General features: G+C 46.6%; 2 protein-coding genes across 5 annotated transcripts; both read left to right on the top strand.

Annotated features, from left to right (window-relative positions):
• Window positions 1–1,197: 1,197 nt before the first annotated feature.
• On the top strand, window positions 1,198–6,809 carry LOC129462510 (lysine-rich coiled-coil protein 1-like). Its single transcript, XM_055242539.2, has 2 exons — window positions 1,198–1,656; window positions 5,030–6,809. The coding sequence occupies exons 1-2, from the start codon at window positions 1,641–1,643 to the stop codon at window positions 5,797–5,799; spliced, it is 786 nt and encodes a 261-aa protein (XP_055098514.1). The 5' UTR covers window positions 1,198–1,640; the 3' UTR covers window positions 5,800–6,809.
• A 14,451-nt stretch (window positions 6,810–21,260) lies between these two features.
• Window positions 21,261–68,715, top strand: CD8B (CD8 subunit beta). 4 transcript variants are annotated; one of them, XM_055242696.1, is made up of 6 exons: window positions 21,261–21,366; window positions 25,128–25,487; window positions 30,696–30,785; window positions 37,378–37,467; window positions 39,196–39,232; window positions 68,367–68,715. In XM_055242696.1, the coding sequence occupies exons 1-6, from the start codon at window positions 21,324–21,326 to the stop codon at window positions 68,467–68,469; spliced, it is 723 nt and encodes a 240-aa protein (XP_055098671.1). In that variant the 5' UTR covers window positions 21,261–21,323; the 3' UTR covers window positions 68,470–68,715. The 4 variants fall into 4 exon arrangements, with proteins under 4 accessions (XP_055098671.1, XP_063473676.1, XP_055098672.1 ...); XM_063617606.1 differs by lacking the exon at window positions 68,367–68,715 and adding an exon at window positions 41,834–42,545 and having other exon boundaries at window positions 21,281–21,366; XM_055242697.2 differs by lacking the exon at window positions 68,367–68,715 and adding an exon at window positions 41,776–42,545 and having other exon boundaries at window positions 21,281–21,366.
• Window positions 68,716–71,140: the final 2,425 nt, after the last annotated feature.

The raw sequence follows: 71,140 nt of genomic DNA, 5'->3' as shown, positions 1-71,140 counted from the left end.
ACCACGGTGAAACCCCGTCTCTACTAAAAATACAAAAAACTTAGCCGGGCGTGGTGGCGGGCGCCTGTAGTCCCAGCTACTCAGAGAGGCTGAGGCAGGAGAATGGCGTGAACCCGGGAGGCGGAGCTTGCAGTGAGCCGAGATTGCGCCACTGCACTCCAGCCTGGGCGACAGAGCGAGACTCTGTCTCAAAAAAAAAAAAAAAATTTGGTATTAACCTCTTTTGAAAAACCTTTGGTATTACTATGTCTGGTAAAGCTGAATATACCATGCTGTGTAGCACAGAAATCCCACTTCTAGGTAAACACTCTGTAGTAATGCAAGTTTATGTATATCAGGAAGTATATACAAGAATATTCATGACAGTGTTGTTTAAAATGGCCTGGACTTGGGACCGTCACAATGCCCTTGAACAGATCAATAATCTGTTAATATCCCTCTATGTATATACACACACATATATACATAATGCACACATATATATGTGTGAATATATGAAATATATGTACTTTTTTTCAAGAATAGAATACCATACAGCTATGAAAATGAACATGTGGTAAAATTCAGAAATACACTGTACAAAAAAGTGCAGTGCACAATTCCATTTACATAAAGTACACTCCAAAAAACAGGCAAAACTATAGGATTTCCAGTCTTGCATGTAAGTAATAAACTATCCAGAAAAGCAACCATGAGATTCCCCCAAAAACACAGGCTAGTGGGGGACAAAGGGACAGTTAAGGTTAGGAGGGAAAGGAGACGCATCTGGCATGTGGCTCGGTTCTGTTTGCTGACCTGAATGGTGGTTGGATGGACTTTGTCTTAGTGATAAACCATTGTGCTGTAGATTTTTGTTTCGTGCATTTCTGCATGTATGCTATATTTCACAAATTTTTTTTTTTTTTTTTTTTTTTTTGAGACGGAGTCTCGCTCTGTCGCCCAGGCTGGAGTGCAGTGGCGCAATCTCGGCTCACTGCAAGCTCCGCCTCCCGGGGTTCACGCCATTCTCCTGCCTCAGCCTCTCCGAGTAGCTGGGACTACAGGCGCCCACCACCACGCCCGGCTAATTTTTTTTTGTATTTTTAGTAGAGACGGGGTTTCACCGTGGTCTCGATCTCCTGACCTCATGATCCGCCCGCCTCGGCCTCCCAAAGTGCTGGGATTACAAGCGTGAGCCACCGCGCCCGGCTATTTCACAAATTAAGAATTAGTGTTTTATTAAATTTTTTTTCAAGATAAACTCTTCAGACAGGATTTAATAATACTGATTAGGTTATAGGCTGATTGCCTTCCAAGGCGATAAACTTGGGCGTTCCTAAATCACTTTAGTGTCTGTATAATTGAATTTGTTTCTCCTGAGAGTGGAGCTGTGAGATGAGGAGGCCTGAAACCAAAGAGGCGGGGCCGAAGGAGGGGGTGTGGCTTCCTGCTTCCTGGGACGGGTAAGCAGCGAGGAAGCTGGAATTCTGCTCCTGGAGCTCAGAGTAAAGCTCCCCGCGCCGTGCTAGGGCTCCTAACTTGCTTCTGAGTTCTATCTAAGCAGGTGGGCCTCTTGCACTCTGTGAGGCCCCAACGACTGTAGTCTAAAGGAGGTGAGGGTTCCATCTGTTTTGTGGAAATTTCTCTCAGTAAACTAATGCATGGCAGTGATTCCAGGTAAGAGGTGAACCAGACGTTTGGCGGCGTTTGGATGGCTAGTTGTTAAGGAAGACGGCTGAGGGGCAAATGAGAGGAGGCTGTGTGGGAAGCACAGCTGAAGTGGGTAGGACTCTTTAGATCTGGGGTTCTTAGTGGAACTAAACATGTTGGGATAGGTCAGGGCCTTTCTTCACTCATGTATTCATTCATCGAGTATTTATTAAGCATCTACGTCAAGCACAATTTGACATGTTGAGAAACAGCAGTCAAGGAATCTCTACCCATGAGGAGCTTACATCCAAGTGTGGTAAGATAGAAAACAGACCAAATGTAAAATGGCCGGGACCGGTGGCTCACGCCTGTAATCCCAGCACTTTGGGAGGCCGAGGCGGGCGGATCGCGAGGTCAGGAGATTGAGATCATCCTGGCTAACACGGTGAAACCCCGTCTCTACTAAAAATACAAAAAATTAGCCGGTGTGTCGGCATACGCCTGTAGTCCCAACTACTCGGGAGGCTGAGGCAGGAGAATCGCTTGAACCCGGGAGGCAGAGATTGCAGTGAGCCAAGATCGCGCCACTACACTCCAGCCTGGGCGACAGAGCGAGGCTCCGTCTCAAAAAAAAAAAAAAAAAAAAATCAGACCAAATGTAAACATTAAATCGTGAGATTGTTGCTACTCAAAGCGTAGTCTGGGTATGAGCAGTGTCAGCATTGCTAGGGAGCTCGGTAGAAATGCAGAATGAGAACCAGGGTCTTTTTTTTCTTTGAGGCGGAGTCTCCCTCTGTTGCCCAGGCTGGAGTGCAGTGTCGCCATTTTGGCTCACTGCAACCTCCGCCTCCCAGGTTCAAGCGATTTTCCTGCCTGAGCCTCCCAAGTAGCTGGGACTACAGGCACACCACCATGCCCAGCTAATTTTTGTATTTTTAGTAGAGATGAGGTTTCACCATGTTGGCCAGGCTGGTCTTAAACTTCGACCTCCAGTGATCCGCCCACCTCGGCCTCCCAAAGTACTGGGATTTCAGGCGTGAGCCACCATACCCAGCCAAGAAAACCAGCATCTTAACATCTCAGGTGGGCGCAGTGGCTCACGTCTGTAATCCCAGCGCTTTGGGAAGCCAAGATGAGTGGATTGCTTGAGTCCAGCAGATCCAGACCAGCCTGGGCAACATGGCAAAACCCTATCTCTACTAAAAATACAAAAAATGAACCGGGCGTGGTCACGTGCGCCTGTGGTCCCAGATACTCAGGTGGCTGAGGTGGGAGTAATTGAGTAATAGATTACTTCAGCCCAGGAGGTCAAGGCTGCAGTGAGCCGTGATTGTGCCACTGCACTCCGGCCTGAGCAACAGCGCAAGACCCTGTCTCAGAACCCCCAAGATATCTCAGTATCGTAAAGCACTCTATTAGGGAATGGTGATGTCCTGGAGGAAAATCAAACAGGGAAGGGGCAGAGGGTGTCCCATGGGGAGGGTAGTCAAAACTCTGAGAAGGTGACATTTCCAGCTAAGACCAGGGAGGCAAGGGGGCTTCCGGTGTGGGTGCAGAGGTAAAGAGCTTTGCAGGGTTAGGGACGGGGTGGACCTGAGGCCAGGGTGTGCCTCTCTGCTGCCTTCCAGCTGGGAAACGAGTGTGGCTGGAGAGGACGGTAGTCAGAGAAACTGGAGGCCTCAGGACAGGGAGTGACCCACAGTGTCAGGCCTTGTAGGCACCGTGGGAATCTGGGCTTCCTTCTGAGGGAGGGATGGAGGAGCTTTCTAATGGTTTTTTTGTTGTTTGTTTTGGGATAGAGTCTCGCTCTGTCGCCTCCACCTCCTGGGTTCAAGCGATTCTCCTGCCTCAGCCTTCTGAGTAGCTGGGATTACAGGCGCCTGCCACCACGCCCGGCTAATTTTTGTATTTTTAGTAGAGATGGGGTTTCACCATGTTGGCCAGTCTTCAACTCCTGACCTCAGGTGATCCGCCCACCTTGGCCTCCCAAAATGCTGGGATAAAAGGCATGAGCCACCGCCCCCGGCCCTCTGATGGTTTTGAGCAGAGGATTTTGAGCTCTCTACTGGTTTTGAGATAGCCAGGATGACATCACATTAAAATGGTTATCCTGGCAGCTGGTTTGGAAATAGGGTCATTGAGCAGGTGCTGGAAGACCAGTGAAGGGTGACTGCCCTGATCCAGGGAACATGTGGCACCCTGGCCCAGACAAGAGCAGTTTAAGTAGAATTGGTCAGATTCTGGACGAGTTTTGAAAATAGAGCAGTTGGCATGACCTGCTGATGGTGCTGGCTGTGAGGTGTGGAGTAGTGGGTGTCTCCCAGGAGTTTGAGGCTTCAGTGAGCCGTGATCATGCCATTGCACTCCAGCCTGAGTGACCCTGACTCAAAAAAAAAAAAAAAAGAAAAAGAAAAGAAAGAAATTAGTAAAATAAAATGGAGGCGACCTCTCAGAATAAGACTGCTAGTAAAATATTTAATGCTACTTGTCCTCATTCCTGCATCTTAATGAGAACATTAATAGCTACAAGTCACTGGCCACTTGCTGCATCCCCAGCGCTTCAGTTATAATCACTGTCTTAGTCCCCACAACACCTATAAGGTTGATACCAATCTCAGGGATGAAAAGCATTCTGAGCTACAGAGTATGACTGAGCAAGCAGGCTCTGAACCCTCTCTCCCTGGGTTTAAATCCTGCCTGTACTCTTTGGCTGTGTGTGACCTTAAGTAAGCAACCCAAATTCTCTGTGACTCAGTTTCTTCATTTGTTAAAAAAAAGGAATAATCATAGTTTGGGATTTTAACACAATAAATAGCATCTTCCTCTGTTTTTTCACCTCAGCTATTAGATTTAAAGTAGATGGAATGCGAGTGACCTGGGAATATGTTTAATTATCTCTCTATTATTTCTTTCTTGGCATAGCATAAGCACAGGATTAGCTTGTTCTGTTTTTGTAGAATTTATGAATGATTTTATATTAATTTAGTTGCTTGTCTATTTTCTTGAAACAACTTATTTTTCTTTTTTTTATCACACAAGTGATTGTATTTTTGGCAAAAATTCAGAACAATTAAGTAAGACTAAAATTATCTAAATTCCCCCTAAACCTGGGGTAACCACTGATAAATCACATGCCTATCTATATGTGTTATATATATTATATATAGATCCTCAAATGTACACAGTGTTTTAAGGCTCATTTTCTTAGTCCATTATATTTCATGATTCTCAGTCTATGTCAAAAATATTTTCAACATCAGTGACTATGTAGTACTTACAGTATATTACATAACATAATCTCCCCTAGAAATTGGAGTCTGATCTTTTTTTTAGGACACACAAGAAAATCACAGCAAAATAATACATTTAACAGAAAGCTTCCCTCCATTTTCCCTAACAGATTCGTCTGTAATCAATATAATGGAAAATTCTAAGACTTCTGACTCTTTTCAACATGAACTGGAGGATTATATTAGAAAGCAAAAAGCCAGAGGATTGCAACCAACGCTTTGCTTTACAAAGGTGAGGGAGGACTCCGCGTGCCAAGAAAGGGGCCCCACTGAGCCTCGGGGGCCAGAGCAGCAGGGACTCCCTTTCTGGAGGCCCCACGTGTTCCCCGCTTCCTTGGAAAGACTGAGGTCCGTGGAAACCCGGGTACCTCCCTGGCCTAAAGTTTCTCGTGCCCCACGAAGACTGGAATCTGTAAGCCACACTCAAAATAATCAGGACCATTTCTTCAAACACCGCTGGCTTCCAAGCCCATCTGGGCAGGGAGAGAACACAGGCGTCCACGGAGCGCACAGCAGGGAAGGTTCCTGTTGCCTCTTCTGGGAGCCCCGAGGCAGCGCCCAGCAGGCGGGCCGTGGGGACGGAGGCCTGAGGAGGAGGCACGGGGACGTGGGAGGATGGAGAGCGGCCGGGGAGGAGCAAGCAGAGCCCAAGAGGAAGCACCGCTCGAAGGGAGACTCACACAAAGGGAACAGGGGCAGGAGAAAGGCCGAGGGGGCGCCAGGCAGTGCAGAGAGGCCCAGACGCAGCAAGAAGAATCACCAGGGTGGGGATGCCGCAAAAGAGGCGAGAAGGTCGGGGAGAGAGAAGAAGGGGCCAGGCAGGGAAGGCCCAGAGGAGAGGGACCTGTGGGATGAAGCCATCCTCGGCAGTTGTTACTGATGACTGGGGACTGGGGGCCCCGGTATTAAATCATTTGAATCCACTGGAAAGGATGGATTAGATAACACTGAAGCAGTTAAATGGCCACCCACTTGGAAGAAAATAAAATCTAATCGTCACCTCACACTCTATTCAAATATTAAAACCCAGATGGTTTACAGATATATGTGTAAAAACTAAAATATAAAAATATTCAAAGAAAATATGGGAAAAGTATTTTTAATCTTGAAGTATGGATGGCCTTCCTAAATAAGACACAAGCCAGAAACCATCAAAGAAAAATTAATAGATGTAACTGCCGAGATATTTTAAATTTGTGTAAAGTAGAATATTTTGTTGTAAAATTTGTAAAATGGAAATTTTAAAAATAAAGCATTGTATGTGTGCATCGAACAGCTCTGAAAGATACACAATACACTGATAACTGTGGGTTCTGGGATCAGAGAACTGAGTGGGTGGGGAACGGGTTGCAGTTGACTAACCTTTTTTGTTGTTGTTGTTGTTGTTGTTGAGATGGCGTTTTGCTCTGTCGCCCAGGCTGGAGTGCAATGGTACGATCTCAGCTCACTGCAACGCCCGCCTCCCGGGTTCAAGTGATTCTCCTGCCTCAGTCTCCTGAGTAGCTGGGATTACAGGTGCATGCCACCATGACCGGCTAATTTTTGTATTTTTAGTAGAGACGGGGTTTCACCATGTTGATCAGGATGGTCTCAAACTCCTGACCTCGGGATCCGCCCACCTTGGCCTCCCAGAATGCTGGGATTACAGGTGTGAGCCACTGCGCCTGGCCTTCTAATAAATACTTTTAAAGACAAGCAACAAGTTGGGGAAATTTTTATTTGCCTCACTGTGAATATCCCTGTGCAAGTTATGGAATTATTGCCTCTGAGCTCCAAGCAGTCTTTTTGCTCTGCAAAACAGGACCTTAAAGGACTCCTATGGTTTGCCAGCTGGCTTGATGCTAGTCTCTGCCATTAGAGGGCGCTGGAGGGTCATTGTGAAGTGGCAGGTGGAAAAAATACTTTGCCTAAATTGGCACTTTTCTGGGGGTGGGGGGCGGTGTGTGTGTGTCCATCCGTCCTCATCCGTGTCCGTGTCCTATGTCCTCTAACAAATTTCTTTGTCCCCGGTGGGCTGTGTGACCTGGTTTTCTCTGCAGAGGTCTGAATCTCAGTAGTGGGGGACAGACCCTCTTCCAAGTTTCTCAGTTCCTTGTTCACCATCCCTCCACCCCATAGATAGGGCTTGTGAGCGCCGGCACACTACCACCTGCAGATCAAATCTAGCTTTTTTACTGCCCTCAATCTGAGAAGATTTTACATTGGAACCTCAACTAGGCAAAATGTTATCCCAGCAAAATGGATCCCATTCTTTTCATTAATAGGACCTTATTCCAAAACGTGTACTCATTATTTTATTTTGAATTTCATCTATAAAAAAGTGGACATTTGCTTCTGTGTTGTTATATGAGGACCTACCTAATGTCTTTGATTGTGCCTCTTGCCTACAAAGCCTAAAATATTGCCTATCTGGCCCTTTATAGAAAAAGTTTGTCAGCCCCTGCCTTATAGTCCTCTTGAACCACTTACGATAGTTAACCGTCTTTTATCAGCCAAGAATTCTTGGCCTGGTGCGGTGGCTCACACCTGTAATCCCAACATTTTGGGAGGCCGAGGCAGGCAGATCACCTGAGGTCGGGAGTTAGAGACCAGCCTGGCCAACATGGTGAAATTCCGTCTCTACTGAAAAAAAAAAAAAAAAAATTGGACAAGTGTGGTGGTGGGTGCCTGTAATCCCACCTTCTCAGGAGGCTGAGGCAGGAGAATGGCTTGAACCTGGGAGGCAGAGGTTGCAGCGAGCCAAGATCACGCCATTGCACTCCAGGCTGGGTGACACAGTGAGACTCCATCTCAAAAAAAAAAAATTCTTAGGCCGGGCGCGGTGGCTCAAGCCTGTAATCCCAGCACTTTGGGAGGCCGAGGCGGGCGGATCACGAGGTCAGGAGATCGAGACCATCCTGGCTAACACAGTGAAACCTCGTCTCTACTAAAAATACAAAAAATTAGCCGGGCGTGTTGGCGGGTGCCTGTAGTCCCAGCTACTTGGGAGGCTGAGGCAGGAGAATGGCGTGAACCCGGGAGGCGGAGCTTGCAGTGAGCCGAGATCGCGCCACTGCACTCCAGCCTAGGGGACAGAGAAAGACTCCGTCTCAAAAAAAAAAATAAAAAATAATAATAATAATAATAATAATTCTTTTCCAGGCTGGGCACTGTGGCTCACGCCTGTAATCCCACTACTTTGGGAGGCCAAGGCAGGCAGATCACTTGAGGTCAGGAGTTCAAGACCAGCCTGGCCAACATGGTGAAACCCTATCTCTACTAAAAATACAAAAATCAGCCAGGCATGGTGGCACATGCCTGTAATCCCAGCTATTTGAGAGGCTGAGGCACGAGAATCGCTTGAACTAGGGAAGCAGAGGTTGCAGTGAGCTGAGATCGCTCCACTGCACTCCAGCCTGGGTGACAGAGCAAGAATCTAACTCAAAAAAAAAAAAAAAAAGCTTTTCTGTTTGTTTGAGACAGGGGTCTCCCTCTGTTGCCCAGGCTGGAGTGCAGTGTTGAAATCATAGTTCACTGCAGCCTCCAGCTCCTGGCCTCAAGTCGTCCTCCCACCTCAGCCTCCCAGGTAGCTAGGACTACAGGTATACACCATCACCCCAACTAATTTTTAAACATTTTTTATAAAGTTGGGAGTGTCATCATGTTGCCCAGGCTGGTGCTGAGCTCCTGGCCTCAAGCAATCCTCCTGCCTTGGCCTCCCAAAGTGCTGGGATTACAGGCATGAGGCTCCACACCCAACAACATTCATAATTCTTTTTTTTTGAGAGTGGGGGGGTGGAGCCTCGCTCAAGTTGCCCAGGCTAAAGTGCAGTGGAAAAAGGAGGGTCTGGAGGGAAGGATGGCTCCTGCCCTTGTCCAGGGAGCTGGGCAGGCATGTGTCTGGGCTGAGTTCTGGCTTCCTTGTCCCACAGGTGGCTCAAGCTGCCTGACCTGCTGGACAGAGTTCTCTTCCTCCCAGGTAGGTGTCTAGAGCAGAATTGGCCAGTGTTGCTGCTAGTTCTGATTCAGGTAGAGCGGGACCCACCTCCTGGGTCCCCTGATTCACAGGATACAGATACAAGTGTCTGTGTACATTGGGTATAAGGTTACTAAACGGTGGCAGGATGCCTCTGCTTGGGTTGTCCTTAAGGCAGGAATGGTGAGAAGCAACCCTGGAGCTGGAATAAGGGGTGGGGGTAGGGAGATGCTCTGCCTGCCTTTTGGAAGTAGCCTCTGAGAACATAAAGGAAAACAAATTCTGTTTTTCCTGTACTCTAACAGCATGAAATATTTCTGTGACCTCAGATGTGTGGGAGCTTTTCCCCACATGTCAGTCCTCCAGGAGGTGACACCAGCTGGGTGTTCACTAATTAAATTCAATTCTTTGGGGTTTTTTGTTTTTGTTTTTGTTCATTTTTGATACAGAGTCTCGCTCTATCGCCCAGGCTGGAGTGCAGTGGCACGATCTCAGCTCACTGCAACCTCCACCTCCTGGGTTCAAGTGATTCTCATGCCTCAGTCTCCCGAGTAGCTGGGATTACAGGTGCCTGCCACCATGCCTGGCGCATTTTTGTATTTTTAGTAGAGACGGGGTTTCACCATGTTGGCCAGGCTGGTCTTGAACTCCTGACCTCAAGTGATCCACCCACCTTGGCCTCCCAGAGTGCTGGGATTACAGGCATGAGCTATTGTGCCCAGCCTTAAATTCAATTCTGACACTACTTACCTGAGAAAGTGTCAGATCCCATAGGTTGAGGGCTCAGTCCCACAAGACTGTCTCCCATTTCTGATGCCAATCATAAGCCCCATGTTGTTTTACCTGTGCTTCCGAACAAGTGGCTAGAAATTGGGGTTCTTAAGCCCACCTCCTTGGGTTTACTTAATTTGCTAGAGTGGCTCACAGAACTCAGAATGTAAGGAAGGGAAAAACTTCCTTACATTTACTGCTTTATTATAAAGGAGATTACAAAGGATATAGATGAAGAGATGCATGGGGTGACATTTGGGGGAAGAGGCTTGGAGCTTCCACATCCTCCCTGGCGTGCCAGCTTCCAGGAACCTCCACGTGTTCAGCTGTCCAGAAGCTCTCCAAGCCCTGTCCTTTTGGGTTTTTTTTTTTTTTTTTTGAGACGGAGTCTCGCTCTGTCGCCCAGGCTGGAGTGCGGTGGTGCAATCTCGGCTCACTGCAAGCTCCGCCTCCCGGGTTCACGCCATTCTCCTGCCTCAGCCTCTCCGAGTAGCTGGGACTACAGGTGCCTGCCACCACGCCCGGCTAATTTTTTTTTGTATTTTTAGTAGAGATGGGGTTTCACCGTGGTCTCGATCTCCTGACCTCGTGATCCGCCCGCCTCGGCCTCCCAAAGTGCTGGGATTACAAGCGTGAGCCACCGCACCCAGCAAGAGTTTTTTTTGTTTTACTTTGTTTGGAGTCTCGCTCTGTTGCCTTCTTGGCTCACCGCAACCACTGCCTCCCAGGTTCAAGCGATTCTCATGCCTCAGCCTCCCTAGTAGCTGGGACTACAGGCACATGCCACCATGCCAGGCTAATTTTTGTGTTTTTAGTAGAGATGGGGTTTCACTATGTTGGCCAGGCTGTTCTCAAGCTCCTGACCTCGTGATCCGCCTGCTTCAGCCTCCCAAAGTGCTGGGATTACAGGCATGAGCCACCGCACCTGCTTTTGGGTTTTTATGGAGGCTTCACTACTTAGGTGTGATTGATTAGATCATTGGCCATTTGGTGATCAACTCAACCTTCTGCCCCTCTCCCTCCCTAGAGGTTGCAGGGTGGGGCTTAAATTTTTAGTCCCAACCCTCTCATCGTGTCTTGGTCTTTCTGTGACCAGCACCATTCAGAAGCTATCCAGGAACCCCCAGCCATCAGTCAACTTAGTAGCATACAAAAAGACATCACTTTGGAGATTCCAAAGATTTTTGAAGCTATATCTCAGGGAACAGGATGAAGACCAAATATATATTTCACAAATCATACCCCTTCTTACCCTTTAACTTCCCACCACCAAGTGGCTGATTCGCCCTCGAACCTGAAAAACTCAGAACTGGTCATTTCCCCAATAGGTGACCAGGCCTGCCAGCCCTAGGGATCTGGCCCAACGAGCTTTGTAACATCCTAAGTGGAAGCTAGTCCAGGCCATTCAAAGGTTTATTAATACTTGTGGATCATTCTAGAACTGAAGGTCCCGCTGAAGAATCAACACTCTAGGTTGCAGGGTCCTAAGGAAAAGAGACTAGAAGGAGTAGCCACGTGCAAAATTTCACCCTGGTGCAGTTTTATTCATGGTTCAAGCAAAAACTCAGAGTGGTTTTGTTATCAGGGTAAACAAACTTGTAATTTTACTTTCCCCAGTGTTAGGAAAGCTCCTTCTGCACTGTGAATGCTGAGCCACGAGTATTAATTAGGGTGTGAATGTGTAGAACATTAAATAGACATGCAAACTTGTGTGTCATGCAAACATGCAACAATGTGTGTGCAAACACATTGACGTGCAGCTCCCATTCACAATCACAGACATGAACACTGGGAAATAAAAATAAATTACTAAGCCCCTCAACCAACTGAACAGATCCCATCTTGGCCAAGGGAACCCCAGAGAAAGCATAAAAACTAAGTTTCTAGCCATGACAGGATGGGACTTTGGACACACCTCATTGTATCACCCCACCCCACCTCTCTAACTGCCACTAGGCTTTCTTCCCTAAGGGTTAAACAAAAACCAGAAACCAGAAAAAAGATTATCTGGCTAGGCTCAGTGGCTCATGCCTGTAATCCCAGCACTTGGAGAGGCTGAGACAGGGAAGCATTGCTTGAGTTGAGGAGTTTGAAACCAGCCTGGGCAACATAGTGAGACCCCATCTCTACAAAAAAATTTTTTTTTAATTAGCTGGGCAAGGCCAGACGCAGTGGCTCATGCCTGTAATCCCAGCACTTTGGGAGGCTGAGGCGGGTGGATCACCTGAGGTCAGGAGTTTGAGACCAGCCTGACCAATATTATGAAACCCCATCTCTACTAAAAACACAAAAATTAGCCAGGCATGGTGGCATGTGCCTGTAATCCCAGCTACTCAGGAGGCTGAGACAGAAGAATCACTTGAACCCGGGAGTCAGAGGTTGCAGTGAGCCAAGATCACGCCATTGCACTCCAGCCTGGGCAACAAGAGCGAAACTCCATCTCAAAAAAAAATTAGCCAGACATGGTGGTACATGCCTGTAGTCTCAGCTACTCGAGAGGTCGAGGTGGGAGGATTGCTTGAGCTGGGGAGGTAGAGGCTGAGGCTGCAGAGCTGTCATTGCACTACTGTACTCCAGCCTGGGCAACAAAAAGGGACTCTGTACTGCCCGCCGCCCCACCCCCGAGAAAGAAAAAAAAAGATTTGCTCCACTGCTAACTTCAGCCAACTATATGACTGGCCCTCCATTTTGCAATTTCAACACTGACCAGCATTCCTTCCTGATAAGAAACCACTGCCCACAGGAGTGGTTCTGGCCAGTCTACAGAGGCTGCACACAGAGGGCCTTCATGTCCTCTGCTTCACCTTTTGATGTATAGGGCCTAATTGTAATACATTAGGTTAACCATCTGTGACGGTTAATATTAGGTGTCAGCTTGATTGGATTGAAGGATGCCTAGATGGCTGATAAAGTCTTGTTTCTCGCTGTGTCTGTGTTGCTAGAGGAGATTGACATTTGAGACAGTGGACTGGGAGAGGAAGACCAACCCTCAATGTGGGTGGGCACCATTCAATCGGCTGCCAGCTTGGCTAGAAGGAAGCAGGTGGAAGAAGGTGGGCTAAGCCGGCTTACTGCGCCTTCTGGCTTTCACCTTCCTCCCAGGCTGGATGCTTCCTTCCACTCCTCCTGCCCTTGGACATCAGACTCCAGGTTCCTCGGCCTTTGGACTCTTGGGCTTACACGAGTGGTTTGCCGTGGGCTCTTGGGCCTTTGGCCATAGACTGAAAACTGCACTGTTGGCTGCCCTGTTTTTGAGGCTTTTGGACTCGGACTGAGCCACTACTGGCTTCCTTCTTCCTTAGCTTGCAGATGGCCTATCATGGGACTTCACCTTGTGATCATGTGAGCCAGTTCCCCCTGATAAACTCCCTTTCATATATACATATATCCTATTAGTTCTGTCCCTCTGGAGAGCCCTGACTAATACAACATCTAAAGTTGAACATAGGATGCATGTTGCGTTCATTAGCCTACTATGCCTGTGCTTCCTTTTCATGAATATTCATAGCTCCTCTTATAACCTGTTGAATATACATACGTGGCCAACCCACTCAGTGTAAATTGCTGTTTCTTTAACCCCTCCCTTGAAGTACTGCTGGCTGGAGTCCATGCTTCCTGACCTGTCAGAATGGCCACCTGCGGGCTGCAACCCTTTATGAGAAATAAAGCTCTCCTTTCTAAACTTATCAACCTCGTCATTTGTCAGGTGACAACATAGTGATATACATACACACATAGCAACCTCTAGTCCATCAACCTGAAATAATCAAAGGGATTAGAATAGAACTTTGAAGGGCTTATTTAAGCACAAAGTTTGAGGATATCTACCTGGGAAGTACAGACTCCAAAGGAAGGGGGTCAGTCCTGCGAAGTGAAGAAGTTAAGGTCTCACTATCTAGACAGAAACAAAGAAGCTTAGCGGGATTACATTTTCCATACAGAGCTGGTTCATGATTACAGCAAGTTGATTGGTTTAGCTTGTTCCTTTTTAGGAAAGATATACTTAATATTTTATCTTTTGTTTGTTTATTTATTTATTTATAGAGACAGGTCTCACTCTGTTGCCCAGTCTGGAGTGTAGTGACATGATCATAGCTCACTGTAACCTTGAACTCCTGGCCTCAAGCAATCCTACCACCTCAGCCTCCCAAAATAATTGGATTACAGGCAACAGTCACCATGACTGGCTCTTAAATCCCTTTTAATCTATAGTTTCTTCTCCATTCTTTCTCTGCTTTGTTGTTAATTTTGAAATTATTTTGAGGAAACTTGATTGTTATCTGTGGTAAAAATGACTCTTCTCAAAGATATCCTCACTTTTTTAAAGAGATGGGGTCTCACTATGTTGCCCAGGCTAATCTCAAACTCCTGAACTCAAGAGATCCTCACCTCAGCCTCCCAAAGTGCTGGGATTACAGGCATGAGCTTCCGTGCACAGCTGCATCTTGAGTAATTTAATAGTCATGGAGTATTTTGTGCCATCTGGTACAAGAAAAGAAGTTAATCTATAACAAAAGATCAGTGACTAAGAAGGGAAGGGGTCTTATCTTGGTGCCATTCAGTCTTTCACAACATTTTACAAAGAAAAAAACTTTAAAAAGGATGAATCTATAATCAGATAAGCAAAAGTTGCAGCTGTTAGCTATGTAGCTCAGTTTCCACAATCACATTTTCTTCAAGCCACAGAATAAGGTTGCAACAACTTATTTAAATTATTTATTTTCCGGCCGGGCGTGATGGCTCACGCCTGTAATCCCAGCACTTTGGGAGGCTGAGGCAGGTGGATCACAAGGTCAGGAGATCAAGACCATCCTGGCTAACATGGTGAAACCCATCTCTACTAAAAATACAGAAAATTAGCCGAGCGTGGTGGCGGGTACCTGTAATTCCAGCTACTCAGGAGGCTAAGGCAGGAGAATTTCATGAACCTGGGAGGTGGAGCTTGCAGTGAGCCGAGATTGCGCCACTGCACTCCAGCCTGGTGACAGAGCCAGACTCTGCCTCAAAAAAAAATTTATTTTCTAAGTCTCATCTGGGCCTCTGTTTACCAGGCTCATTAATTGCACATTTTTTATAGCATTTATTTATTATTTGCTTTTTTTAAAAAATAGATATTTTTTAGAGACCAGCCTACATTAACCAGGCTGGTCTCGAACTCCTGGCCTCAAGTGATTCTCCCATCTCAGCCTCCCAAAGTGCTGGGATTACAGGTGTGAGCCACCACGCCTGGCCTATTATTTGTCTATCTCACAAGACTGTATGCTCCCTGTGGACAAAAATCTTATCTGTTTAGTTTATCAATATATCCACCATGCCTGGAATGCACAGGGCCTGGAATAGCAGAGCATGTGCTCAGTAAGCATGTGTGGGGTGGTGGGCATAGAACACACTGCATTACACGCTGACTCTGATCACACAAAATGTCCTGTGAAGTAGGTGTGATTCATATGAGAACTGTGGGACCCAGATAGGAAAGCCATTCCCCCAAGGTAGGGCACCAGTTAGTGTCTAGCCCAGGTTCCAATTTCTGTCTTGCTGATAGGCCCAGGGCCACAAGATACAGATGCTCAGCCAAGGAGGTGTGTGGGCGCTAGAACCTAGACCACTCTGCTCACCAGGTTTGAACTAAGAGCTAAGACTGCCAAACAATAAGAAAATTTCCCAAACACAAGCTGATTTTAGATCAATCTATCAGAGAATGTATTGAACTATGTAAAATAATATAAATGCATATGCACATGTGTATATAGCTATAGATATAGTTAAAACCGATAGATCTGTCTTTGGCTAAGGTCCTGAGCAAAGCCAGATCCCTTAACTGACACTCAGTACCCCAGCCTGTCTAATTTTCTTCCTTCTACTTCTGCATTTGTGCACAAAGAAGTAAAAGACCAAGAAGCATGGCACACTTAGTCTGAAAAGTATTTAAGAAACAGAGATTTATGTTGCAATAAGTTTGCTAATTTAGATACAGAAATGGTTGATGTCCTCTGGGCAGTCATAACTTTTAAATTAGCTTTTCTTTTTCTTTTTTAATAGAGATGGGGGTCTTGCCATGTTGTCCAGGCTGATCTTGAACTTCTGGCCTCAAGTGATCCTCACAACTCAGCCTCCCAAAGTTACAGGCATGAGCCACTCTGCTTGGCTAGAGATTAACTTTTCTACTGGATCAACATTTTTGATCTCCTGAAAAAAAAAATCCCTTTTTATTTTGAGACAAGGTTTCCATTCTGTTGCTCAGGCTGGAGTGTGGTGGCACAATCATGGCTTACTGCAGCCTCAACCTCCTGGGTTCAGGTGATTCTCCCACCTCAGCTTCCTAAGTAGCTGGGATTATAGGCACACGCCACCACCTCTGGGTAATTTTTTATTTTTATTTTTATTTTGGTAAAGACGGGGTTTCACCACATTGCCTGAGCTGGTCTCCAACTCCTGAGCTCAATCAATCCTCCCACCTCAGCCTTCTGAGTAGCTGGGATTACAAGTGCAAGCTACTGTACCTGGCCCTCTTTCTCTTATTTGAATAATTTCTTTTTGTTAAAAGGCTCACCCTAGAGTCTGGTATTGGTAGGAGTAGAAAAAGAGACTTCCATTTCTTTACATGATTTTAAAAATCCTGGATATTCTTTATTATGTTTTTAACAATTTTTATTTTTATTTTTGATTGACAGTACAATATGAACATAGTGTTTCAACATTTTAAAATAAAATCACTAAAATAAGAAAATTAATGTGAAAAAAAAAAAGTGGGAGGCCAGGTGGGGTGGCTCATATCTGTAGTCCTAGCACTTTGAGAGGCCGAGGCAGGTGGATTGCCTGAGCTCAGGAGTTTGAGACCAGCCTGGGCAGCACAGTGAAACCCTGTCTCTACTAAAATACAAAATAAATTAGCTGAGCGTGGTGGCACGTGCCTGTAATCCCAGCTACTCTGGAAGCCGAGGCAAGAGAATTGTTTGAACCCGAGAGGCGGAGGTTGCAGTGAGCCGAGATAGCGCCACTGCACTCCAGCCTGGGCAACAGAGCAAGACTCCGTCTCTACAAAAAAAAAAAAAAAAAAAAAAAATGGAACGTGTCCTTGGGGAGGTAGTACTGGTAAAGTGTTTGTACGAACTTGATTTTGGGATATGGAGCTGCACTTTGACCTCCAATAGGGGAGCATTCCATGGGCCTGGTCTCCAACTTGGAAATAAACTCTCTAAAGACATTATTTTCTTTGCTTTGCACCTCATGTGACTTCTCTGAGTAGGAGGGATTCTGCTTTCATTTCTTTTAATGGTAACAGTGGAATCATTAACTTCCTACTAAAAGAGGCTTATTCAATATGTTTTTGTTTGATTTGGGCTCCCTTTGATGGTGGTTAGTTTGATATTTGTGACTTTTTCCTAAGGAGACTATAAAAAGCAATCTAGAATTCTTCTCTTTGATTTGGGTTAGAACTAAGTGTGAGATTTCCAAGTGGAAAGTCAACATCAACCTAATAAGCTTTTATTCTACACGGTTCAAAATGTCCTCTGTAAAACTGATCTAAAAATCTGCTTGTATTCTGGAATTTTCTTATTGCACTATCTTAATTTTTTTTTTTTTTTTTTTTTTTTTTGAGATGGAGTCTTGCTCTGTCGCCCAGGCTGGAGTGCAATGGCACGATCTTGGCTCACTGCAACCTCTGCCCCCTGGGTTCAAGTGATTCTCCTGCCTCAGCCTCCTGAATAGCTGGATTACAGGTGCCCTACCACACCCGGCTAATTTTTGTATTTGTAGTAGAGATGGGGTTTTGCCCTCTTGGCCAGGCTGGTCTTGAACTCCTGACCTGAGGTGATCCACCCACCTCCGCCTCCCAAAGTGTTAGGATTACAGGCCTGAGCCACGGTGCCTGGCTGCACTATCTTAATTTTTACACTAGTCCTTTTACCCGTTCACTCTTTCTACAGCTATTTAAAGAGCACCCCTCATTTATGAATATAGGAACTGAGGCCTGAGAGTGGGTAAGTAGCAGAGAAGCGATGCTAACGGGCACTCTTTCTGCTATACCAGTGCGGTCCAGGCAGGTTATGTATTCTCTGATTCCATTTCCCTTTTCTCTTGGGCACCCAACTAAACTCCATTTTCCAGCCCCCTTACAGTTTGGTTGAGTCCATGTGACTGAGTTCTGGCCAGGCACCACAGTGGCAGTGGGTCACACTGTGATGACCCAATCTAGCAGTTCTCAACCCATCAGACCAGCCCTCCTTCACCAGAATGACTCTTTGTAACGATACTTTTACTGTCCTGAAATGAATTTCACAGATAATAGGCTCTACCTACCCACGTAATTTCAAAACAAGTCAACAAAAATCCTGAACTATATAAAAGAGGAGATTGCTTTATAATAAATGGACGAGTATTTTAACCAACAAACACTCAGTCACAGCTGCAGGAGACAATATAGTGAGGTCCCCAAATACTTATACCAACCTGTACTGAACAAACATCAACCGAAGAGAAGTCAGATCATGAGCTGATCTGTAGCCAAGACCAGGAAAATGGAAGAGCAAAGGCACAAGTGAATGGTGGGCTAAAAACTGCTACATTCAGAGAAGGCAAAACCTGAGAGGGAAAGGTACTTTATGTTGATAGGCAAAACTGAGTTTTGTTCCAGGTGCAGACAGTTAATTACAAACAGGTTATTCACCTGAATGAATGTCCAATGGCACACATGAACATCAAAGGAAAGGTCCTTCTGTGCACCTGGCTTCCCTGACCCCACCCACTAAACGCCCACAGCCCACCTCAATCGATATGACCACCTCCATGCCCTCAATGTTTTTCCAAGCCACTCCCACAAGAAGGTGATAGCTTCATCCGAGACCTGCTGAGTTACCTCCTCCAAGTTCAATGGGCAAGCAGATCCCGGATTTTATTTAGCCCTGAAGATAACCCAGTGAGATGGCATGGTTGGTATTATTTTCCTTATTTATCCATGTAGAAACAGAGGCCTGAGAGTGCGTAGGTAGTAGAGAAGCGATGCTGACCAGTGCTCTTTCTGCTATACCAGTGCGGTCCATGCTGGTTATGTATTTACTGATTCCATTTCCCCTTTCCTCCTGGGCACTCAAGTACACTCCATTTTCCAGCCCCTCACAGTATGATTGAGTCCATGTGACTGAGGTCTGGCCAGTGGAAAGTAGACAGAGTGATGTTGATGCTTCCAGGCCTGGTACCCAGACCCAGCATCCCCTACACCGCCCTGGTGAAGGCAATCATTCTCTTTTCCCTTTGCACAGTGATCCCTGGAGCCATGAGTTGAAGATGGGGAAAAGACCCTGGTCCCCTGCAGGACCAAGTGGAACAAAGACTCCTTACTCCCTGACACAACTGCACTTGAATGTCACAGAACAATGCAGGGGATTTGTATTGAGTTAAACCACTAATATTTAGAGGTTAATTTATCACAAACGCAAGAGTTTCCATAACTAATGCATCCCGGGGTTCCCTGTCTATGATTTTAGACAATACCTGACAAAGCAGTGATTGATTTTAATCATTTACTGAGAAAGTTGTTCCTTTTGCAATGCTGTGGCACCCATGAGAGAGTGGATAGAAAGAGGTAGCTTGTGTTTTCTAAACAACAAATACTTTGAATACACATACAAAGAAGAAATACAAATGGCCAACAAGCACATGAATAGATGCTTAACATCATTTCTCATTCAGGAAGTACAAATCCAACCCACAATGAGATATCACTTCACACCCACTAGGATGGAACAAAACAAAAACAGAAAATAACAAGTGTTGGTGATGATGTGGGGAAATTGGAACCCTTTCATTGTTGGCAGAAATGTAAATTGTCACAGCTGCTATGGAAAACAGTTGGGTAGTCCCTCAAAAAGTTAAACATAGAATTATTGTATGACCCAGCAATTGCACTGCCTGAGTACATACCTGAAAGAATTGAAAACAGGCACCCAAACATATATTTGTACAAGAATGTTCACAGTAGCATTACTCACAAAAGTCAAAAAGTAGATATAGTAGCCCACTCAAATGTCCATCATTAGATGAACAGATAAAGAAAATGTGGTATATACGGGTACATACACAAAATATTACTCAACAATAAGAAGAAATGGTGCTACAATAGGGATGAACCTGAAAAACATTGTGCTGAGTCAAAGAAGCCATTCGCTAAGGACCACACATTGTATGGGTCCATTATATGAAATATCTAGAACAGGTAAATCCAAGAACAGAATGAAGATTAGTTGTTGCCGGGATCTGGAGAGAGGTGGCAATAGGGAGTGACTGCTTAATGGGTGTAGGGATTTCTTTTGGGGAAATAAAAATATTTCAGAACTAGATAGATGTAGTGCTTGTACAACATTGTGAATGTACTAAATACCACTGGATTCTATGCTTTTGAAGGGTTAATTTTGTGTTATATGAAATTCACATCAATTTTTTTAAAAAGCTCACACTAGTGTGTGGTTTCCCCAGGTCTGTGTCCATCCAGACCTCAACAGTGGCGCCTGGGAGCAAAGGCAGTATCCAGGGAGACTCTGGCCTCTGGCTGGGCTGGGTGACTTCTTTTCCCCCAGTGCCTTTGAACTCTCTGCACCCAACTCAGCGATGAGCAATGCTGTCACCAGCAATGGGCAGAGGGGCTGGGGCAAGAGTGGGATGGAAAGAATACTGGATGTGGAGACCAAATGTGACAGTGTCCTGGCCCCGCTGCCTGCTTTAGATCTCAGGGGACACGCCATTTCCTCTCCGATAAACTCTAAGCTCTTAGGGTAACCCATGGGCCTGCCTGGCTGGGTCTTTATTGACATTTACAAGGGGCCTCTCCCGCAGCCCTCCAGGGGGTCCCTCTCCCCTGCAGGCTGCATGCCCAGTTCTCCCTGGACCTCCCCAACCCCCTCTCTGCTAATCCCCGTTTGAACAGGAAGACACAGCCTGAGCCGGCTCTCCCCTCACAAATCTCCCCACCAGGGCTGGATCGCGCAACAAGTAGAGCCGGCCCCAGGGCACTCGCCGGCAGGGCGCAGCCGGTGATCGTCACAGTCCTTCGAAATTCTTAAGATCTAGGTCTTGCTGCACCCCCACAACCTACAAACAGGTTCGGGGCCTTCTCTGTACCTCCAGTTCCCAGCTCACCTCCCTCAGTGTCACAGCCGGTTACCTTTCCTTCCTCCCTGGCAAGGGAGGGCAAGGCTTGGGGCTTGCTGACTCCAGGCCCAGCCCAGCCCAGGGCACCCAGGAGCCCCTCAATTACTACTCAAACAGACAAGAAGCGGCCCGAGTTAGTGGCCAGCTCCACCATGCACTACACATCCTGACCTCTCTGAGCCTCGACTGTCACTCGGGGTCACAACCGTTTCCTGAGCACCTCCCGGGGCAGGGGGCGATGACACACATGCAGCTGCCTGGGGGAGGCCTGCGGTGTCACCTTCTTTCTGGAAAGCGGAGGGTCCTGGTGGGCTCTGGAAACGCAGCCCAGACCTTTGCAATGCGAGGAGGATGAGGGCGGAGACCTCGCGGTCCCCAACACCAGACTCCCGCCCCCACCGCGCCCGGTCCCGCCCTCCCCACTGCACCCCCAGCTCCCCGACCCGGGCGCCCCGCCCGGCCGGCTCCTCACCCACCCCAGACGCGACTGTCTCCGCCGAGCCCCCGGGGCCAGGTGTCCCGGGCGCGCCACGATGCGGCCGCGGCTGTGGCTCCTCCTGGCCGCGCAGCTGGCAGGTAAGGCGGGCGGCGCGCGGGCTGCCCAAGGGTCTGCGCTCCCGGGGCCTGAGCGGGGAGGTGAGAAGTGGCTGTCCTGGCCCTGATCCTGGCAGGGTGCAGCGTCGAGGCCGCGGCGGCGGGGCGCCCGGGAGGCAGCTTGGCAGGCACGGTCCCTAAGGGTGGAAATAAAATACCCCCAGATCGCATTACTCCGGGGGACCGGAGAGCCCCCGGACTGAGGCCACCTCCCCGCAAAAGCCTGGACGCAGGAGAAGGGGAGGCAGTGAAATGAGGAGCGAGTGAGGGAAGGAAAGAGAGGGTCGCCGGAGGTCACGAGGGGAAGGAAACAGGTCCCTGCCCAGGGTCCCTGCAGGGTGTGCTCCGAGGAAGGTTGGCCAGGCCAAGGGTCCTGTGGACACATTTTTATTACTTCCGCGGAAGTGTTTGTAGTACAATCAGACAAACTTGGCGTTCCCAGTTCTCGGAGGGCTAGGGCAGGGTGATCCCTCTGGCTCCTGTTCTCCCTGATGTCCCCGGTGTCTAGTGTCATGGGTAGCGTGGCTCCCTAGGAAGCAGCCTGGAGGTTGGGTTGTTGGAGTTGGATGGGGCATCTAGATTGTCCTTCTGAATAAGCCCAGCCAGACTGCCCTTTGGAAGAAGCCTCCGCACACCCAGAAAAACGCCCAAACTGGTCGATTTGCTCTCATGCCCAAAAAGCCCAAAGCTGGTCATCCTGCCAGGGGGTGACAAGGCCTGTCTGCCCGGGGCTCTGGCCCAGTGAGTGCAACATCATAAATAGAAAGAGCCCAGGCCGTTCAGAGCACTAAAGTCGTTACTGATGGATCTAGAAACATCAAGGTCCCTCTGAGAATGGAATCCCTGGGTTACCCAGGGGAACATGCAGTGAGGCCCGGCTCTGTGTCCAGCACACAGCAGGGACTTGGCCACAGCCCCGAGTATTCAGTTCCTAGGGGACAAAAAGCAAGTGGGCCCCGGGAACAGCCGGGGTGTGTCTCAGCCAGGAGAGGAAATGCACACTCACAGCCCAGGCCTTGCCCTTAGAGGAGTCGCTTCTGGGTTTTCCCTGAAGGGCTTCGGGCACCTGTGTACTTGCAGCCCCACTGTGTGCTCATGAGCACAGAACCACCATCGGGGAGAGGATTGCAGGTTTCTTCAATTCAGTCATTCAAAGTCAGGTTCTGGGGTCCCACAAGCTGGGTTTTAATCTGGATCACTGTGTGACCTTGAGCACGTCTTTAACCTTCCTGAGCCTCTCTTTCCCCATGGGTAAAGTGGGTGTAAAACAGTATCTCCCCCACAGGATTTGGTGAGGATCAAGTGAAACAATGTATGTGCCGTGCCAGGCACAGCTCAATAAACTGGCATTATTGATTCTTATTAACTCCCCCAAGAAGTAAGTGACCCGAAGCAAGGAAAAACCTCTGCTCTGCTTGAACGGCAGTGTGGTATTTGGGGAGACAAGAGGAAGCCCAGCAGCCACTTGTGCCCCAGGCATCATTTCCTTCTTGTTTTTATTTATTTTTTTTATTTATTTTTTTTATTTTTATTTTTTTTTGAGATGGAGTCTTGCTCTTTCACCCAGGCTGGAGTGCAGTGGCGCGATCTCGGCTCACTGCAGGCTCTGGCCCCCGGGGTTCACGCCAGTCTCCTGCCTCAGCCTCCCGCGTAGCTGGGACTACAGGCGCCCGCCACCTCGCCCGGCTAATTTTTTTTTTTTTGTATTTTTAGTAGAGACGGAGTTTCACCGTGTTAGCCAGGATGGTCTCGATCTCCTGACCTCGTGATCCTCCCACCTCGGCCTCCCAAAGTGCTGGGATTACAGGCGTGAGCCACCGCACCCGGCCAAGTATTTTTATTTTTTAATAATTTTTTTTTTCCAAGATGCAGTCTTGCTCTGTTGCCCAGGCTGGAGTGCAGTGGTGCGATCTCGGCTCACTGGAACCTCTGCCTCCCGGGTTCAAGCGATTCTCCTGCCTCAGCCTCCCGAGTAGCTGGGATTAGAAGCATGTGCCACCACGCTGGGATAATTTTTGTATTCTTAGTAGAGACAGGGTCTGGCTATGTTGCCCAGGCTGGTCTCGATATCCTGAGCCCAAGTGATCCTCCTGCCTCGATCTCCCAAAGTGCTGGGATTACAAACATGAGCCACCACACCCGGCCCCATCATTTCATTCTTGATGCAAGCGAAAGCTAAGAGTGGTCCAGGAGAGAAGTCAAAAAGTTGAAGTTCATTTCATCAGTGTTGGAGAAGGCCATTATGGGGCCACGGAGCCTGAGCCATGAGCGCAGGCAGGATTTTAAACATGAGGTGCTCAGTAAGCCGGCTCCTCTTGGGCACACACACATGCCCTCTGTCCCCCTCTGCATACCCAGGTCTGTGTCCTCTCTGTGCCTCCCAACTCCTGCATCTCTGCCCTGGCCTGTAATGTCTCCCTTTGCTCCACAGCCAAAATAAAGGGCTCCCAGGTCAGATTGTGTTTGTTGGAAGCTGTGCAGCCTTGGTGTGAATGGAACCTGTTCTGATCCTTCTCCTTGAGATTTAATTTACTTCCAGTAACAACCCTGTGATATGAGACACAGGGACAGTATTTACCTGTGTACATGGCCATACAGTTTGCAGTGTGCTTTTTTGGACAGCATTTCATTTCTTTCCAACCCTCAGAGGCAGGCAGGACAACAGCACCAAGCTGCCCTCCTTTCATAAGAAGACAGAGGCTCTGTGACTAGCCTGAGGTCTCATAGTTGGCACAGCCAGAGACTGGGTTCAGGGCCGGGTCTGTGAGTCCTGCTCTAGCTCCTCATGAATAAGCCCCTGCTTGCCGGGTGCTTCTCATCAGTCTAAGATGAACTCCCAGCCCTGCTTCTGTGGTGTCTGTCCTTTCACTGGGGAATAGGGATCCAGTGACCCATCAGTTGCTGGGCTCCGGGGTCATGGGCTGTAATTGTACCCACCAGGGGATAGCGAGCTCTTTTTGCTGTCTGTCCTCACTGTCCAGCAATGGACAGACCAGCCACATGCTCTGCTGTGATTCTGGGCTCCTCTCCTAGACTGTCCTGAGTCTCCTTTGGCAGTTTGGAGCCTACCAAAGGGCTGTACATCCAGTGGCAGCCAGGGGAGGTGAAAGGCAACCAGCTTTGGCTTCAGACTTCAAATCCTTGAGTTTGACTCCTAGGCCACTTACATACTGTAAGGGGGACTTTGAACAAGTAACTTCATGCCTCAGTTTCCCCATCTGTCTAATGAGGATTAAAAATCCTGAATCCATCCTTGTGTGGTGGTACATGCCTATAGTCTCAGCTACTTGGGAGGCTGAGGTGGGAGGATAGATTGAGCCCAGGAGGTCAAGGCTGAAGTGTACTATGATAGTGCCTGTGAGTAGCCACTCCACTCCAACCTGGGCAACATAACAAGACCCCATGTCTTTTAAAAAATTCCAAAGCCAGTTTGAGGCTTGATTGAGTTCCTTTATGCAAGGGCCAGGCATATAAGTACACGATAAACAAATGGCAGCTCTCTCCCCTGTACCTTTGTAAAGCTGAACTTAGCAAACACCTGCCTTCCAGATGATCTCCTGGGAGGTGGGGTATGTGAGCTCTGAGTCCAGGAGCCAACAGCTGTGCTCAACACAGTCCCTGGACCCAGTAACTGGGCAGGTTCTTCCATGGCTTTTCCTTTGACACTTGACTCAGTGTGACTGCGAGGTCCCACAACAGTGGCTAGGAAAATGTGTGATGTCTCTGTTCTTGGCTTTTCCTAGTTCTCCATGGCAACTCAGTCCTCCAGCAGACCCCTGCATACATAAAGGTACAAACCAACAAGGTGGTGATGCTGTCCTGCGAGGCTAAAATCTCCCTCAGTAACATGCGCATCTACTGGCTGAGACAGCGCCAGGCCCCGAGCAGTGACAGTCACCACGAGTTCCTGGCCCTCTGGGATTCTGCAAAAGGGACTATCCACGGTGAAGAGGTGGAACAGGAGAAGATAGCTGTATTTCGGGATGGAAGCCGGTTCATTCTCAATCTCACAAGCGTGAAGCCGGAAGACAGTGGCATCTACTTCTGCATGATCATCGGGAGCCCCGAGCTGACCTTCGGGAAGGGAACTCAGCTGAGTGTGGGTAAGAAGCAGGCTCAATGCTATCAATGCGCACCGATTGTGTGCCAGGCACTTGCCAGGCACTGGGACCACCAGGCTTCAGTGTGCCCCACTCTGCAGCCGTGACTAATGGCACTGCTGCTAATAGTAACAGTACATGTGGAGACTTACCCAGGCCAAGCCCCTCCAAGTGTTTACAGAGTTAGCTCGCTTAATGCTGCCAACCACCCTGGAAGGTAGGTCTATTACCTAACCACTTTAGACGGGAATAAGGTGAAACTGGAAGAGACGGGTCAGAGTCAGAGATGAGCATTGGGCTTCTCTTTTTTATTTATTATTATTATTTTTTGAGACAGAGCCTCAGTCTATTGTCCAGGCTGCGGTGCAGTTGTGCGATCTTGGCTCATTGTGGCCTCTGCTTCCCGGGTTCAAGTGATTCTCCTGCCTCAGCTTCCTGAGTAGCTGGGATTACAGGCATGAGCCACCACGCCTGGCTAATTTTTTGGATTTTTAGTGGAGACGAGATTTCACCATGTTGGCCAGGTGGGTCTGAAACTCCTGACCTCAAGTGATCCACCCACCTTAGCCTCCCAAAGCGCTAGGATTACAGGCATGAGCCACCGTGCCTGGCCAGGCATTATTCTTCTTATGGTGTCAGAGCAGTGCTGTCCTTCAGGCCACATCAGGGACATTCGAAGCTACGGCTGGATTGGGCTGAGTCCCTTGGCCTTATAGTGGTGTTAGAAATCCCCACAGAGTGTGCACACAGGGAAAGGAGGCCCTCACTGCCCTGACATACCCAGTGAGGGCATTTCTAGGGGCAGTAGAGGGACAGGTGCCCTTATGTTCTCTGTGAGGGCCTACGGCTCAAATTCATACCTGAGTCGAAGGTAATAAGGAGACTGAGCCAGGCCCAGCTCTGCTTGCAAACTTGCCGTGCTTTCTTCCCCGGGCCTCAGTGTTCTCTTCTGTGTCATGGGGCTGCTGATGGCCTCCATGACCCACTTAATCCCAGAGAAGCTGCAGACCTCTGACTTAAGTCAGCAAGTCCAGCAGACGCACATTTCAAGCCACAGATGAAATTCTAAATTTTTAAAGTCATGTTTAAAAAAGCAAAAAGAAGCAAGTAAAATTAATTTAAATAATGTTATATTTAACTCAATGTATTAACTATATTTTCATCTCAACATATAATCAATATAAAAAGTATTGCTGAAATATTTTACATTCATTTTTCATAGTAAATGTTCGATGAGCATTTTACATAAAACGTACGGCTCATCTCGATTCAGACTGGCCACATTTCACATGCTCAGTAGCACCTGAGGCGTATTGGACAGAAGGCATTTAGCTATGGGTGGTAACTCTCACAGCCTGGCTCTGCCTCCAGCTTGGCCCAAGGCTGGAGCCAACCCCCTCCAGGGCTCCCACTGCCCTGCTTCCTGCTCACCTGAGGGCACTGAAAGCCACAAGGGGACCCAGAAAGTAGACCACTCAGCCTGAGGAAGTACAGGGGCAGCTGGGGACCGCAGCACGATTAGGAAGACACAAACCAAAGTGATGCCCCGCCACCTCTTGCTAGCCTGGGAGGCAGTATTGCAGGCAAGAAGCTGAGGCATCCCCTTCACGTGGGGGTCCACTGATTTTCCTATTGAAAAACGGGCTTTGGGAGTTTGGGGTTTGGCTTCGGCTTATTGTTTTTGTCTCTGTAAGCCCCACACCTTTCCACTCATGAGATTTCAGAGTCTGAGAAGGTGGAGGGTGGAATAAACACAGCTAGTTTCCAGAGCTTCCCACTGCCTCCACCCCAACCACACTCACTCCTGACTTCTATGTTTCCAAACACCAAACCCCTCCCGGCACCGCAGGAATGTCAATGCCTCTCTCCAGTGCTGGCTTGCAGCCAAACCTGCTTCTCCCCAGGGCTTGCAACCAGACCTTCTTCGGAACCAAAACCCACCTTCTCACCCAAGAAAGGCCTTTCAGAGGACAAAGCTGGGATGGTTGAGAAAGTGTTTGGGGAAAGACAGGGCCTTTTTCAGGCCTTTAAGTATATCATGAGCTCAAAGTTTTATACCTTTTAAGGACAGAGAGGGAGAGATTAAACTGGGGGCTCAGGAGGAATCCAGGGGGACCTGGCTCTAGGCAAGAAGAATTTAAAACAGAACAGTCCCCCAACCTGAGTCTCCCACTAGACCCAGGCTGTGGTGCCCAGCCAAGGCACTGAGGGCCCCAAGAGTTGGCTCCCCTCTGGGCTCACCACTGACCATCTGAGAGACGTCCCTGCTTCCTTGAGTAGAAAATAAGTCAAACAGAACTACCTCTAGGGCCATGAAGACTGAAGGAGGCAACACTCCCAGCAGAGGGCCAGGCTCCTTGCATGCTCTCCAAGACCCTGCTCATGACAGTTTCCTCTTTTTTTTTTTTTTTTTTTTGAGACGGAGTCTCGCTCTGTCGCCCAGGCTGGAGTGCAGTGGCGCAATCTCGGCTCACTGCAAGCTCAGCTTCCCGGGTTCACGCCATTCTCCTGCCTCAGCCTCTCTGAGTAGCTGGGATTACAGGCGCCCGCCACCACGCCCGGCTAATTTTTTGTATTTTTAGTAGAGACGGGGTTTCACCATGGTCTCGATCTCCTGACCTCGTGATCCGCCCGCCTCGGCCTCCCAAAGTGCTGGGATTACAAGCGTGAGCCACCGCGCCTGGCGACAGTTTCCTCTTACAATAGTTGCCCTCGGCACTCTGATGACCCAGGGCCTTGGGTGGACCTAAAGTGTTCAACTTTTTGTCAGAAAACCTTTTCACATGAGGTAGTGTGGCAGAACGAGAAGCACAGGTTCTAGAATCAAGGTCTTTTGGTGCAGACACTGGCTCTGCAGCCAGTGGCTGTCTAACTTTGGGCACATTATTTCAGCTCTCTGAGCCTAGGCTTCCTCCTGGATAAAACGGGGACAACAGTGCCTGCCCCAAAACTTGTGTTCAGTAAACTTATGCTGAAAGCCTCAGCACTGCTCCCCGCACATGGTTGGAGCTTAGTGCACATTCATCCTAGTTGCTTCTTCCCATCAATGTCTTGAAGCAGACAAATAGATCGTGTTCTCTCCACTTTCCAGAGGAGGCTCAGAGAGGTGAGGGGCTAAAATGTCTATTTTATATAGAAGATGCCAGCCCAAAAATGACTGATCTGTGGGCTTTCCCTGCCTGTCCCCGCTTCCAACCCCCCAACACCCTTTTTTTGTTTTGAGACGGAGTCACTGTCACCCAAGCTGGAGTTCAGTGGCATGATCTCGGCTGACTGCAACTTCTGCCTCGTGGGTTCAAACGACTCTGCTGCCTCAGCCTCCTGAGTAGCTGGGATTATAGGCACGTGCCATCATGCCTGGCTAATTTTTGTATTTTTAGTAGAGACAGGGTTTCGCCATGTTGGCCAGGCTGGTCTTGGACTCCTGACCTCAGGTGATCCGCCTGCCTCGGCCTCCCAAAGTGCTGGGATTACAGGCGTTGAGTCACCAAGCCCGGCCTTAATATTTCTTTCCTTTTTTTTCCCCCTGACTCTAGAATTTAGGTTCATGGTGTCTCCTTACTCCCTCTCCTACCATTTTGGAGAAAATCAGTGCAGAGAGACCTGTTTCCTTAACCCACAAAGGCAAGGGTCGGACTCTGTGGCCGGCAGTGCCCCCTTCATCTCCAGTAGGCATCAGAGCCACAGCTGTCTTCCTTTGCTCTGGGTGCCGGCCCACTGCCCTCTCCCAACACTTCAGCAGGGGTCACTGGGTTAGAATGAAGGAGAGGGGTGACCCATCCAGGAGTCAGGACAGGGGCTTGGGGTCCCAACACAGCACTCACCACTTGGGGCTGCAGGGGCCAGCTCCCCTAGTCTCTGGCGTTCACCTTTGAAATTAAAGTTTGAGACTGAAGTTCCCTTAGCTCTGATATTATATATATATTTTAGGGCCATCTGAGAAGGCAAACAAATCCCCAAATATGACACCTGCGTGGTACTGTACATGCAGAAAAGGGCACCCCCTCCTCCCATGAGCTTCCTCCATGTGCTTAGGGATTGCCGAATTGGGCGGAGGGGCTGGTTGTGCCAAAGGCTGGGCGATCCAGCCCTGGGGCTCAAGGTCTTCAGCCAGGTGGAGCCACATCTACTGAAACTTTTTTTGGACACACTGTCCCTTTAATTCTCAGATAATCCCAAGAAGGAGGTGGCAGTTATCATTATTTCAGCAGATAAGGAAATCAAGGCACAGAAAAATGCTATGACTTGTCTCAAGTCACACAGTGGTTAATCAAGGGTGTAGGTCGGCCGGGCGCGGTGGCTCACGCCTGTAATACTAGCACTTTTGGAGGCCGAGGTGGGTGGATTACCTGAGATCAGGAGTTCAAGACCAGCCTGGCCAACATGGTGAAACCCTGTCTCTACTAAAAATACAAAAATTAGACGAATGCAGTGGCACGACGAATGCAGTGGTACGTGCCTGTAATCCCAGCTACTTTGGAGGCTGAGGCAGGAGAATTGCTTGAACCTGGGAGGTGAAGGTTGCAGTGAGCTGAGATCGTGCCACTGCCCTCCAGCCTGGGCTACAGAGCGAGACTTCGTCTCAAAAAAATAAATAAATAAAAATAAATAAATCAGGGGTATAGGCTCTGTTCAGGTCTGTGTGGCTCCAGAGCCTTCCTCTCTCCAGGACACCAAGCTGAACCCCATCCCTAGGCCCCAACCCCTTTCCCAACATCTGAGAATTGAGAAAGCAGATCAAACATTCTATTGCTCTGTGACCTTCAAGCCCTGTAGCAGCCTAGGGAACAGTCATAAGGACTTCAGTACTTGGATGTAAGACAAATTTTGTTCATTTGTTCATTTATTTGTTCTTGAGACAGAGTCTTGCTCTGTCGCCCAGGCCGGAGTGCAGTTGCGTGATCACAGCTCACTTCAGCCTTGACTTCCCAAGCTCAGGTGATCCTCTCACCTCAGCCTCCTGGGTAGCTGGGACTATAGGCATGTGCCACCACGCCTGACTAAACTTTTTATTTTTTGTAGAGAGGGGGTTTCACCATGTTGCCCAAGGTGGTCTCAACCTCCCGGGCTCAAATGATCTCCTGCCTTGGCCTCCGGAAGTGTTGGGATTCCAGGCATGAGCCACCGTGCCCGGCCATAAGACAAAGTTTTGTCTTTGAGTCCACCTGGTGCTCACCTGGCTAAGATATGTGTCTTGCTTTCTTTCTGTAGTTGATTTCCTTCCCACCACTGCCCAGCCCACCAAGAAGTCCACCCCCAAGAAGAGAGTGTGCCGGTTACCCAGGCCGGAGACCAAGAAGGGTGAGTTCCCTATCCCTCTGCACCCTCAGAAACAAGGCAGACATCCCCTTGCCCTCCCTCCCTCCCCTCCTTCCTTCCCCAGGCACTTTCCAAGTGTTAACTCTAGAGCCTATCTCCCTGGCCCGAGCTAGGGTCAGAAAGGATGCTGAGTGTGACAGCAACTCACAGTCTCGTAGGAGACAGACTCATAAATTGTTACTGGACAAAGCTTAATGGAGGAGATCTCCACCCACACACCTGCACACAAATGTCCACAGCTTCATTATTCATACCAGCCAAAAGTAGAAACTACCCAAACATCCACCAACTAATGAGTTGATTAACAAAATGTGGTTCGTTTATTATCGTGGAATATTGTTTGGCCATAATAAAGAATAAAATGAAATGAGCCAGTCACAAAAATCCTATATATGATTCCATGATTATGGAATATCCAGCATATGATCCTCTGTAGAGACAGAATGTAGATTTGTGGCTGCCTAAGGCTGGGGGCTTGGGAAAGAAATGGGGAGTGATTCCTAATGGGTATAAAGTTTCTTTTTAAGGGAATTTAAATGTTCTAAAATTACATTATGATAATGGTTGCACAACTCCATGAATACACTAAAAACCATGACATTGTACACTTTAAACAAGGGGATTTTATACATAAATTATAACTCAATAAAGCTGTTAACAAACAAAAAATCCACTCAAAGGACCAGCACTTTAAACTTTTCCAGTTTTGGGCAGACGTGGTGGCTCACATCTGTAATCCCAGCACTTTGGGAGGCCAAGATGGGCGGATCGCCTTGAGCTCAGGAGTTAGAGACCAGCCTGGGCAACATGGTGAAACTCTGTCTGTACGAAAATATAAAAAAATTAGCTGGGCGTGGTGGCACATGCCTGTAGTCCCAGCTACTCAGGAGGCTGAGGTGGATGCCTTGAGCCTGGGAGGTGGAGATTGAAGTGAGCTGAGATCCTGCCACTGCACTCCAGCCTGGGTGATAGAGCCAGACCCTGTCTCAAAAAAGTTTCCAGTTTTAATACCTAACAGAGGACCTAATACACAGTATGTGCTAGTTCATGAATACATGTTTGTTTACAGATGAACACATTTGCTTCTCTATGCTACACCAGACACCTCAGCTGGAGTGTGCACACATACACACACACACAGACACACATGCCCATGCACACGCTTTCCTTAAACCCATCAGCCCAAACGTGTTTCTGGAAAAATACTGACCTCAGCCCAGCAAAAGTCACTGGTGACAAACAGAAAGTGCCATCTGCTGCTACCCAAAGAACAAACCACAAGCAGCCCTAGGAGCACTGCCTCGCACTGCTCAGTTTGCTTTGTCTTAAATATTTTAAGTACCAGAAATTATCGAGGAGGGCACTGAATAGGATCTGGGAGACCGGGGTGGGAAGCTGCCGTCACGTGAGGTCACAGTAAAAAGAAAATCAGAACCAATGTACAGAAAAGTAAAGTATTAAGGAGCTTAAGAGTGACCTTATTTTATAAAGTCCCATGCCCTGACCCCTTCACCTAAAAGATTTCAGGCAGACCACAATAAAAAGGATATAAAATGCAAACACAATAGAGCCACTAAGATGAGGGTGCAAGAACCGGTTGTGTGCTACGGCTGTGGAGAACACAGCAACATCAGTTTAAACAAAGGGAAGACCCCAAGTTGTATGGCACCCCAACCCCAGTGATAGAAAGAAACAGCCTGCCACCAAAAGAAGAAACCTTCATCCTAGCGCTAAATTATAGGAGCAATCTGCCCCATTCATCTTCATGTAAGGACAGCTGAATGACGGTGAACTCAGTCATACTTTTATAAATGATGGCAAAAACAAAGGTCTTCAGATTTCTTGCATAATTTCTTTTCTTTTCTTTCTTTCTTTTTTTTTTTTTTGAAATAGAGTCTCACTCTGTTGCCCAGGCTGGAGTGCAGTGGTGTGATCTCAGCTCATTGCAACCTCCACCTCCCAGTTGCAAGTGATTCTCCTGCCTCAGCCTCCAGAGTAGCTGGGACTACAGGTGCCCACCACCACACTTGGCTAATTTTTGTATTTTTAGTAGAGGCAGGGTTTCACCATGTTGGCCAAGCTGGTCTTGAACTCCTGACTTCAGGTGATCCACCTGCCTTGGCCTCCCAAAGTGCTGGGATTACAGGCATGAGCCACTACGCCTGGCCTCTTGCATCATTTCTTGTACTAACCCTCAGTAAAATCCCAGGGCAAAATGCAAACCAAACATTAATAGGTTATTAAGAATAACCCAGATGTGTATGAAGGTGACCAAGTGGAGTGAGGCTGGGGATGGGTGTGAGGAAAGTAGGTGGAGGTTACACTGAGGAGAGTGGCCCTGGGTCAGTGTAGCCTAGTGGCAAGTCAGTCAGGCCTAGGTCTGAATCTCTGTCTACTACTGCCTGTACTATGAGACACTGAATAGGTGATTCAGCCTCTATGAACCTCAGTTTCCTTGTCTGTAAAATGAGGATGCAGGATTAAATGAGATGCTATTATACACCAGGCACTCAGAGCTTGTGGGGCATCCACACAGACCTCAAAACCTGTTATCGTGAATGAAACCCATGGGGTCACTGAGAAGGGGCTGCCCCTGAGGCTTAGGGCTCTTCCTAAGACAACACCCTTAGGTGCTGGGGGACCATTTCTAAACCACAGACTCAGAAGCAGAGTGCAGATCCAGAGCTCGGGAGACCCTGAGGCCCCAGTAAGATGAGGAAGGCTGGGCTGGGGGTGTCATTGGTGTGGCTCTGGCAAATGGCCCGTTACCCAAGCACATTATTTGCAGCAGCAGCTTTTCCCAGAGAGTCACATTTTGGATGGGAGACAGTGCTTCAGAGGAGACCTGTAGCTACATCGCTGGCCTCCACAGTGGTCTTAACCCTAACCTCTCCTCAGGAAGGAGCCCTGCGGCCCTGTACATCCCTGTGACTTGCACCTACCTCCATTACAGTTTTTTTTTTTTTTTTTTTTTTTTGAGACGGAGTCTCGCTCTGTCGCCCAGGCTGGAGTGCAGTGGCGCAATCTTGGCTCACTGCAAGCTCCGCCTCCTGGGTTCACGCCATTCTCCTGCCTCAGCCTCTCTGAGTAGCTGGGACTACAGGCGCCCGCCACCACGCCCGGCTAATTTTTTTGTATTTTTAGTAGAGACAGGGTTTCACCGTGGTCTCGATCTCCTGACCTCGTGATCCGCCCGCCTCGGCCTCCCAAAGTGCTGGGATTACAAGCGTGAGCCACTGCGCCTGACCTCCATTACAGTTTTTAAAAACTTAGTTGAGCCGGGCGTGGTGGCTCACGCCTATAATCCCAGCACTTTGGGAGGCCAAAGCTGGCGGATCACCTGAGGTCAGGAGTTGGAGACCAGCCTGATCAACATGGTGAAACCTTAGGCCAGGCATGGTGGCTCACGCTTGTAATCCCAGCACTTTGGGAGGCCGAGGCGGGCGGATCACGAGGTCAGGAGATCGAGACCATGATGAAACCCCGTCTCTATTAAAAATACAAAAAATTAGCCGGGCGTGGTGGAGGGCGCCTGTAGTCCCAGCTACTCGGAGAGGCAGAGGCAGGAGAATGGTGTGAACCCGGGAGGTGGAGCTTGCAGTGAGCCGACATTGCGCCACTGCACTCCAGCCTGGGCGACAGAGCAAGACCCTGTCTCAAAAAAAAAAAAAAAAAAAAAAACAAACCTTAGTTGAGATATAATTTGCATACCGCAAAGTTCACCCATTTTAAGCATACAAATTCAGTGATTTTGGGTAAATTTACCAATTTGTGCCATCATTACCGTAATCTAGTTTTAGAAGGTTTCCATCACCCCAGTAAGATTCCTTGTGCTTGTTCACAGCTCATCTCTGTTCCCAGCCCCTGGCAGCCACTAATCTACAGTCTGCCTCTGCAGATTTGCCTCTCCGGGGCATTTCATGGAAGTGGAATCGCACACCATGGGGTCTTTCATGCTTGGCTTCTTTCACTTAGCACCATGTTTCGAGGTTCATCCAGGTTGGGAGAACAAATAGGAGGTGAGAGGGAGCCCAGGAGATGCCCTCAGTATCTCAGAGAGGCCCCTCATCCAGCCTCCCTCCCCAGTGTGTAAATCTCCTCTCCACAGCCCAGCCATCCAGCCTTGGCTTGTTCCCCTCCAGTGACAGTGGGCTCCCTCCCATGTAGCAGCCTGCTCCCTTCCCTTCCGTACCTCTCATGCCCACATGCAGCTGAGGTGGGACCCACAGGGTCTTGGAACTTGGAGGATCTGTGTCCACACCCTGTTCCTGCCTTTTAGTAGCTGGGTGACCTTGGGTATATAATTTAACCTCTTTGAATCTCATTGTTTTTGTTTTTTGAACTGTGAAATGAGAGGTAAAAATAATGGCAAGCCGGGCACGGTGGCTCACACCTGTAATCCCAGCACTTTGGGAGGCCAAGGCAGGCGGATCATGTAAGGTCAGGAGCTCGAGACCAGCCTGGCCAACATGGTGAAAACCCGTCTCTACTAAAAATACAAAAATCAGCCAGGCGTGGTGACAGACGCCTGTAATCCCAGCTACTAAGGAGGCTGAGAAAGGAGAATCGCTTGAACCCAGGAGGCGGAGGTTGCGGTGAGCCCAGATGTCGCCACTTCAGCCTGGGCAGCAACAACAAAACTCCATCTCAAAAATAAATAAATAAATAAATAAAAATTTAAAAAATACCAATACCTTTCCTCCTCACAAGATGGGAGTTTGCATTTAGTATGTACTTAGCACATATGTATTCAGTAAAAATTCTCTCTCTTCCTTGACATCCACAATGCTTTCCAATTTTCCGAACCTCAAGCCCAAATCTGCAGCCTTGCCCTTTCACCCATGGGCCCTGCTCTGCCCCTCAAGGGACCAGCCACAGGGGCCTGAAGGGTGTCAGAGAAGGATTTGGGACATTGATAGTGTAAAGTCTGCTGTTTAAATAGCACACAAAATGGACAAAGGAACAGATAGTCAACTTGTAGAAGAAAAATCATACAAGTTCCCAATATATGAAAATAGGCCAAAGCTTATAAGTAATTAGGGAATTTAAGTGAAATAACATTTTCCCCCACTTGACTGGCAAAAACTAAAACATTTTGATGATATCAAGGGTCAGCAGGGTGCACTCTTGGCGGGTGGGGACGGAAGTCAGTGCCGCCTTTTAGGGAGGCATTTGACAGCATCTGTCACAATTTAAAATGGGCAAAGTCTGTGGTTTAGTAGTTCCCGTTCTCAGTATTTACCTCAGGAAGGCACCTTAGTAAGGAAATATACAGGTTGTTTTCTGCAGAGTTATTTGTAACAGTAAAACACAGGAAACAATCAAAAGGCCCACTGATGACAAGTAACTCATGGTACATCCATACCGTCAGACGTTACTCTGCTGGAAGAAAGAACACATTGACTAAGTGAAGGAAAAAAGGCACGTTGAAAAAGTAAAGGTACAAAAGAACAATTTGTACAGTATAATCCACTCTATATATTTTTTAAAACTATATGTATTTAAGGCCGGGCATGGTAGCTCACACCTGTAATCCCAGCACTTTGGGAGGCCAAGGCGGGTGGATCACTTGAGGCCAGGAGATTGAGACCATCCTGACCAACATGGTGAAACCCCGTCTCTACTAAAAATACAAAAATTAGCCGGGCATGATGGCGGATGCCTGTAATCCCAGCTACTTGGGAGGCTGAGGCAGGAGAATCACTTGAACCCAAAAGGCGGAGGTTGCAGTGAGCCAAGATTGCACCACTGCACTCTAGCCTGGGCGACAGAGCGAGACTCTGTGTCAAAACAAACAAACAAACAAACAAACAAACAAACAAACAAACCCTATATGTATCTATAAAAATTGCGTAGGCATGGAAAGAGAAAGTTACTAAATTATCAATGGCGATTAATTCTGTGAAGGAGCAAAGATGTCAGGGAGCACTCTAATCCTATATTTAAATATCTTACAATGAAAATATATTCAGCTATTTCTTGTGAAATTAAAAGTTTTAAAAATAAATAGTAAAAGACTCATTACCAGGCATGAAAATTGTCTACTTCTTAAAAATTTGGATGTGGAACATGAAATTTTATATATAAAATGATTTCAATGATGTTTAAAGTGCTTGCAAAGGCTAGACGATGGCCGGACGTGGTGGCTCAGGCCTGTAATCCCAGCACTTTGGGAGGCCAAGGTGGGTGGATTGCTTGAGGCCAAGAGTTTGAGACCAGCCTGGCCAACATGATAAAACCCTCTCTCTACTAAAGATACAAAAATTAGCCGGGCATGGTGGCACATGCCTGTAATCCCAGCTACTCGGGAGGCTAAGAACGAGAATCCCTTGAACCCAGGAGGCGGAAGTTGCAGTGAGCTGAGAACGCGCCGCTGCACTCCAGCCTGGGTGACAGAGCAAGACTCTGTCTCAAAAAAAAGACTTGAGGAAAAATACATTACATCAAAATGCAAACGGTGGTATTCTCTGGGAGATGGGGCTTCCAGTTGAATTTTTCCCTCCTTGTATTTTTCTGCGTGTCTCATGCAGAAAAATGTTCAGTGTTGAACACATGTCACATGTGTGTTTTCCAGGCCCACTTTGTAGCCCCATCACCCTTGGCCTGATGGTGGCTGGCGTCCTGGTTCTGCTGGTTTCCCTGGGAGTGGCCATCCACCTGTACTGTGAGTTGTCTCCTCTTGGGTCATTGGGTGTCCCTGTTTGCTGTTTGAAGTGTCCCTGGGATACTTTCTTCTCTAGGGGAGCAGAGCAGATGGCAGCCTGGTGGGAATTTGCCTCAGAGAACCTATGGTATTTCCGGAGGTAGTTCTTGGCCTGGGGCTACACAGCCAGAACCAAAGACCACCCTGTCCCTGGAGTCAGGCAAACCTGGGTTTGAGTGCAACGTGGCTGTTTCCTGATCCAGTGCCCTGGTCTCTCTGAGCCTCGGCTGCCTGAGATGGGGATAGGACATTACCTACCTCCCAGAGTTGCTGTTTGTAAATTCCTGCCCCAAGTGCCTGGCACCCGGCACATGTCAGTAAGTAGGAACTCACGTGAGCAGTTGAGACCAAAGCCCAGTGCCCAGAAAAGTTTGCCTATGGGGTTTGTATTGTTGTTCCTAGAAGCTAGAAATCTTCTCCACGCCACCGATATTGATGAGGCTGTGGGAAACTCAGAAATTACTGCTGCTCCCAGCCACCCCAGAGATGGGACTGTCTCCTTCTATGGCCCCCACCCCAAGCTCTGCACAGCACTGGGTTCACAAGAAAGATGGGGAGCCGGAGGGGAGGCCTGTATGGCTGCCCCAGAGCCCAGAGCCCAGACTCTACCCCGGTTCTTCTGCTCACCTGTGCCACCTCAAGCAAGCCCCTTCCCCTCTCTGCGCTTCTATAAAATGGGCAGGCGGGACAGCAAGGGCATGAACTAGATCAGTGGCTCTTAACTTTTGTAGGTCACAGACCCCTTTGAACAAACGATGAAAATAATGGACCTCTCCCCACAGAAATGCACCCAGGAGCATACTTTTGCCTATAATTGTTCCCCACAGAGGGGTCCATGTACCCCATTCTAAGAAACCCATAAATTTCAGTGGTTTGCAAACTCTCTCAATCAAGGAAGGACCTCATTGGTAAAATATTTTGAAACACATTTAATAACATGCATAAAGTATTAAATAAGCAAATACAGCTAATTGAATATTATAAAGTCAATGCAGCAGTTGGCTGTATTTACTTATTTAATATTTTATGTATGTTATTAAATGTGCTTCAAAATAAAAAGTAAGTTGGGTGTAGTGGCAAGTGCCCATACTCGAGAGGCCGAGGAGGGAGGATCACTTGAACCCAGGAGTTCAAGTCTAGCCTGGACAACATAGTAAGACCCCATTCCTAAAAAAATAAATGAAAATCAAAAGGAATAAAGGCTGAAATACAAATGCCAATAGACATGCTTTTATTTTCTTCCTAACTCCCAGTGGGAAATCTCGCTCACCCTCCGAATGCAATTGCCCTAGCCTGAGACTGCCTGTCTGTGGGACCTTTCATGTCTGACCTGCTGTGAAGGGCAAGCAGGTGTGTTTAAGGACGCAGACTCTGCAGCTGATTAATTGAGTTTGAATTCTGGCTTTCCCATTTACTAGCTGCATGACTTTGGGCATGTTATCCAGTAACTCACTCACTCTGTGTCTCAGTTTCCCACATATAAAATGGAGATCTTAAAAGTAGTATCCAACTCAGGTTTTCAGTGAGCATTAAGGGGATTAAAATGTGTAAAGTGTTTGGGCCAGGGTCTGGGACCAGGGAGGTGGGCTGAGGTGTCAGCTGCCCCTGTGACAATCCTCCTTGGCCTCTGGGGCTCAGCGTGGTGACCCACAGCCCACACTGACTGGCGCCCTTGCTTTCCTCTTCCAGGCCGGCGGAGGAGAGCCCGGCTTCGTTTCATGAAACAGTAAGTGTATAACCTGGGTGTGGCCCTGGGTTCCTCGGCCCCTGCTGCAGCTTGCAGCCCCTAACTGCAACGAGGAGCCAAAGTCAGACCTCATCTTCCAAAGATCATAGACTCGGCCGGGCATGGTAGTGCACACCTGTAGTCCCAGCTACTCAGGAGGCTGAAGCAGGAGGATCGCCTGAGCCCAGGAGTTCAAGGCTGCAGTGAGCTATGACGGTACCACTGCACTCCAGCCTGGGCAACAGAGTGAGACCTTATCTAAAAAAAAAATTACAGAGTGTATAAATAGATCGGGTTATAGAGTTCAGGAACCTAAGAGATAACCTAAACAAACAAACAAAAACCTGACCAATAACTTAAATGTATTTCAAGAACATTCTTAGCTCTCCTGAGGAGAGCAATCAGGCTTTGCATGCACAGAATACCGCAGGGTATCCCAAACTCATCCCATCCGTTATTTCATCCCACCTATTATATCATCCCCTTGGTTCTGTGTGAGATAAGGGGTTATCACCCTCATTTTACAGATCAGTGGAGAGACTACTGGAATCGTATTTGAAGACCAGCCTCTTCCACCAGCCATTGCTTTCCTTCCCTAGGAGCTGCCTTTGTCCCACCTGCTGCCCTTGACCCCATCTGGGTCCTAGGAGTTGGCAGAGTCACATAGCACTCTTGGGGCCCACTGAGCTGAGAAAGCGCCTGTACTTTCCTGGGCTGGGCTGGGACCTTTAGTGGTGGCCATTTAGTCACCACCTTTGCAAGTTGCTTTGCCCTGGTAGGGCAGTGACATTAGGTCCTGGGTCTTTCATGAGGCTGTTGGAAGCCATCCTGGGCCAGGGCAGCATTCCTGCATTTGATTTTTGTTCCTCAAAACAGAGACTGTTTCACATCTGCCTATCCAGTTAATTACATTTGATCCTCAGAACAACCCCCTCTATACAGAAATGTTTGGGGAAGCAAAAGTACACACCTCTAAATTGAAGAGGGCAACAGGGTCTCTTGCTCAAAAGCTCCAGCTTTAGGTGGAGACAGAGCTGAGTTTGAATCCCATCTGCCAATCACCATGTGACAGCCAGCAAGTCACTTCACGTCTCCAAGCCTCGAATTTCTCGTCTGTAAAATGAGCTAACAGTGCCAATCTCACAGTCAGTGTGAGGACTCACTGGGGTATTATCCTTAAAGCATGTGGCCCCAGGCCCCTGGAGTCAGAGCACAAGCTCAAGTCATTTCAGTAAATTCAACTCTGTAAGTGCAACAATGGACAAACAAAATGTATTTTTGAATACTCTAAAATTGTAAATAGCCATATAAATTCATATTATTATATGCTCTGCATTGTTGCACACATTATATTTATATCGAGAGTGGCTTAAACATGCCTGCTGGATTTTATGGGCAATTTTCAATGATATTTTAATTGTGTACAGTTTTCACCTTGTGTGTTGGATTTAGAAGCTTCCCCCTACCCAAGAGATAATAACTTGAGTGTAGCTGTCTCAGGCCAGACCTCTAGAAAGTTCTATTCAAGGCCGGGTGCAGTGGTTCACACCTGTCATCCCAGCATTTTGGGAGGCCCAAGGCAGGTAGATCACCTGAGGTCAGGAGTTTGAGACCAGCCTGGCCAACATGGTGAAACTCCGTCTCTACTAAAAATACAAAAAATTAACTGGGCGTGGTGGCAGGCGCCTATGTAATCCCAGCTACTCGAGAGGCTGAGGTAAGAGAATCGCTGGAACCCAGGAGGCAGAGGTTGCAATGAACAGAGATCACACCATTCCGCTGCAGCCTGGGCAACAAGAGTGAAACTCTATCTCAAAAAAAAAAAAAGAAAGTTCCGTTCAAAATCTCTCCCATGATGACCTTTCATGGAAAGTAAGTCCCTCTCTGGTACTAACTGTGGTCTGGGTCTGTCCCCACCCCTTCATTTTAACTTGCTCCCCAGTGATCTGATGCCAGTTTTGGGAAGGCTGGATGCAGGACCTCACGCTTTTGCAAGCCCAGGATCAGCTTGAGGCAGGGAAGGGGCTCTGGGTGGTCATGGGGGGATCCTGAGCCCTCCACACTCTCTTCATCTCGAACAGATGTACTGTCTTCTATTGTCTGGCTTTACACTTACCTGTAACATGTCATTTAAACAAAAGGGTTTGTGGCTTTAAAAGAGCTTGAAAACCACCTCTGGTTTTGCTCTCATGTTCCAAGCATGGAGGAAATAGCCCTTGGTGCTCACAGATCTGAGTTGCGATTTGAGGTAGTTGTTCCCCAGCCTCTAACTGTCCTTAGAAAATCATCCCATCCGCAGGCTAATTTCTTCTGGCCCCTTGATATAAATTTGTGATTCTCTTAGATTATCTTAGAGGTACTACAGGAAGTAACACAATTCAAAGCTAAAGTTCTCTGAGCTGCAGTTTTGTTTTGTTTTTTAGCCTTAACAATCTTTTTAATGACTAAGATGGGCCCTAAAAACATACTAACAAAAAACTCTCCGCCCCAGGCTACTTGGAGTAGAACTCTGCCTTCTCATTTGCCATTTGTCTCTGTTACAGGAAATTCAATATCGTTTGCCTGAAAATAAGTGGTTTCACAACTTGCTGTTGTTTTCAGATTTTACAAATGAGCAGAGAATACGGTTTTGGTGTCCTGCTACAAAAAGACATCGGTCAGTAACGAGCAAGATGTGGAAAAATGAGAGAAGGGACACATTCGACCCTGGAGAGTTCAATGGCTGCTGAAGCTGCCTGCTTTTCCCTGCTGCAAGGCCTTTCTGTGTGTGACGTGCATGGGAGCAACTTGTTCGTGGGTCATCGGGAATACTAGGGAGAAGGCTTCATTGCCCCCAGGGCACTTCACAGAGTGTGCTGGAGGACTGAGTAAGAAATGCCACCCATGCCACCGCTTCTGGCTCCTGTGCTTTCCCTGAGCTGGGACCTTTAGTGGTGGCCGTTTAGCCACCATCTTTGCAAGTTGCTTTGGGTAACATTGGGTCCTGGGTCTTTCATGGGGTGATGCTGGGCTGGCTCCCTCTTGGTCTTCCCAGGCTAGGGCTGACCTTCCTCGCAAAGAGGCCAGGTGCAGGTCGGGAATGAGGCTTGCTGAGAGAGGCTGTCCAGTTCCCAGAAGCCATGTCAGTCTCTGAGGGCTTCCTTTGGGGCCGGGAAATTGCAGGTTTGAGGATAGGAGTTCACTTCATCTTCCACTCGTAAGTTTCTCAGCTCCCATTTCTACTCTCCCATGGCTTAATTCTTCTTTCATTTTCTGTTCTTTTTATACAAATGTTTTAGTTGTACAAATAAAGTCCCAGGTTAACGATAACAAACGGCTCCTGTGACATAAATGTGCGAAAGCCCATCTACAGCAAAGATATCAATGCTCAGTGGAACAGAAACCATAAGGATAAAATTTGTACATCCTCCTTTTGCACCTGAGATCCTCATTTGCCCGACGTTGTAGGTGTGGACAGTCCTAGAGAGGCTAGGAAGCGCCCAGGGCACCCAGAGCCAGGCTGCAGGTGCCTCAGGCCCATCTCCCAGCCCACTCCCAAGCTGAACTAGCACGTGTTCATTTCTACCGTGGGTTGAACCCTGGTAGGAATCCCTGGCTTCAAGTCAGGCACGCACCAAAGAGAAGGTAGGAGGCATGAGGGGTTCTGTCACGTGTCCCTTCATTTTCTTGTCGATTCTTAGCCTTGACAGTTGGAGAAGGAAAAAGCAAGGAGAAAGTGCTGAGCAAGAGTGGAGAGTGAAGAGCAGGACCTCGTGCCTGGGTTTGAAAAAGTGCCTGAGTCCCATCTTAGCCGCCCCCTACCTGAGCTTTAGCAGCCTAGGAGCTACCGCACCATAAAACACTGCAACCTGAGGCTGCATTAACAGAAGCACCATGTCCAGGTCCAAGGAGAATCCAGCCTCACCTGGTTTTCCTGGCCAGCTCAAAGAAGGACATTGACAAATCAGGTTATGTTCAGTTACCTGTGACAACCACAGAATGTAAGAAATGTTACAAAAAAACAGGGAAGGAAAGACAACTCTGGGGAAGGGGCAGTGCAACCTTCTCCTGGCATCTGGGGCGTGGCCGCAGCAGAATGAGGTGTGGTGGGTGGAGTTAGTAAGGCATAGATGCAGTGTTACTGGAAGCAGGGCCTTGAGTGTAAGTTGTCCAGGTCCTTGGCATTTTGAACAAAGAATTGAACAAAACACACGAAGTAATAAAGGAATAAAAGCAGCAAAAGGAGGAATTTGTTGAAGTGAGAAAGCACTCCACGTGGGGGGAGTGGACCCTAAGCCGACAGCCCATGGGCCCAATTGCAAAGTTTTCTGGGTTTTAAGTACCCCTTTTGAGGTCCCCGTTGGCTACCCCTCATCTGGGTGAAGGATTTGGTCCGTGGCTAATGAAAGGCTGAGGTGAATTGACGCCCTATGTGGATGAAGGGATGGCCTGTGCTTGGCCTGTGGTCAATCCAGGGCAGTCTCCCTTTCCATCTGAGACGAAGTGGAAGGGGGAGGATTGTAGGGAGAGTAGCCTTTGATCCTTGGTTACTCAGTTTGGGGAGATGGGGTTTTTCCTTTTGGTTTATGTTAATTGGCCTTAGATGCTCTGCCCCCAGACCCAGGTGTTTTCCGTTTGATCCAGCTTTGAGAAGTCAGCACAAATTGGCCTCAGATTCCCTGCCCCCAGACGTAGGTGTTTCTCCTTGATTCAGCACGAGTTGGCCTTAGATTCCCTGCCCCTAGACTCTAGTCTTCTGCCTCAGCAAGTGGTGTTCAAAAGAAAGAAAAGCTCTGCCCATCAGCTCTGAGGACAAGGGACAGGCTGCCTTCCAAGGCTGGGGGGAGGGGTGAAAGAATTGGGGTCAGCTGGACCAGACTCCTCTAGGGTTCATGTTTCAGGTGGGCCCCTCACCTGGGCCATCACAAACAAATAAGAGATTAAGGCCTGCAGTGCACACGGTCTGCCCTCCTTGAAGGCTCACACCCAGTGCGCAGCGGAAGTAAGAATAGGCCGCAAGGCCCCTTGTCCCACTGCAGGCTTTGAAATTTGACCGTCTCCCTGCTGCTGTCTTTGCAATTGCATGTACTTGTTTGCAAGTTCTCATGGGGTTGGGCTGGGGGCAGGGGTGGTTTGCTCTCCTCCGTCAGTTTTCTGTGCAGCAGGCACCTGCCGAGGCGGGCTCAGCTCCGGCCGCCCAGGGAGCTGGAGCAGGCTGGGCTGCCAATGGTGGGGGCTGCGGTGAGAAGGTCTGCACCCAGCACCTGACTTTTGTTTGAAGAAGGAACTGAGCTGCTACTACATTCTATAGGGCTGTTATGATGAAATATGCCCCCCAAACTCCATCCAGCTATCTTTTGACTAGCAATTCTATTTGTTGGCATTTATCTGAAAGAAACACACCAAAAAGTGGCATGCACAAAGAAATACGCATCAGATTGTTCCTCCTAGTGCTGCTTACTAGCTAAAAATGGGAAATAATCAAAATGTCCATCAAAAGGGACTGGTCAGATAAATTCAGATACAGTCTAATAGGCAGTTTAGGCAGCTGCTAAGGAATGAGCTAGATCCATACATGCTGATATCAAATGATGGTTATAAATGCATATATTTTTAAAACATCTGTATAGATTATTCTTAATACAATATATGGCGCAATACGTGGTCACTGTTAAAATTCAAGCACAGAAGAAAACAAGCAAAACAAATATATGTTGTTAGAAGTTAGGATACAGTTACCCTTGGTCCAGTGGTGGTGATTAGGAGGGAGCATGAGGTTTGAATGTGAGCGTTTCTGCTTCTCAATCTGGGAATCACTTATATGAGTGTGTTTCATTAGTAAAAGTCATCAAGCTGTACACTCAGATATACTGACTTTATAGCTATGGATATAGATGTAAATTATACTTCAAGAAAGAGATTTTTTTAAATTCAAGTACAGAATATTGTAGAAATGTGTAAAATTGGTATTTAGAAGTTTCTTCAGCCAGCACATGGGATCACAGATCACGCCTGTAATCTCAGTACTTTGGGAGGCCCACACAGAATGATCACTTGAGCTCAGGAGTTTGAGAGCAGCCTAGGCAACATAGGAAGACCGCGACTCTACAAAAAGTTTTTAAATTTTTTCTGGGCACAGTGGTGCTTGCCTGTAGTCCCAGCTATTAGGGAGGATGAGGTGGGAGGATCTCCTGAGCCCAGGAGTTTGAGACTGCAGTGAGCTGTGATCGTGCCACTGCACTCCAGCCTGGGCAACAGAGCGAGACCTTGTCTCAAAAATAAATTTTTTCTAAAAAAACTTTCTTGGTTTTTTTCTTCCCATATTTTTTAAAATATAAAATTGAAATCTCGAGAATATAATACATAAAATAGAGAATATAGAAAATTAAATCTTCTAATATTGTTCTGCAAATTTGATCTTTTTTCTCTAATAATAAATCAAGGCCTCTGGGTATATTTGTTTGTATATGTACAGGAAAAGGTCTGTAAGGATTTACTTTCAGCTGTTAATGGCAGTTACTCTGGGGAATTTCCACTTCTGCTTTGTACAGTTCCTTGTGTGAATTTTTACATCATGTATTAATTTTGTAGTTGGGGAAAAAGCAATTAAAAGTTTGGAAAAAAAAGAACCTCTGACCATTGTTATAATAAGAAATTGGAATCAATAAAAATATCCACAAATGAAAGATTCATTCATAAGTTAAAAAAATCTGAACCATGGAAACCATGGTGAGACAGGTCTGAGGTGGCCAGACAGCACAGCCTGGGTCTTTACCAGCTGTAGACTTTGGGTGAGCTACATTTGCAATTGCATTCACTTGTCTGGAAGTTCACATGGGGCTGGGCTAGCGGCAGGGGTGGTCTGCACTCCAGCAACCTTAGGTGAGCCTGTGTTCTCTGCCCTGAAGGAGAACATCTATAGTACTTCCCTTTCTGTGTTTTTCTGTGGACCTTAATGGGTCTAGGAGCAGCACTGGTATTCCCCTCTCCCCCGGCCCCCTTCCTCTCAGTGGGAAGCAGCCTGCAGGTGTGGAGCCCACCCGGGCCTGTTCAAAAGAAGAAGGGGGGTCCTACACCACCCCCTCCCTTTCATCCTTACTCATCCCCGCCCCCGCCCCGCAGCTTGTGTCTCTACCTGTAGGAAGTGGGCAACTTGTTTTCAGAAAGTGATCCCCGACCCCGCGTGGGCTGCAAAGCTGATCCGAATCTACCACCTAGTCAAAGGGAAAGATAGAAAGAGCCCTGTCTTCAGAGGCCTTCCAAGGTTGTGGAGGGCAAAAGATATTTCCTCTGTCGCTTCTTGGGAAACCTCCTTCAATGCGTCACTGACACTCCCGAGGAACCGTGAGTCACTGGTTCCTGGAGTCCTCCCAGTTACATAATTCAAACAGAAGGAAACCATATTCCCCAGCCCTGCATCGGTTTGAGATTCACAGAAATATGCACGACACGTGTGATTCCTGTAAAGCTGAAAGCAGAGGTGCTGAAAAAGGCACTTACATCCTGCACAGTACTGTTGGCTCTCCTGGATCCTGCTTTTCCCATTAGTTTACTGCCTTTCACATGCGAGTACCCTTTTAAGAGCTTTGCTTAGACTTCTAAATTTGAAAGGAAACCATGTCCATTCTTTTATGTAATTTTGTTGTTGTTTGAGACAGGGCGTTGCTCTGTCACCCAGGGTGGAGTGCAGTGGCGCACTCATGGCTCACTGCAACCTCTGTCTCCCGGGCTCAAGCGATCCTCCCACCTCAGTCTCCTGAGTATCTGGGACTATAGGCATGCACTACCACACCTCGCTCATTTTTTATATTTCTCGTAGAGATGGTGTTTCCCCATGTCACCCAGGCTGGTCTTGAACTCCTGGGCTCAAGCAATCCATCCGCCTTGGCCTCCCAAAGTGCTGAGATTACAGGAATGAGCCACAGCACCTGGCCTTTTCATGCATTTTTAATTGTAGACCATTTCCACTCCTGTCCCCATTTATGACTGAACTAATACCCACAACTCTGCCTCAATTCTCCTCTTCCTTGTGGGGTGTGTGTGTGTGTGTACAGTGCTCTGTTGCCCAGGCTAGTGTGCAGTGGTGCCATCAGGGCTCACTGCAGCCTTGACCTCCCTCACTCAAGCGAGTAGCTGGGACTACAGGTGTGCACCAGCATGCCCAGCTAATTTTTTTTATTTTTAGTAGAGATGAGGTCTCACTATGTTGCCCATGCTGGTCTCAAACTCCTGAGCTCAAGTGATCCTCCCACCTTAGCCTCCCGAAGTGTTGGGATTATAGGCATGAGCCACCATGCCCAATCCCTTAAGTTTCTTAATGCCAGTTCAAATGTATCTATTTGGGGAAACTTCTGTGTGCCCAGACAGCCCTGTGCTGGGACTAGGGGTGTGGCATGGCCAGGATAGACATAGTTGGGCCCCCAGGGCTCTTGCTCACAGCCTCTAGGCCTCAGTTCCCTCTCTACTAGCCCAGGGCCAAGGCCTGTGGGGGTCCTCTGGCTCTTTCCTGCCACCTGTACAAATCACTCCTAAGCCTGAGGCCAGAATTGAAATGAATGAATGAACAAAGCAAAAGGCTCCGATAGAAGGTCCTTAGGCCCCCACAAGCTGGGAGCACAGCCCTCCCTCTCTGCTGCCCCTCCCAGCACCTCCCCTGCTGGCTCCCCCACCCACCCACCCACCTTTCTGTGCTCCTCAAGGCTGTGAGGACCACTTGGGATGTTTACTTTGCCAAGTACAATGGACAATCCCCTTAGAGAACCGAGTTCAACAACTCAGATCTCAATCAGGCATGTGTTTCAGGCACTAAAGATTTGGCTCAGAAGATGTCCCTAACCCCATGGCTTTCATTCTCACGGCTGGGGGGACACAGGCCCAAGGCTGGCACTTGAGTGGCTCCAAGAGTGAGTGGCCTCAGTGCCTCACTGGCTGCAGCCTCGTGCCAGCCCCAGACAGACAAGAGAAAGACCTGGGAGATGCCAACACAAGCAGAGGGCATGGATTGCCTTCTCAAAAAAGTTGTATTTTGCTGGGAGTGGAGTTCACAGCCTCTCACAGATTTTGTGGAGGTCTCTGCGGTTGGGTGAGGGCAAAGTTATGAGGGGAAGATGTGAGGTGGTGTTGGCGGAGGGGTGGAGGCCCCTCTTTCCCACACACCCCCGCCCCCCAGCACCCCTTCAGCATCCTGCGAGCGTGAAGCTGCCTGCTGGGCTAGGCCTGCTGTCTGGGCAAGACCAGGCCAGGCAAAAGGGAGGCCATGACTCCCACCCCTCCACCCTCACCTCAGCCTCAGCCAAGTTTGGGGGACATGGGGAGGGGAGAGCAACAGTAGAAGTGATCAGCACAAAAGGTAGGCCTGCCTTCAGATCACGAAGGCTCTAGCTGGGCCAGGGCAGAAGATGAAGTTTGGGTCATCCCCCCTTCTATCCGAGTACCTATCCTGCAGCCACACTGATGCTTCTGGTTTGGAAACAGGGAGGTAGGGCGGCTTCCACAAGACAAGCAGGCTTTGGTTGAAGTTCTTTTGTGGGCCCTGCTCAAAGCCCAGCTCCCTAGAAACTCAGAAAGCCATGTTGGGTGGTCTATCTTGTGGTGTAGGGGATGAGGGAGGAGAGAAGAAAGGCTCACAGTGGCTCAGACCAGAGCCAGTGCTCACTCTGGCAGTTCCAGCTTCCTCCGTCAGGAAGTCCACCAGCCCCACCCAGCACAGAAAGGAGCTTATCAATGGGAGAAGGAGTAATACTGTCGGCCTTTTATCTCTGTAATTTCAGAGTGCGCCTGTGTGTGCTTCTGTGTGTGGCAGGCGATTTGGTGGGGTGGGTGCAGGGGAACGTTTGTCTTTCTTTTTTTTTTTTTTTTTTTTGAGACAGAGTCTCGCTCTGTTGCCCAGGCTGGAGTGCAGTGGCATGATCTCGGCTCACTGCAACCTCCGCCTCCCGGGTTCAAGCGATTCTCCTGCCTCAGCCTCCCTAGTAGCTGGGATTACAGGCACGCACCATCATGCCCAGCTAATTTTTGTATTTTTTAGTAGAGACGGGGTTTCACCATGTTGGTCAGGCTGGTCTCGAACTCCTGACCTCATGATCCTCCTGCCTCGGCCTCCCAAAGTGCTGAGATTTCAGGCGTGAGCCACTGTGCCCGGCCTGGAACATTTGTCTTATACATTTTTCCTAGTCATTGTGACATACAGGGCTGTTCAATGGACAGTTATCCCACGTTTGAGCCTGGTCAGATGCTCCTGATGGTAACTCCAAACCTCCCCACCCTCTCCCCCGCACTGCTTTTAATATCCAAGCTCAGTTAAGACCTTTGTGCGTGTCTGCGTCTAAGAGAAGAAGGCTGATTCACACGTCCTCATTTCTTCTGCCATGACCTCTACGCCAAAATCTTTTTCATAGCATGAGTTATGACCTGGCATGGTTAAGCATACATTTTCCAGAAAAATAATAATCTGTCATTTGCATACAAATGTCACTGAGTGAGTAAAAATGTAAAACAGTGATGCTGCTCACTGCTGGAAAGCTTGTGGCCAAGTGCACACAGGTGTTGCTGATACTGTGATAAGCGAGCGCTACAGCCTTGTGGAAAACAGGTGGGTACCATCTAGTAGTGTTTAATATGAATCAGGGACTGTCACTCAGCACTCCTGGGAATAGGTCCCCGGGAAAGTAGAAGCATCATTGCATCAGAATAAATATACAAAGATGATTCTATCAATATTGTTTGGACAAAATAAAAATGGGAAACAACCCCAAGTTAATCAATAGGGAATCATTTAGTAAATTGCTGTCTATCTATACCCAAAAATATCGTGTAGCCATCAAAACAATGACTTAAAAAGAATGATTTGGCCAGGCACGGTGGCTCACACCTGTAACCCCAGCACTTTGGGAGGCTGAGGTGGGCGGATCACGAGGTCAGGAGTTTAAGACCAGCCTGGCCAAGATGGTGAAACCCCATCTCTATTAAAAATACAAAAATTAGCCAGGCATGGTGGTGCATGCCTATAGTCCCAGTTACTTGGAAGGCTGAGGCAAGAGGGTCACTTTAGTCCAGAAGTTTGAGGTTACAGCAAGCCACTGCACTCTAGCCAGGGCAACAGGGCAAGGCTCTGTCCCCATTGCCCCCCAAGAAAAGGAAGGAAGGAGGGAAGGAAGGAAGGAAAGAAGGAAGGAAGGAAGGATGGAAGGAAGGAAGGGAGGGAGGGAGGGAAAAAGAGGGAGAAATGGGCGGAGGGGAAAAGGTGAGACAGAAAGGGAGGGAGAGAGAGGGGAGGGGAAGGGAGGGAGAGAGAGGGGAGGAGAAGGGAGGGAGAGGAGGGGAGAGGAGACTAGACGAGGGGAGGGGAGGGGAGGGGAGAGGAGAGGGCCGGGTGCGGTGCCTCACACCTGTAATTTCAGCACTTTGGGAGGCCGAGGTGGGCCATCACCTGAGGTCAGGAGCTTGAGATCAGCCTGGCCAACATGGCAAAATTCTGCCTCTACTAAAAATACAAAAATTAGCCGGGCATGTAATCCCAGCTACTCAGGAGGCTGAGGCAGAGAATCACTTGAACCTGGGAGGCAGAGGTTGCAGTGAGCCAAGATCATGCCACTGCACTCCAGCCTGGGCAACAGAGTGAGGCCCCATCTCAAAAAAAAAAAAAAAAAAAATAGATTAACTTGGCAACACTGCCAGAGTGTACTATTAAGGAGGAAAAGCAGGATGCAGGAAAGTATTTAAACTATCCTTTTTTGTAACGCAGGAAAGCATCTTCATGTCTGTAGCTGTGTGCCTGTGCCTATGACCCTGTGAGGAGGCTGCAGCAAGAGGAACAGTGGAGGGGAAAGGGTGAGAGAGAGAAGGAGGGAGAGAGAGAAGAGGAGAGGAGAGAAGAGGGAAGGGAAGGGAACGGGAGGGGAGGGGAGGGGAGAAGAGGGAAGGGAAGGGAAGGGGAGGGGAGGGGAGGGGAGGAGAGGGGAGGAAAGGAGAGGAGAGGAGGCCAGCGTTGACCATGAGTGTTAAAACAAAAACTTTCCCCTGGAAAAGGGATTCCTTTCATTTAAATAACAAGAGATCAAAACAAAAGTATTCCTCTTTTTATTTTCATTAACCTGTCTGTTAAAATTCAATTTTATAATACATTGAAAAGCTCCTAAGAATCAATGTTTTTATTTATCCTTGCATTGCCTAATTCCCAAAAAGGATTTGGGGCAGCTTACAAAGCTCAACACACACAGGGAGCATTAAATTAGGGGGCAAATCAACAACAGAAGGGAGGGTGGGGGCAGGAAAAGTGGGCATCATAGTGGCTCACAACCTGAAGTGTCAGCATTTATTCCCCACTCAAGCAGGTTATTTGGTGCTGCATAAAAACCTCATGTGACGGTGCCCTTCCTCTTATTTGATATGATATCTCTTTTTTTTTTTTTTAATTTTTTTGAGATCGAGTCTCTGTCGCCCAGGCTGGAGTACAGTGGCATGATCTTGGCTCACTGAAGCCTCTGCTTCCCGGGTTCATGCAATTCTCCCACCTCAGCCTCCTGAGTAGCTGGGATTACAGGCACACACCACCATGTCTGGCTAATTTTGTATTTTTAGTAGAGATGGGGTTTCACCATGTTGGCCAGGCTGGTCTTGAACTCCCAACCTCAGGTGATCCACCCTCCTCAGCCTCCCAAAGTGCTGGAATTATAGGCGTGAGCCACTGCACCTGTCCTTTTCTTACTATTTTTAGTTTTATAATCACTCAAGGTAATTTATTTTCTCCTCTGATATTTGCCTAAAATTACAATTCACCACCCCAGATAGAGTGTGCTGCTCTGGCTGTGGCTGTATGGTGTGAACACTCAAGCTCGTCAGATGAGAGAGCACAATTAAGACCCTTTCCCACTCACTTATACCTTCCTTACAGCAGTGGAATTTGTTATTATAATGGCTAATTCCTACAGTTAAAAAGATGGCATTGCAAGCACAGGCACAATGAAGTTACTGACTTCCTGATCATTCTTTTCACTGTTTTCATTTTGGTTTTTTCCCTAAAAGTTTGAGAATAATACTTATCTCACTCCCCCAGCCCCTAGTCTTTAATTTCTTATCAGAAAATTAGGCTGACTCCTCAGTCTGGGAGTCTCTGAGGCTGATCTTCAGTTTCTACTTTGACCACACGTGTCTCCCTGGGGCAGGGGAGCTTCAGTGATCCCACAGCTTCGTTACTGGTTAGCCGTGTTCTGGCTTCTGGGTTTCTGCTGCCTCATCAGATGTCTCATTTTCCCCATCTGTGGGCCCTAGCAGAGGGAAAAATTGCAGAGATAGAGGAATGCAACTCACCTATTCTTTTAGAATCAGAAGGAAAACATTTTCTTTCTCAAAGGCAAAAGTTTCTCTCTCCTCATGGGATTATCAGCTGCTAGATATTTGCTGATCAATTTTAAATTGCTGATTTCAATAATTGAAGTGATGCATGAATAGACTCCATTTGAACATGTGGATTACATGACAAATGTAGCATTCATATACATGGGGAAAGAATAGATTATAGAAGCCAGGCATGGTGGCTCATGCCTGTAATCCTAGCACTTCGGGAGGTCGAGGCAGGCAGATAACCTGAGATCAGGAGTTCAAGACCAGCCTGGCTAACATGGTGAAACCCGTCTCTACAAAAACACAAAAATTAGCCGGGCATGAAGTCTGAGGCAGGAGAATCTCTTGAACCCAAGAGGTGGAAGTTGCAGTGAGCCAAGATCGCACCACTGCACTCCAGCCTAGACAACAGAGCAGGACTCCGTCTCAAAAACAAACAAAAATCATAGATTATAATAAAGAGTGCCGAGACAATTGGTTAACTATTTGGAAAAAATGGAGTTTTAGCCCTTCATATCTGACACCAAAGGAAATTCTAAATGATTTAAATAAATAACGTTTCTTAAAAGGACAGAAACCAGAAATTTAGTAATTTAATTAATAATAAAATCTAATAAAATTTAATGTAAACTGGTTTCTAATATAAATTGGAATTGTTAAAATAATAAACAAAAAGAATGCATTTTTTAATGGATTTTACCAGATTGTACCATAATATAATATTTCAGATGGATGAGAGTGCTGATAAATGGGCCCATTCATAATCCACTGCTGGGAGTCCAGGCTGGTCCCACCATTCTGAGGGGCAATGTGGCAACACATATCTAGAGCCTCAAATTTGTGTATTTTTTTTGAACCAGCAATTTCACTTCTATGAATATATCATGAAAATATTCATGATATTATTGGTTATGCACAATAATAATAATAATTTTTTTTTTTTTAGACAGAGTCTCACTCTGTCCCCTGGACTGGAGTGCAGTGGCACAATCTCGGCTCACTGAAACTTCCGCCTCCCAGGTTCAAGCAATTCTCATGCCTCAGCCTCCCGAGTAGCTGGGATTACAGGCATATGCTACCACACCTGGCTAAATTTTGTATTTTTAGTAGAGATATGGTTTCGCCATGTTAGCTAGGGTGGTCTTGAACTGCTGGCCTCAAGTGACTCGCCAAAGTGCTGTGATTACAGGTGTGAGCCACCATGCCCGGCCCCACAAGAATTATTAGTGGCAAAGACATGCATCAGAGTATTGTGAGCATATTGAAAATGTGCTAAAAACTGGCTGGGCCCTGTGGCTCATGCCTATAATCTCAGCACTTTAGGAGGCTGAGGTGGGAGGATCACTTGAGCCCAGGAGGCTGAGGCTGCAGTGTGCCAGGATCGTACCACCGCACTCCAGCCTAGGTGACAGAGTGAGACCTTGTCTCGAAAAAAAGAAAAACATGCTAAAAACCTACGTATCTACCAGTAAAATAAATGAGAATACATCCATGCAAGGTAATAAATGACATTAAAATAATGCTGTGCAAGAAGGTTTAATAAGTGGAAAGATATTCACAATGCATTATTAAATTTAAAAAGCAGATTATCAAATGTTATTCTATGAACCCAGCCCTGGGCAGAAGAGGAGAGGAATTATCTGTGTGTGAGAAACATGTGTTAAATGTCGTGGGGGAATGACAGCCGGTGATGTGGAGGTAAAAGATTTACTGAAATAGTTGCAGGTAAAGGAAGGCAGAAGATTTATTAGAAAATATGTTGCCAGAGGGACAACAGGCAGGCAGCAGAGAGAAACTGACTGCAAGGAGACAAAGGCTTGCTGGCGATTTTACAGGGTAGTGTTTATGTCATCTGTTGAAGAGGGCTTTGTGTAGTATTAATAACACCAAGGTTTCAGTGAGCTAACTTGCAGGTGTCTGGCGAGAGTTACTTACTCGGGAGGGCTGTGTGTCCTGGACCATAAAGAAAGGCAGACTTGTTGCTTATCTGCTTTCTCTTTTTACTTTCCCTTGCTCCCACCCGCCTGACTCCCACTAGCCTGACTCCTTTTTCCCTAATTAGGCATCCACAGTAAACAAAATATTCAGAAAGAGCATATGCCAGTCGGGCGCGGTGGCTCACGCCTGTAATTCCAACACTTTGGGAGGCTGAGGCAGGCGGATTACGAGGTCAGGAGATCAAGACCATCCTCGCCAACATGGTGAAACCCTGTCTCTACTAAAATACAAAAATTAGCCGGGCATGGTGGCGTTCACCTGTAGTCCCAGCTACTCAGGAGGCTGAGGCTGAGGTGGGGGAAATTGCCTGAACACAGGAGGCGGAGCTTGCAGTGAGCCGAGATAGTGCCACCGCACTCCAGCCTGGGCAACAGTGCAAGACTCCATCTCAAAAAAAAAAAAAAAAAAAAAGTAAAGAAAGAGCACATGCCAAAATGGTAACTCTGATTGTGGCAGGGATTGGTGCGGGGCAGATTACAAGTGATCTTTATCGTCTTGTTTATGCATGTGCAGTACTTCCATCTGTGTATTACACTGACCACCAGGCAAAACAACAATGCAATCTCCGTTTTGAAAAAAAAAAGCGTGTGTATGTATATATGGAGAAGATATAATGACAAGAAACAAATTACTGTTTTTAAAAAGTGATGAAGTGTTATTAGAGCAACTAGAGTAGGAACCCATTTTTAAGAGAGTAAAGGAATCCAGAAGCTAATAAAGTAGAGGTTGCGGGTTGCATCTTTGGAGGTAGGCCCATATGAATACTTTATTTTCCTCTTCTCTTTGCTTTTCTGTGTTTCTTAGATTTTTCCTTAAAAAGGCACATGATTTGGATAATAAGAAACTTATGTATTTTAGGCTGTACCTATTTAAAACCTACTTGCACAGAACTTCACACTTAACACATTGGCTGTGAATATCACAGGCTGGCCGTCTCTAGCTGCTTCCAGGGTTTCACTTCTCAGTGGCCAGAGCCACTCGAAAGTCCCCTTAACTTCAGAAGTGAGATTGTCAACAGCATCTCCTAGAGTTGGAAAACCTCCTCTGAAGGGGAAACAAATCATCATCATCAAATAACAAAAATTTTCAAAAATTAAAATTTTCCAAAATACAAATGAGATTATCTACTTTATATATCTACGTTAAAAACTTCTCTGTGGGTCCAGACACACACACACACACACACACACACACACACACACACACAATTCTAGTTATTTTTAGAAAAGTTTTGCCCACAGTTGATCTCACTAAAAGTTTAAAGTGACCAGATGATCCATATCTTTACATGTTGTTTATTGACATTCACCCCCACTGGCCGGCCACCATCTTCATTTATTAAGCATTTGTTATGCGTTTGGTACTGTTCCATTTACCTGCATTATGTCAATTAACTGCTTACGCACATACATACTCTTGCCATTTTATAAGCAGGTTACTAAGCCTAAACTCAGTCAAGTCACCAGGCAGGAAAGCAACACTATAAGGATAGGACTTTACTCAAATAGTGTGTACCACCCACTGACACCTGGTGAGATGTCCTTGCCCCATCCCGCATCACATGGGAACAAGAGCCAAGGCAGTTCAACTTCAGGTCCTGCACAAGTTTTCCTCTCATCTATAAAGCCCCAGAGTTCATGATCACTGCATATAAGCTATGAGTTCTTCCTCTACTTTTGTGGTGGATGAAACAGCAACAAACTGCAATTAAAATTCAAAAATCTTTGCAACTAACAAAATATGATTAGTCTAGAGCTGTAGATCTCTATGTTGCAAAAAGAATTTAAAGTCTAGCTAATTCAGCCTCCAAAATAAAACGTGAACACCCTTTACAGCAATGCTGCCCCATATTTGTCTACCCCACATTTTTTTTTTTTTTTTCGAGATAGGATCTTGCTCTGTGACCCAGGCTGGAGTGCAGTGGTGCCCTCTCGGCTCACTGCAACCTCTGCCTCCTGGGCTCCAGTGATCTTCCCACTTAGCCTTCTGAGTAGCTGGGACCACAGGCACATGCCACCATGCCTGGCTAATTTTTTGAATTTTTGTAGAGATGGGGTTTCACCATGTTGGCCAGGCTGGTCTCAATCTGGGCTCAAGCAATCCACCCACCTCAGTCTACCCATGTGTTGGGATTACAGGCATTAGCCACCACACCAGGCCCCCAACCCACATTTAACTACCTCTCGTGACATAAAACCCGAACTCTCAGGGCAAGCCAATTCATGTTTAACTCTACCAGAAAGTTGTTTTTTATTTTACTCAAAAGAAGTCCTTGCAAGCTTCCAAGAGTCACTCAAAAACAAGTCTACTCAGTGGCTTACACTTGACCACAGTCTTAGCTGATGAACCAAGATGAACTCTTTGCTGCCACAAAATCCACAGTCAGCCAGGCACGGTGGCTCATGCCTGTAATCCTCACACTTTGGGAGGCCAAGGCGGGTGGATCACCTGAGGTCAGGAGTTGGAGACCGGCCTGACCAACATGGTGAAACCCTGTCTCTACTAAAAATACAAAAATTGCTGGGTGTGGTGGCGGGTGCCTATAATCCCAGCTACTCAGGAGACTGAAGCAGGAGGATCGCTTGAACCCAAGAGGCAGAGGTTGCAGTGAGCCGAGATCGTGCCACTGCACTCCAGCCTGGGTGACAGAGTAAGACCCCATCTCAAAAAACAAACAAACAAACAAACAAAAAAAAAAACAAGAAATTCACAGTCATGTCTACATGTGTGAACCACAGCCAATTCCAGTGCCCACTGTAATTCCACCCCTTTTGATCCTGCTAAGGAAGCCTCCCACAATGCACTTGGGCGAGAGCGACACTGTCTTCTACAGGAATAACCTTGAACCTGTTCTACTTTTTAAAAATGAAGTGAACATTTTCAGTAGCCACGCTTCACACCCAGCAGCAGCACAGTAAGGTATCTATGCAGGCAGGATTAAGATGGTCGTTAGGGTTCTTTCCAAGTGACAGGGCTCAGGTGATTCACCCAAGTCCGTGGCCACCCTTCCTGGGTCACCTCCTCTCCCATAGGTCTTTTGTTCTCCTGGCCCCAAACCTCCACTTCTTTCCACATTGTCAGAATCGATTGGTGGTTCCTGTTTCCTTCTCACTTACCGACCTGTACATGTCACAGATTCTCACATATTCCATTTGCAAGAAAGCCACTGTTTTAGAGTGGCTCTCTGTTTTGTTTTGATTGTTGAGAGGAGCTCGTGGGCATTATTGCTGCATCACCCACCACACAACTGGGGAGGTGTCACTGGCTAAACAAAAGGCAGGGGTGACGGCTCCTCACCCCTGTGGCCCAGATGGACTCCTCTGACAACCGGGGCAGAGCTAGGAAGACAATACAAACTCTCATGTTGCCTGCACAGAGCTCCCCACAAGACCACACTTCCTCCCGGGCTTTGAAGGGTACATCAATATAAGACAAATGACACGTTCTAAAAAACCGCCTGCAAACACGGGCAACCTGAGCCTGCTTGGTCTGCAAATGTTTCAAGGCTCAGGGAGGCTGTCATGGATGTTTCCCCTGAGAGCTCCAGTGGCGGAGGTCTACACATTCAGGTAGGAGCTCCTGTTCATGTCCGAATGGCACCCCTGTCTCCTCCTGGTGCTCTCTGGGGCAGCTGACACCATGCTGAGCATGCAGTCTGTTACAGTCAGGTAGGGCAATAAAGAGTAGAGTGGCGGGCAGGAGGTGAGGCGCGGGCAGTGGCCCTTCCTGAGGGGCTCCCATGCCCCCCTTAGAGCCTGCTGTTCAGACTTGGAGGTGGCAGCCAAGAACGGGTCCCAGCACTTATCTTTGCTCATGTTGCCGCTGCATACGCTTTCTGTCGGCTTCTTCTGAGAGGTGTCTAGTGCAGTTATCACCCATAGGAGCCTGAGCCAGCTGCAGTTCCAGGACATTCACCTGGCTCAGTCTTTTCTCACCTGAGGGGTGCCTGGGTGCTGCCTGCCAGGGCAGCCGTTGTCTGATTCCAGCGTGATCACAGCAACCGCAAGCCAGCCACAAGCCTCTGTCTTTGTGTGCCTGGGGTTCACTGCAACCGTTGGGGATTCAAATGGGGTCAGATTGAAATGGGCAAAGAATCTTCCGAAGCCTGGACTGTTTCCCAAGGAAGTCAAAGGGAATGGCCAAGGAGGGGTTGGGGGACCGTGGAGGAGGGTGATCCGCACCCTCCAGTCCCACAGCCCCCATAGCCCCCTAGTAGCGGGGAGTCAGACAGAGCTGCCGCCGTCCCCGGGACCACCTGCACACCTGCCCCTTTTATGTGGGGACGTTATGTAGGGCGGCCCCTCTCCAACCCCAGCAGCACACCCCCTACACCAACACCCAAGCTGCGTGGGACGGAACCAACAAGTTCACTTACCAAGGCAGATGCGCCCATCACCCCTGCTCTTTTCCCAGCCTCCTCATATGCCAGAGCCACCTTAGGAGCTGTGGAGGAAACTCCAGGGCCCATATAAATTGCTTAGAGCTTTGGAACCCACGCAAGAGATCCATCCTCAGGAGATAGTAATCTGTGCCATCATCATTATTTATTGGCATTAGTTATGTGTTCTAGAACTAACAACAGAACAACCTAAGTGGTTGACTATAAAGAGGAGTTTCAATAAGCTGTGGTCATTTACTTGGTACACAAGTATTCAAACCTTAAAAATGGTGGTTCCAAAGATTCTGTTAGCGATTCAGGGAAGGTTTATGTAATGAAATAAAGGAAAAGCAGGACGTAGCACTGTGTTTATAGTAAGCAAGGTCGAGACAAGGCCTTGGGACAGAAGCACAAGAAAGCATCCCTGAGTGTGCTCTGGAGGGACTAGAACCTTCTTTACACCTCTGATGGTTAGCTCTCCTCCCCTCCCCTCCACCACAAGGCCTCCCTCTCTCTTCCCTGACCCAGGGCAGTGATGAAAAGCCCCCTCCCCCCAGGACCCCGGGAAGGGAATGGGTTGTGGGTTTGTGCAGGGGGAAGCTTTTTCTCTTTTCATCTGCTCATTCATTCAATCACAGATTTACTCTTCATTCCCTTAGTTGCTCTTTGGCCTGGAGCACGTGGCTTCTTGTACTTTGGCCTCCTAAAAATTAGAGGTAACAATTGCTTTCCCGTTGTATGTCCAGCACAACAGACACTGCACACACAGCCACCTGGCCCTGCACAAAGACACAGAACAAAGTGGGGGTTTCGGGCTGATTTGGCCACTTCCAGCTGTGTGCAAGGCAGCATTGATCTGAGCCTCAGCCTTGCTATCTGAGAAATGGAGCACCTCACAGTACCTGGCCCAGAAGGTCACACAGGTAAAAGTGTGGCAGAGGTTGTGCCCTGCACGAAGCATTGGCACTTGTTCCTCAGTGTTGACTGCAATCAGCCACAGCCCAGGGCCTCCTTCCCTGCTCTCAGGCCGGGCAGGGAGAAGAGGGTCCCTGCTCCAGCTCCCCGCTGCATCTAGAATGCACTCCAGCTCTCCCCAGTGCTGAGGCCTGCCATCTCCCTGCATGTCCCCTAGCATACACACACACACACACACACACACACTGTACAAAGCCCCTTTCCTCCTCTAGCTCTGTCCCCCTCCTCTCTCTGCCTGGACCCCCTAGGGCTCCTCCTCCGTCTTCTCCAGGACCACTTCCCATCATCCTACAAACATGCAGCCTGTCCAGGAGGCCCCGGGGCGGTCTCTGTCACTGCACTTCCAGCACTTCTCACTCTCCGTCATTCTTTCTTCTCTGTGTTTTTCTTTGTTATCTCTGTCCACTACACCGTCCCCTTGAGAGATCACATGTGCTTCTTGAGCGTTGCTTAAACCTGCCTCGAACAGTGCCCGGCACACATATGTGGGTGCACAGTCAATATCAAATCAATGAGGAAATGAACATTATGCTTACAGTGAAAACAAATCAGGGCCTTGGTCCTTATCCTCAGAGAGCTTTTTAAAATGATTGTGCAGGCCGAGCCTGGTGGCTCACTCTGTAATCTCAGCATTTTGAAAGGCTGAAGTAGGAGGATTCCTTGAGCCTAGGAGTTTGAGACCACCCTGGGCAACATAGTGAGACCTCATCTCTACAAAAAATTAAAAAATTAGCCGGGCACCGTGGTGGGTACCTGTAGTCCCAAATATTCAAGAGTCGGAGATGTGAGGATCACTTGAGCCCAGGAGGTCAAGGCTACAGTGAGCCATGATCGTGCCACAGCAAACACCAACCAGCCTGGATGACAGAGTGAGACTGTCTCAAAAAAATTAATTAAATTTTTTTTAAGTTTTAAAAAATGATTGTGCAAAAAGGTAAATACAGTATGATTCTACTTGTAGGAGGTACCAAGAGTAGTGTCTCTGAATTTGTCAGAGAAACTGAAAATAGCATAGCGGTTACCTGGAACTGGGGGAGGGGGAATGGGGAGTTGGTGCTTAATTGATACAGAGTTTTAGTTTAAGAAAATGAAAAAGTTCTGTGGATGCATGGTGGTAATGATTGCACAAAAATATAAATGTACTTAATGCCACTGGAGTGTATACTTAGAAATGACTAAAATGGTAAATTTATTTTATGCATATGTTTTGCCACAATTTTAAAAATAGCTTTTAAAAATGGTTGTAGAGAAAGATATAAACACATGAAACAACTGCAGAATTATGAGACAACATATGAATAAGTGGCACCAACAACATGAGACAAGAAGTGGCACATACTGCTTGATTCTGGCCCCCAAAAAGTCCAGTGCTGAAGGCCATCTCTGGAGTGGAGTGTGGCTTTGCACTGAGCATTGCTCTCTGGGAAGGGAAGTGAGTTATTTTTAAGCTTTCCATTTGTAAAGGTGATATAACTGCAGTGATACACATGGCAAAAATTAGCCACTAGAAACAACAGCAAGGGAAACGCATCTTGGTGTATTTTCTTCTAATGTTTTAAAAACATTTTTTACATTTTGCATAGTTATAATCATGCTGAATGTGTGTTTATATCAAGCATTCTGTCTGTGTTTTCCTTGTCAACCTTTCCATAGTTTTCGTAATTCTAAAACATCATCATGTTAATGCCTAAAATTATATTGAAGGCATTATCATTGTTTACTTAAATATTGCTTTATTTCTGAACATTTCCATTGCTTTTAATATTTAACACCTCTGTTCATACTCTATTGTGCCAAGACTAAGATTACATCCACTGGAGAAATGTTCCAGATTGGATTACTGAACATACAGGTATAAACATTTTGATAGCTTCTGATATTGCTTTCTGAGGTCATCATGACTCTCACCTGAAACAGATAACATCTTTTTTTTTTCCTGCTGGGGTATAAGTGGAAAACACATTTTCAGCACGGATATAATTTTGTGTTAGAAGACTGCAGCACTTTAAAACTCTTTTTCCCAAGAGCTAAAGGAGAGTTGATACTATAAACATGGCAGGAACTCAAAACCCTGGGTACAGTCCCTGGTTCATCTCTGCCCTGTGTCTGGGGCAAGTCAGGGCAGGACTATTGGGAGCTGCAATCCAAGCACAGAGTTGCTCGGAGTTGCAGAAGGAGAAGCCACAGGGCAGACAGACAATACAGAACCTGAAAGAAGTGCCCAAGCCTGCGCCAGCCCTTCAAAATCAGAGAAGAGCGGGCCTCGAAAAGGAAAAGAAAGAAAGAAGGCAGAACGAGCCGGAGCGAAGGAATTAACCAGGGGGAAGAGAAGGGTGGAGGAAGCAGGGGGCTCAGAACACTCCCTTTGGAGAGGACTGGGTTTGTGGGGGCTTTCCCCTGCTGCAGCGGGGCTTTGCTAAAAGTGAAACTGTGATTTTCGGAGGGTTCTGAAGGCGTTCACCTAGTAAGGAAAATGTTCCATTTGGGGGTCCACATTGGGTTAAAAACAATGCCTCTGCCTGCTCTCAGTTATGGAGGCCCCCGAGTGTCTTCAGTCAACTCTGGGTGGTTCTGAGGCTGCAGCAACACCCGAACTCGGCCTGTGCCCCAACTCGGCCCAGGGCCTGAAGGAGCCCCAGTGTGATCTTAACTCAAGTGTGCCCGCAGGACAAGGCCCCATGTTGCTTCCCCACCACAATACAACTAAGAACAAAGCTCCCATCTGCTGGGTGCCTCACAGGCGCCAGCACTGTGCTGGGAGTTGTGTGTTCTTTTTCTCGTTGCTTTCTTAACGGCAGAACGGCAGAACGAGGTGGATATTAGCAACTCCTTTAGCAGGGCTCAATGGCATCCTAGAAATCACACCGCATTTGATAAATCTGAAAGCTAGGATTCACCGCAGGTGGCCTGACTCCAACGCCTTGAGAATTTAAGGAGCAGCAGGCTTCATGAGTTTGATGAAAAACTTGGGAGAAGGCCAGTGTAACCTAATAAAAAGTCAAAGTTATTGGATTATTTGAAAAAAAAAAAAAAAAGTTGATCCTTTCAAGAGTACCTATATAAAAGGAGCACCTATATTCAAAGCCAGCTACATGGCCTGTGGTTCAGGAGAAGCGGGGAGTTGGGTCAGAAAAGATCGGACAGACAGGATGGCTCAGTAATTAGGGCTGGCACATAGCAGATCTGGGCTACCTGTGTGACTCTGTGCAAGTGAATTAACCTCTCTGAACCTTGAATATAAAACAAGAATAATGATAATATCTACCTCACACACGAGCATTAATAAAATAGTGCTTGCAGAGTGCGTGGCACATAGTACTCAGTCAATGGTAGCTGCTAGCGTTGTTATCTTAATGATCACTGTTATTACATTATATTCTAGTCATTTTTGATATTTTTGAGACTAGCCTAAATCTCACCACTCAGGCTGCAGAAAGGATGTTTCACTAACCTTGGAAATTCCAGTACAGGCAAACCTCAGAGATATCTCAGGTTCAGTTCCAGATCACCACGATAAAGCAAATATCACAATAAAGCCAGTTACATATATTTTTTGGTTTCCCAGTGTACATAAAAGTTATGTTTACCCTATAAGGTAGTCTACTAAGTGTACAAAGACATTATGTCTGAAAAAACCAATGTACATGTCTTAATCAAAAAGTAATTTATTACCAAATACATGCTAAAATCACCTGAGCTTTCAGTGAGTCATAATTTTTTTGCTGATGGAGGGCATCTTGCCTTGATGTCAATGGCCGCTGACTGATCAGAATGGTGATTGCCAAAGGCTGGCGTGGCTGTGCCAATTTCATAAAATAAGACAACAACAAATCTTGCCACACTGATTGACTCTTCCTTTCACAAAACATTTATCTGTAGTATGTGATGCTGTTTGATAGCATTTTACCTACAGTAGAACAGCATTCAAAATTGGAGTCACTCTTCTCAAATACTGACACCTCTTTATCAACTAAGTTTATGTAACATTCTCCATCTTTTGTTGTCATTTCAACAATGTTCACACCATCTTCACCAGGAGTAGATTCCATTTCTCTTGAAATGGAATCTTTGCTCATCAGAGAGAATAAACTCCTCATGTGTTCAAGTTTGATCACGGAATTGCGACAATTCAGCCACATCTTCAGACTCCACTTCTAATTCTAGTTCTCTTGCTATTTCTACCATACTTGCAGTAACTTCCTCCACTGAAGCCTTGAACTCCTCCAACTCATCCAGGAGAATTGGAATCACCTGCTTCCAAACTCCTCTTAATGTTGGTATTTTTACCTCCTCCCATGAATCACAAATGTTCTTTGTTGCATCTAGAATGGTGAATCCTTTCCAGAAGATTTCGCCCAGATCTATCAGAGGAATCATCATCTGTGGCAACTCTAGCCTTATAAAATGTATTTCTTAAATAATAAGAATTGAAAGTCAAAATTACTCCTTGGTCCATGTAAAATCAATGTTGTTTTACCAGTCATGAAAAACCATATTAATCTCCTTGTACATCTCCATCAGATCCTTTGGGTGACCAGGTACATTTTCAGTGAGCAGTAATATTTTGAAAGGAATCTTTTTTCCTGAGCAAGTCTCAACAGTGGGCTTTAAATATTCAGTAAACCATGCTCTAAACAGATGTGCTGTCATCCAGGCTTTGCTATTCCATTTATAGAGTATAAGGAGAGCAGATTTAGCATAATTCTTAAGGGCCTTAGGGTTTTTAGGATGGTAAATGAGCATTGGCTTCAACTTAAAGTCACCAGCTGCATTAGCCCCTAACAAGAGAGGGAGGCTGTCCTTTGAAGCCAGGCATTGACTTCTCTCTAGCTATGAAAGACCTAGTAGCATCTTCTTCCAATATAAGGCTGTTTTGTCTACACTGAAAATCTGTTGTTTAGCATAGCCACCTTTGTCAATAATCTCAGAAAGATCTTTTGGATAACTTGCAGTGCTGCAGCACCTATTAGTTTCTATATTAGCACCTGCTTCTTCACGTTGCATTTTGATGTTAAGATGGTATCTTCCCTTAAACCACTTGAATCAACCAACCTCTCCTAGCTTCAAACTTTTCCTCTGCAGCTTCCTCACCACTTCGGCTTTCATAAAATTTAAGAGAGTTGGGACTTTGCTCTGGATTAGGCTTTCGCTTAAGGGAATTTTGTGGCTGTTCCGATTTATCGAGATCACTAAAACTCTCTCCATATCAGCAATAAGGCTATTTCGTTTTCTTATCATTCATGTGCTCACTGGATTAGTACTTTTAATTTCCTTCGAGAACTTTTTCTCTACCTTCTCAACTTGACTAATTATTTGACACAAGAGACCTAGCTTTCAGCCTATCTCCACTTTCAACATCCCTTCCTCACTAAATTTAATCAGTTCTAGCTTTTGATTTAAAATGAGAGATGTGCAATTCTTCCTTTCCCTTGAACGCTTAGAAGCCATTGTAGGGTTATTAATTGGCCTAATTTTAATATTTTTGTGGCTCAGGGCATAGGGAGGCCTAAGGAGAAAGAGAAACAGAATGGCTGGTTGTGGAGCAGCCAGAACACATCCAACATTTATGGATGAAGTTCACTGCCTTACATGGGCATGGTTCATGGTGCCCTAAAACAATTAAAATAGTAACATCAAAAATAACTGATTACAGTCACCAGAACAGATACAATAATAATGAAAAAGTTTGAAGTACTGCAAGAATTATTAAAAGGTGACACAGAGGCACAAAGTCAACACATGCTATTGAAAAATGGCATTGATAGATTTGCTCCATGCAGGGTTGCCATAAACTTTCAATTTGCTAAAAATACAACATCTGTGCAGCGCAATAAAAAATAAAGTGCAATAAAATGAGGTATGCGTATACTTTAAACAGTGCCTGGAACACAGCAGAGACTCATCACATACAGTTATTCTGTTAATTATGAATATATACTTTTTAAATTTATTTTTTTTTAATTTATTTTGAGAGGGAGTCTGGCTCTGTCACCCAGACTGAAGTGCAGTGGTACGGTCTCAGCTCACAGCAACCTCCATCTCCCAGGTACAAGCAATTCTCCTGCCTCAGCCTCCTGAGTAGCTGGGACCACAGGTGCCTGCCACCACGCCCAGCTAATTTTTATATTTTTCGTAGAAACGGGGTTTCACCATGTTGGCCAGGCTGGTCTCGAACTCCTGAACTCAGATTATCTACCCGTCTTGGCCTCCCAAAGTGCTGGGATTACAGGCATGAGCCACTGCACCCAGCCAGTGAATATATATTTTTAATATGTAATTACCTCCTCCCATGAATTATGAATTATACCAAATATAAAGAAAACTACTGAAGGTAATATACTAGCTTCAAGTTTATTTAGCAAATTAGCAGATTTGCTAAATAAATCTGTCAGATTTAGCGAATTTAACTTTTGCCAAATTTGCTTCAGTCTTTTATTTTAGGCAATAAAATGTTTGTGTTGAGACCCCCTTCTTCACCCCCATTCCATCCTCCATACTGCATACCCTATCTTGAAATTTGTGGGTTCTGCCTTCAGGCTTTTTTTATACTTGTGATTCTCTTAATATGTAAGTATCTATAAACAATGACATAACAATGAATAATATATGGCATGTGCTTTTATTTTTTATAAATAATGTCAGACTGTATACGCACTTTTAAAATTTGCTTATTTCGTTCAATATATTTTTGAGATTTACCTGTGTTGATGCCTGTGGATCTAGTTCATTTATTGTGTCATATTTTATTAATGTATTACAATGTTATTAATTCCCCTTTATTAGATATTAGTTTGTAATTATTATTACAATTTTCCAATTTCTGTTGTTTGTGCTTCTGTGAACACTCTTGTACATCAAAGCTTCTCTGAGCAATGAACCTGGAAGTGGAAGTTCTGGGGCCAGAGCATCTTCATTTTTAATAGATATTTTTACTAGATATCCCAAATTATCTCCACGGCAGTTGTAACAATTTACATCCCCATCAGCATTGCATAACAGTTATTTGGCCATATTCTCCCTCATGCTTGATGTTATTGGTCTTGTTCATTTTGCTAATTTGAGTATAAAATGATATCGGTTGTTTTCATTTGCGTCTCACTGATTCAAGTAAGGTTTGGCATCTTTTTATTTGGATATTGGCTTGGTCACGTACTTTGCCCATTTTTAATTCTGCTGTCTTTAACTTATTACTTTGTGAGAGTCTGATATGTTATGGATAAAGATCTTCTGTTGCTTTTATGCACTGCAAATATCTTCTACTAATTTGAGACTTGTCCTTTAACTTTGTATTGGTTTTTGCCCTGCATACTTTAAACAAATGTTTGAATGGTAACATCACACTTTTATGGCTTGTGCTTTTATATTTTGACCAAGAAATTCTGTTCCTTATCATGTCTCTGTCTTAAAAACACGTTTTTAAAAAAAGTTTTGAAACTTTGCTTTTCATATTTATTCTATCTGGACTGTATGTTTGTGAATGGTTTGAGATAGAGTTCAAGTTTTACGCTTTTCCCACACGAGAAGCCAATGTCACAGCACCAGTGATCGAATCCTTTACCCACGGGAGTGCCCAGCCATCTCCAACATGTCCACATCTGTATTTTCTATGCCCCCTACTCTCTTTCATTGTTCTATTCGTGTTTAAATTGCTAGAGTTTATAAATCATGATATGTGGAATAATGGGTCCCCCTCTTACCCTTCAGCAAAATTGTTCAGCTGTTTTTGGCCCTTTATACTTCCATATGAATTTGATAACCAGCTTGTGAGGAAAATCTAGTTGGCATTTTGAATGCACTGGATCTGTAGATTAACTGGGGAAAACTGACATCTTCCTGAAGTTGAGTCTTCATGTCCATTATAACGTACCCCAGAGGAGAAGTTTCCATCAGAATAAATTCTCTAACATTTGTGACCGTCTTGTCTTCCAACCTGTGATGACAATAGCCACCCTACCTTACCACTCTCCTAAGAGAAATGTTTAAAGCATGGGGATGTCTCTGAAGTCTCCTGCAGCTATCGACCCATACATCCTTGATTCCAAATGGCAGAAAACTAATTTGCAGGTCAGACATTATTGAAATTCACCTTGATTAACCATGGCAATAAAATTGACAGTGATGCCCAAGAGGGAAGGATAAAACCCTCCCCCACTTTCCCAAATGAGATTAACTTTGGGGAATAACTGAGCAGGTAATTCTCCGTGTGTGGTTTCCTCTTTCTGAGAAGAAATCAGAAGAAACAGAAACAGAGTTTTCTGGCTTTGAGATCCTGAATCAAATGTGGTTGGCTCCTGTGGTAACCCTAGGCCTATCAAGTGCTATATGCCTGGCTCTTTCTGTGTTGAATTTGACACAACATCTGACTCGACTGAGTCACAGAAAAAAATCAGTCATTACTTAATAAGCAACCAACACCTTGACTTGGTGCATGTATTGAGACTCTCTTGTTTTTCTTTTTGCAAGACCTCAAGGGGAAGGTATATCAGGAATCCTTGTCCCCCGATGCCTGCAGGATACTACAACAATACTACAACCTCACAGAAGCTGCTTAGCCCATGGATCCTGAAAATCATAGGCAAGAAGCACAGGTCCCAATGAGTGGATCTTTACCACTTTTACCAGATTCCTCCCTCCCACAGAGGGATCCTCCCACACACCCAGCAGAGACTTCTCTGCCACCACCAACCCCCCAAGTCATAGGGGGCTCAAGTTCTGCCCTGGTGAGCTGTGGCCCCCATCCTTGTGAACCCCAAAGTATCCACCTTGTGGAACCAAATGTATCCATCTTGAATAAATTTGCCCAAAATCCTAAGGGAACCATTGAGCTTGGCAAGTACTGGGGAACATCTTTGCTTCCTGCATCCCTAGCACCAGATCACCATGAGTGTGGACCACCCATTTCAGAAGAGCCGCCAAATGCTGAGGTTAGAGAGGGTTACTTATGTCAGGCAGATGTTCTTTCCTTGTGAGGGAAAGCATTTTTAAGCTTCTTTGATTTTTAAAAATTTATTTTTATTTATTTATTTATATATTTTTGAGACGGAGTCTCACTCTGTCACCCAGGCTGGAGTGCAGGGACTCGATCTCGGCTCACTACAACCTCTGCCTCCTGGGTTCAAGCGATTCTCCTGCCTCTGCCTGCTGGGACTATAGGCATGTGCCACCACACATGGCTAATTTTTGTATTTTTAGTAGAGACGGGATTTCACCATGTTTGGCCAGGTTGGTCTCGAACTCTTGACCTCAGGTGATTCAACCACCTCGGCCTCCCAAAGTGCTAGAATTACAGGTGTGAGCCACCCATGCCCGGCCTACTTTTAATTTATTTTTTATTTTTGAGACAAGATCTCACTCTGTCACCCAGGCTGGAGTGCAGTGGTGCAATCACGGCTCACTCTAGCCTTGACCTCCCAGGCTCAGGCGATTCTTCCACCTCAGCCTCCTGGGTAGCTGAGACTACAGGTGCACACCACCACACCTGGCAAATTGTTGTATTTATTGTAGAGACGGGGTCTCCCTATGTTGCCCACGCTGGTCTTGAGCTCCTGGGCTCAAGCAACCTGCCTGCCTCAGCCTCCCAAAATGTTGGGATTACAGGCGTGAGCCACCATGCCCAGCCCTTTCTTTCTTCTTTTTTTTTTGAGACAGAGTCTCGCTCTGTTGCCGAGGCTGGAGTGCAGTGGTGTGATCTTGGCTCACTGCAACCTCCACCTTCCCGGGTTCAAGCAGTTCTTCCACCTCAGCCTCCCCAGTAGCTGGGATTACAGGCGCCTGCCATCATGCCTGGCTAAATTTTGTATTTTTGTAGAGACAGGGTTTCACCACGTTGGCCAGTCTGGTCTTAAACAAGTTGTGTGTGTGTGTGTGTGTGTGTGTGTGTGTGTGTGTGTGTGTGTTTAAAGCTTACAAATACATGAATATGTTTTGTCAGAAAAAATATAATATTTCTTTGCTTTCCCAAATCTGCCATCAGTTTGTATAAACACACAGTTTGTATAAACCTAGAGATTTTTCTCTGCATTTAGACACACATTTTTCTGTGCATTTAGACATTCACACACACACACACACACACGATTTTTACCTAAAAGAATTATAATATATATATTGGTCTGCAACTAGCTTTTTTTTACTTAACAATATATGTCAGAATTTGCTATATTCCAGGACACATAGATGTATTGGCTTATGTTTGACTGCCTCCTGGTATTCCTGTAGGTCAGTGAACCATAATTTAGATTCCTGTTGTCCCGTTGATGAAGACTGGGTTTTCCCACTTTAAAGGCAGTGCTGCATGAACACCTTCGCACCTGCCTTATTATGCTTAGGTATGAGGAAGTATATTTTGCTGCACACAGAGCTAGACATGATATTGGTTGAGAGCTCAGGCAATCTCTGGGAAAACATTGATAAATAGTCATTACAATGGATGGGAGAGGGGAAAGATGAGACAAAAAACAACCATAACAAATAGAAAACAGTTACAAACAAAGTAGATACTAATCCAACTATATCAATAACCACTTTCAATGTGAATGGTCTAAATATATCCAAGTAAAAGACAGAGATTGTCAGAGTAGTAAAAAGCACGGCCTAACCATATGCTGTCTACAAGAAACCCACCTTAAATATAAGACTCAGATGGGTTATAAGGAATATAGAAAGACATATCTTGTTAACACTATCAGAAGAAAGCTGGAGTAGCTAATTTCAGACAAAGCAGACTTTATAGCAAGGAAAATCATCAGGGATAAAGAAGGACATTACATAATATTAAAGGGGTCAATTCTCCAAGAAGACAAAACAATCCTTAACATGCATGCATGTATCAGCAAAGCATCAAAATACCTGAGACAAAAAATGATAGGTATGCAAGGAAAAATACACAAAGTCACTATTATAGTTGGATATTTCAATACTTCTCTCTCAATAATTGATAAATCTAGCAGGTAGAAAGTCAGTAATGATTTAATTGACCTCAGCAGCACTCTCAACCAGTTTGATCTAATTGACATTTATAGAATACTCTATCCAACAACAAAATACATATTCTTCCAAGTTCACATGGAACATTTACCAAAAGAGATTGCATTCTGTCCCATAAAACACACTTTAACAAAGTGAAATGAACAGAAATCATATAAAGTATGCTCTCAGACCACAATAGAATTAAACTAGAAATTAATAACAAAAAGAGAGCTGAAAAGTCTCCAAATATTTGAAGATTAAACAACATG

Source organism: Symphalangus syndactylus, chromosome 14 (assembly GCF_028878055.3).
Source record: "Symphalangus syndactylus isolate Jambi chromosome 14, NHGRI_mSymSyn1-v2.1_pri, whole genome shotgun sequence".
In the NCBI taxonomy this organism is placed as follows: domain Eukaryota; kingdom Metazoa; phylum Chordata; class Mammalia; order Primates; family Hylobatidae; genus Symphalangus; species Symphalangus syndactylus.
This window is presented reverse-complemented; position numbering and strand designations above follow the sequence as displayed.

Excerpts from the sequence above, each read along its gene's own strand:
- CD8B (XM_055242697.2), top strand. The coding sequence starts at position 21,324 with ATGCGGCCGCGGCTGTGGCTCCTCCTGGCCGCGCAGCTGGCAG. Across the intron at positions 21,367-25,127 it reads CCTGGCCGCGCAGCTGGCAG|TTCTCCATGGCAACTCAGTC; the intron begins GTAAGGCGGGCG and ends GGCTTTTCCTAG. Across the intron at positions 30,786-37,377 it reads CAGGCCGGAGACCAAGAAGG|GCCCACTTTGTAGCCCCATC; the intron begins GTGAGTTCCCTA and ends TGTGTTTTCCAG.